The sequence below is a fragment of the Nymphaea colorata genome, chromosome 11, assembly GCF_008831285.2.
Source record: "Nymphaea colorata isolate Beijing-Zhang1983 chromosome 11, ASM883128v2, whole genome shotgun sequence".
Classification (NCBI taxonomy): Eukaryota; Viridiplantae; Streptophyta; class Magnoliopsida; order Nymphaeales; family Nymphaeaceae; genus Nymphaea; species Nymphaea colorata.
Window position 1 is genome coordinate 12754101 of NC_045148.1, and position 72089 is coordinate 12826189.

At 38.1% G+C, this 72089-nt stretch overlaps 1 protein-coding gene across 2 annotated transcripts; it reads right to left on the bottom strand.

Moving 5' to 3' along the window:
- Positions 1-7975: 7975 nt before the first annotated feature.
- LOC116263980 (uncharacterized) lies at positions 7976-55164 on the bottom strand. Of its 2 annotated transcripts, XM_031643838.2 has the most exons (8): positions 54868-55156; positions 43714-43963; positions 41017-41140; positions 40248-40588; positions 38405-40115; positions 9597-9853; positions 8880-9000; positions 7976-8516 (listed from the first exon to the last, which is right to left on the bottom strand). In XM_031643838.2, the coding sequence occupies exons 1-7, from the start codon at positions 55011-55013 to the stop codon at positions 8938-8940; spliced, it is 2892 nt and encodes a 963-aa protein (XP_031499698.1). In that variant the 5' UTR covers positions 55014-55156; the 3' UTR covers positions 7976-8516; positions 8880-8937. The 2 variants fall into 2 exon arrangements, with proteins under 2 accessions (XP_031499698.1, XP_031499699.1); XM_031643839.2 differs by lacking the exons at positions 7976-8516; positions 8880-9000; positions 9597-9853 and adding an exon at positions 9964-10168 and having other exon boundaries at positions 54868-55164.
- Positions 55165-72089: the final 16925 nt, after the last annotated feature.

Below are 72089 nucleotides of genomic sequence, written 5' to 3' on the forward strand. Positions count from 1 at the left end.
ACAATACCATAAGTGTTTGCATGGCTTGATAGTCTAGAATACGTTAAAACCTGTGTCGAACTACGTAATGGTATGTTGTATCGTGAAACTTGATAGTGGGCTGGGCTAGGCTAGGCCATGGGACCCAGCTAGCCGTAATCGACCATGATTACTAATAGAACTTGGTATACTATGAACTAGTTTTGGTCAGACAACCTTGGCCGTACCTAGAGTCAAGTTGCACAGATAATTCACTACATAGAGTTTTAGTTAAAATATAATATTAATAATATAATTAGATTAAACACATAGTTTATAGCGTACTTAAAGTAGCAAAGTTGAGATTTAGCGGGCTTGAACTAAGTTGCAAGTTGCTTAAGTTGCAAGTTTAAGCAAATAGCTTAAGTTAATTAAGTTTAGTTTCATTTTTTGAATACATGTTCATGCATGCATGCATGTTATTTAGTTATGTTTATCTTTAAAAGTACATGCCACAGAGTCTCGCAGAAATGAAAAGTCCAAGATTGGTACATGTTGTGACTATAAAGAGTCGAACCCAACTGTAGAAGATAAAAGAGGACAAGTTGGGTGGTGCAGAGCTCTGGGAACTCATGAGCGAAACCTTTCCTGAATGCAGGGATTGATAAAGTGTTCCTTCCTCGAGCTACTTAGAGGAGCTCATCCCCATCATGAGGCAGCGAGTGTGAGATGCAGTTACTGTGTAACGCAGTTGAGCTCAACAAAATGTGAGTCACAGCAATGGTTACCCCAAACTATGCCAACATTCTTGGTGACTCAATGTTTGGGACCGTAAGTTGTGCAATGGACTGCCCTAAATACACCGACAAGATGGGTGGCATCATTTGATCTTACTGAGACAGGTGTGTGCATATGCACAATAAAATTCATGAGATTCAGAATTGTCTAAGTTATCTTTTTTTTTATCATCACCAATGTGATTGGTTTTCGTGCAACTCAGATTGAGTTTGATTCATTAGAATGCCGAAGAAATCGGTAAACCAAACTTAGTGAACCTTTTGAGTTATGTCTCACCAGTGTTGGAGTGAGCTTGCTTCCAATAATGATACTCATTATCATTTTAACAATTAATACAATACATAAACTCTGCATTCAAGTGATATATCGAAAATCTTGCTATGTTTTTATTGTACTCAACGGTTGTCCTAATGCTATGATATCTGCCTTCGTTAATCAGGTGGCTGAATGGATGGGGAATTGCTGAGAAAAAAATGCTACAATGTCATATATACATTTTCCCTATGTACTTTTGTCTTTACATACTTGTGCAACTTTTTAAGTTGTTCGAAACTAAGACTTGAAAGTAGTGGTTGTCCAACATATATAGAGTAATGTTTTTTTTTTTAATTAATAGGTGTTTTTCATTAGCAACATTAACTGCTAGGACAAATTGTGTTTTGTGCTAATTATGCAGGCAAGTTATTTGTACGTAATAGAGAGACTGAGATCTCATTTATAACCATATAAACTTGATTTCAATCATTTAAATAATTCTTTATTGATGTATAAGTGAAACACATTAGATTAACTATAAGGGATCAAATGAATTACTTGAATCTCATTCACTTTCATACAAACTTGTGATTTCAACCCAATAAATCATTCAATATGGATGTAACAACAACTTAAGCACAGTTAATTAAGTATGCATGAATAAATGAATCACTTAAAACTCACCCGTATTGATGTGAACTTGTGATTTCAATCCCTTAGATCGTTCAGTATAAATGTAAGAAAAAAGTTCAATTGATTGTGTGTGATTATTCTGCTTTTGGCACACACACAAAAAAAAAGACTTTGTATCTATTTCCTTCTCGTTATTAGTTGTGTATGACATTGGAGCATTACAGCATTTCCATAGGTTTTCTGTTTCATTGACCTCTTGAAATAAAGCTAAAGCTAACCTTGTTGTCAATCAAGCAAATCTTGATCTCTTTAATCTCTATCTCTTTGTACATTGGGAAAAAACCTATTGAAAAGAAAATTTCATGGTCGTTATTTGTCTTCAAATTTTTTTATTACCAAATAATGTCCAAGTCTATTTTCAAGTGAAATAATGAAAATGTACCCATTGAAAGAATATGTGATTTGACATGTTGCACAAGTCCTCAGGTGAACGTGTTTGATAGAAACTATAAACCCAAAACCAATGTCACAAATATCGCTCTTGGGTTTTTAACGGCAGGATTTTTCTTAAGTTTTTAATGGCAAAGTTATTTTTTGAAACAAGAAAATTTTGAAAAAATAAAAAATCAGGTATAAATGAAATAAATGAAAAACTAATTGGAAAACATAAATAAAACAATATAAAAGTGATAAAAGGAATGTTTTAATGATAATAAAAATGATGAAAATAATTTAGTTTAAGTTTCTATTTAAATTCGTGATAATATCAATGCTATAAAATAGAAAAATAAGAAATGTAAAGAATGTAGAAAAGGTGATACATACTTTTTTAACTGTTTTTTCAAAATATCACTATTTTTTTATTTTTCTTATTTTTTACATTAACATCGCATTATTTTCAAAACATCACGATATGTATGACACTGCCCAAACCTGACCTACACACCACATTTATTGTATCTCAATATGCCCTCCACTAATTGCCAGTGTTCCATGTTTTCAATTCAACGTATTTTCCAAGTACTAACAGAGAAAGAGAAAACGATAGGTAGTTTAAATTTTTTCTGTTCAGGCCAACTCACATATCATAATGGAATGAACAGCTATTTGCACACACTGTCAACGCAAGGATTGTAAAAGATTTGCAAAATATGTTTCCTTTAGAAAGTGGACTAATCATGAAAACAGCAAATGCACATTTTCTAGAGTTACATTGTAAAAAATTCGAGAAGAAAAAATCTTTAATCATCTTCCTATCACAATCTTCAAAATGCCCTAACCTTCCCACACTAAAGCCCATTTCGCTGCAATAAAATAAACTCTAGTCAAGACGTCACAAAAGTTGGCATGTGTAACAATGAAAAGCACTTTTGGCACTTGACCGAAACCTTGGGTGATCACATGATCTAAGTTGAAGCTCTATTTCGTCGTTGTCAACAACAATAAATTTCACCACAAAAAAAAGAATGACACTGTGTTCGCACCCACCCCTTTCTTGATGGGTGTCAAATGTGAATCAGCAAAATTCTTTTAAAATTGAGGTTTTGAGGAAAAATTTTCAAGAGAAAGGGATCCACCTGTCGGTACGAGGTCCAACCGTTTCTGCCGCCTTTAACAGCAGTAATTGGACCAAGGACCAAGGATCATTTGGATCATGTACGAGTTATTGATGCAAATCCTATATATTTGTGCATTGAGGTTTTGGATTCAAGAACCAAAAATCATTTTGAATAAGTGATTTGAACTCGTTTTAAAGATTTGAGGTTTTTCAAGTTGGTTCAAAACCTTTGTTTTTGTGCCATTTGATTTGAAATACATAATTTTTGAGGATTTTGAATATTGAAATTGAGTTCCTTATTATGAACTTTAGATGGTTCATGAGTTGAAATTATGATCAACTTTTGGAAAATAGCTAAGTTTTCTTAGCAAAGAAAATTGATTTTTTTGAATTCTTTTTTTGCCAAATCATGTGATTTGGTTTGGTAGAGTTCCTTCATAGGTTTCAAATTATTAGAAAACATGTTGTTTTCCAAACACACTTTGGCCAAGATTATGAATGCATTGCTTGTGTTTTCTTTTGAAGTTAAGAGAAGTTTACAAATTCTTGTTGCAATATGACTTGGTCACTTTTTGCAACTCAAATTTGAATCACTTAACTTCTTGAGAATGTGCATGTCGTGCGATTGATTTTAAGTGAAAGTGAATGCATGAGATGAGAAGGAAAACTATATAAAACATTCATTCTTCTCTCTCTCATAATCTCTCAAGATTCATTCATATGAAACATACATTCTTCACTCTCTCGTAATCTCTTAAGGTTCATATTGTAATTGCACATCATACAATCTACACATAAAGATTGATTTTAATTAAAATGTAGGACTTTCTCTAAATGTGCTTATTATATGATTAATCACACGAATTAGAGATGTAGTCCATAAGCTTGAGACTTAACATAAAATTATCAAAATGATGAAAAGTATACAAATGATGTCAAAATCAATTTTTTTTTAAATAGATGGGAGGCGTGGATGACATCCACTTTTGTCTCAAGATAGCTAAAAAATTCAGGCCTTATGTTGATTTAGATAGCTGAAAATTATGGACATTAATTCCAATAAAGGGCTTGTTTCTTAGATAAAAGTAAGAAATTCATCAAATTTCAGATTTCGTACTCACGAAACCATCAACTTCTTTGGATGGTTCTAAGATAGTTGGCATTTCAAATATGTAAAATTTAATATTCTTAAGCCAATTCCTATAAAACATGGTCTGATTCCAACAACTTACACACATCTTACGTATGAATTGCTGAAATTAAGCAAATTTTAAAATGAAATGAAAACGATTTCATAACTTGGTGCTATGAAAATCAAAATGAACTGTTTACTTAAAACCAGTTTGGAAACATGTTCCAATCTAATTTTAAGAGAGGAAAGCAATTTTTAGCAAGAGATTGAGCACGTATATGTATATATATAACAAGTATACATATACATACCTCACTTTTCAAAATGAAATTTTATCAATGGACCACACGACTCATGAATCATGATGATTCATGGTTGGGTTCTTTTACGTGGGAGGATTGAAAACTTGTTTCAAATCTCCCCTACTACCCTTGATCCATTAAATAAAGCATGAAACAAAATAACTTTAAATAGAAATGGATAAATGAATGCTCAAGCTAGTTCATCCTTAATTTTTATCATGCAAAGGTGGATTACATTTATGAGAATGCATTCATCCTTAATATGTTTTTTTGTCATATATATATTGCAGCAATATCACTCTCTCACCGTGGGGAGTTAAAAATGGTTTTAAGCTGGTTATTTTGAAAGGGACGTGGCCTTGGGGCCCTTTTCAAAATTTGATACATGGGTTCATCTTTAAGAAAAACCAACGTATGCATGCATGATGCATTAACATGTACATTTAATCGTAGGTTTCCCATAGCTGGACATCATTCCCAACCATGAAACAAATGAAAATAAACCCTCCCACGAATCGCTGGAATTAAAATGAACTAATGATAAGCCAAAATAGATGAGAAATGGTCAAAATCACCTACCTTGCAGTCGGTCTTGATACTTGATCTTCGCCTTCACTTGTTTTCTAAATTGAGCAATCTTAAGCAAGAATCCATGCTTAGATTCGAGCTTACCAAAGCTAGAAGTAGAATAGCTTGCTTGCTAAAATTTGTAGTAGGAAAAAAGACTTCTCACCACGAAAATCCTAAGTAAGGGTTCACTTAAGCACCCTAACTTAGCAAAATCAATGGGGAAAATAGAAGAAAATGAAGAAGGAAATGGGAGAAAGGGTGAAGGAGGCTTGGACGAAATCTTCTTCTCCTCCTTGGCCTCTCTCTCTTAGCTCCTTAACTGATACCCCTTCAAAAATTTTGTTCTTCCCTTTGGTGGCCAAGGGGAGGCTTATATAGAAGAGGAGGTGGGTTCAACCACCTCCTTAACTCACCTTGGGAACTTGTAAAATGAGTTAAAGAGGGTTTAAAGGCTCTAATTGACCATTTCTTAGTCAATTTCCACCAGCTAGGTGGGTTAGGCTAGGTTTGGTCAACATTGGCTAAAACCTAATTTTTAAGCTCCAAATGCCATTGAATTATGATAATCCAATTTAAATTTGAATAAAATTTGAAAATTCTATCAAATTTGGCTCGAAAAGGGTATTTTCATCCATAACTTGATTGAAGATGAATTTCAACTGAATCAAACTTTCATTTCAAAAATTGAATTTTAATTTGGTATTTGATTTATGTATTTGACAAACCAAAATGTTTATTTGTCTTTCACAAACCAATGCGGGCTCTGTAATCTCAATTTGACCATAGAGGGGCAAAATTGTTCAGATTGGTCAATTTTGACCAATTGACCAAAATCAAAGCTCATTTGTGAGTAGTTTGACTTTGTTTGAGGTAATTTGATAAATTTGAGCCAAAAAAGCTCTTAATTGAGCTAAATTGTACTTTGACTGAGTTTAGTCAAAGTGAGTTTGGTTCGGTCAAAGTCTATTTTCTTCCATTAATTTGATCGTGAGAAAGACCTACCTTTTGACTGAGCTAAGCCCAAGTTGACCGAACCTAACTGAGATTGGCACCACATTTGGGTGCACCCGAGTCAAACCTACTTGAATTAAGTAGGTTAAGTGAGTTTGACCAACTTAGTTATTGCTTTTTGAAAATTAACTCCTCTTTAAAGTGGACTTTAGAGAGTGATGTCTTTCTTTTCCTATGTTTTTCATTCATTTCTCCTTGAAAATGATTTTTCTTCATTTAATTGAAGAAAATACTTTTTTTTAATTGGGGGCATGACCCCTAGGGTCTCTTGACCACATGGGCTAGGTGGGGCCCACAGTGGGTCCCACATAGCATTCTAGACTAAATTCGATCCAATTCTTGAATCTAAATCAAAATTTGAATTTTGCAATTAGATTTGGATTTCATATGACATTTGTAATTGAATTTGGATTTCAAATCCTAATTTAGACTCGTAATTTTGCATTGAGATTCATGTCACGGGTTAAATTCATAATTCGAATCCAAATTACGTTTGTGTTTTGAACCTAAACGTAATTTGAATTTGGTTCGGTCAAAGTCTATTTTTCTCCATTAATTCGATCGTGAGATAGACCTATCTTTTGACTGAGCTAAGCCTATGTTGACCGAACCTAACTGAGATTAGCACCACATTTGAGTGCACCCGAGTCAAACCTACTTGAATTAAGTAGGTTAAGTGAGTTTGACCAACTTAGTTATTGTTTTTTGAAAATTAACTCCTCTTTAAAGTGAACTTTAGAGAATGATGTTTTTCTTTTCCTATGTTTCTCATTCATTTCTCCTATGTTTCTCATTCATTTCTCCTAAGGTCTCTTGACCACATGAGCTAAGTGGGGCCCACACGTGGGTCCCACATAGCATTCTAGACTGAATTCGATCCAATTCTTGAATCTAAGTCAAAATTTGAATTTTGCAATTAGATTTAGATTTGAATTTCAAATGACATTTATAATTAAATTTGGATTTCAAATCCTAATTTAAACTCGTAATTCTGCATTGGGATTCATGTCACGGGTTAAATTCATGATTCGAATCCAAATTAAGTTTAGATTCAAAACTGGCTTTGAAATTGTAATTTTTCATAATTCTTTGATAAAATTTTGATATCGCTTTAGTTCTGATGTGAAAAATTTTGGAGTGTGAACACATGTGAAAAATTTTGGAGTGTGAACACGCTGATATTTGAATTATGCTCAAAGAGTGAACAAAAGGATGACACATTTCCCCCTTTTAAAAAGTTTGTACTTCAGTAAAATAATTGATCATGCCTACTCTTTGCCAAACTTACATTCCATAAGCAGAGATTATGGTAATCTCTATTCTCAACAAAGCAGTTGATCATGGACCGCCATTGTTAAGGTAAAATGCCATTTGAAATATAAACACATGGATTATCTCAAAGAAAAAATGGAACTGCTTGGTGAAAAATTAGTTGAACGAACTAAAAAAGTCGGCGCATTGTTCAATTTTCATTCTAAGGAATGCTAAAACTGACTGGCATAAATTTTAAGTTTCCATACAATGGCACACGAAAATGTTCTGATATAATGTTTTGCCAACAAACACAAATTAATCCACACCTTGACATGAAAAGCATGGAACTCAATTCCAACTGCATTTTACTCAAGGCTTCAGCCTTCTGTGCTTCTGTGCGATCGACACCAAAGATCAACATACTTATCTTCAGAAATTGAACTTACATCTTCCTCCAAGTACCTTAATTACTTTATCTTTACATCTCCCATTTGCTTCCAGCACTGCTGACAAATTCCACTCATTTTAACCAAATATTTGATATAGTAATTTATTTGTATACTTTTATACCTGTACGAAGAGAAACAACAGCACCAGGTCCCAAGGTACATCAAAATCTAGCCAGGCACAAATAGAAATAACCACAATCTTAATGCAGGAGTTTCACGGGCTCATGCTCCACACGTTTTCACAAGGCTCATTCTTGCTTGACCGTAAAAGCCTATATGCTAACTAAACCGTACGCAAACTGTAAAAGTTCAAGAACGGTAACATTATTGGCCATTATGATGGCAACAACCTAGAATACATGTGCTAGTGGTGTATATATGATACACTGCCTGCTGACAGCTGCAACAAGCACAGAAAATTCGTCAGGACGGGTTTCATTAGCTTCATTCTCTAATCAAGGAAACTTTGGAGCAATCAATAATTAGACAAGCAAGATGAAAACAATCAGGACATGAAATAATGAAATGAACAGCAATGGTAAAGAACTTGATGTAACGCGGTATCATATTATTCCTGTTGCTCATACTCCTGAAACCTGTAAGAATAAAGGAAAGAAAAATTATTAAGATTTTTCACAAACGTAATTTCAAAATCGTAAGCCAACCATAAGCACTGCAAAGATTTCTTTTTCCTTTTATGAAGAAATATTTTCTCCCTTAAGATTTCAAGTTTCTTATCATCTCAGCCTTTTATGCAAATCCCCAGAACTTTGATTGGAAAATACAAGAATATTTTATAAAGTTGCCTAAATCCTAGTGAACTAATAAAAGCATTCAAACTTCTCATTCAATTGTCCTTTTTCTGTTGCAGATACCTTAGTTCAAGCATCTAGGTGTGCTTTTGTTATTCCTTCTAAAGTTTGAATTTTTTTTGCAAATTATTCAAAATGCAAGCCTACCACTTTTCCATTCGAAGAACAGCATTAGTTTAGCTTGAAAAGGGTGCTGAAGTGATTTTCAATCCCCTTTGCTCGAAGATGGACCGCATAGTCTTTTCTGAATAGAATTCACGCGATCATCCTGCAAGGCATGGACTAAGCTTAACCACTGATGCAGAACAAAAAAAATCATCAGGCAGTCCAATTGACTGTAAGACAAGTTAGCTACAACACCACCAGAAAGCCACAAAAAAGGACATGCCTTCCTCACATAGAGCACATAAAGAACAAATATGCACATTTTATTGCACACAAGAGCATAGGGAAAGCTAAGCACACTAAGTAATGAACCTCCAAGAAGGGAAACCAATAAAATGCAATATATTGTAAAAATTAATAAAAATGAAGAATTTCTGAATGAAAACATATACCAATGTTAAAACAAATGAAATGAATACAATACATAAACACAATTAAAAGTTTGAGGATGGGATAGACCGCCTTTCCCTTTTCCCTTGCGAGGAAGCGAGCTTGGCAGACACCATAGCAGATTAGAACAAAAGCATCAACAGTATTTCTCTTGTTCTCGTTAAATTTGAAATTCTTAAGTCCAATTCTAGCAGATTTTGACACATTTATCCTGGCTATTACTCTTGCACCAAAACATTAATGGAAACAGTTTCACCATATGAATTTACTTGAAGAAAACAGAAATAAATAAAATAAAGTCAACCAAACCTTATATAGTGACGCTGCTGATTCAGATTCCACTGTTTGAATAGGTGCATGTTCTAGTGACTGCAGAGCATCTAAAGCATCCAAGGTTAGTTGCCACCCGCAGATAGCAAGGACCTCAGTGCTCGTGCCAGTGCCAGTGCGGCCATTGTGCTGTGCTGCTGCAACATTTCCATTGACCCATGGGCAAAAATGATGATGATGCTGGATAGGATCAAATTCTCCAACTTCAACATAATTACTTTCTACATTTGTTTGTTCTGTCAAATTACAGAAAAGTTATTCACCACCACACTGAAATTCATTTGCAGCATTACAATATCATCTCCATAAATCACTCAAGCATATCGCAAGATGAAACAAATAATGGCTTACCTTAAAAAAAACAGTATAAAACTTGAAAGTTGAGTCATACCAGAAAAAAAATCTGCCTGAGTGTCTTTGAAAACAAGCGACACAATACAATGTTAAACTAGCTTCATGCATGGTCTATATCACTAGGTTGGTGTGAGTCCTGCTGCTGCGGTTAACCAAAATATATAGGTATATACACACACAATCACACGTATATATTCCTGCATAAGCATCATACATAAAACATTAAAGTAAATATCAGCAGAAAATATATTTATCCAATACCAACATGTTCCATTTGAATAACTTTAAAAAAAAAAAAACTTCATTTTTAAGCATTGAATTTTGAGATTAATGTAAGCTGTTGATGTGTTAATTAAAGAACACATTAAAACATAAAATTCTCTCTCTGACTTCACATGACAAAAGCATTAAGTATCTACTATGTGTGTTACATGACAGGCTTGGGAGCAGAAGAGGAGTAAATCAGAAGTTAGAAAGTTCACAGTTATAAATCGTTTGAATCTCTCTCTCTTCTATATCATATATATATAAAAACTAAATTAACAGGGGTGCGTGATCTACCCTGCCATACTAGTTGCAGCATGGCCTTTTTCTGCCAACATGGGTATAGGATCGCAACTATGTAGGTTAAGCCAAGATGTTAAAACTTAAATACTTTATTGAACTGTTCTGGTTGATTTTTTTTTTTTTTTTGTGAAACAATAAGCAGGGAAGCTGCAAAGTTCTGTCAGATTTGTTTTCTTAGTGATGAGCTTTGTTCATTTCATATAATTCGTACATGCACTGATACTCTCCTTTATACAGGTTGATATTTCACTTGATTTTCAATAGGCACTGTTGCATATTACGATGCAAATAAAGTGTGAGATACAGATGAAATGGGCAGCTGTGTCACACGGACGCTATTATTTGGCTGCTGCATCTGTGTTGGTGAGACGCGGGTGCGGGTGCGGCCCGGGTTTACACCCAAAAGAAGTCAAGAAGAGTCGAGTGCAGCAAACAGTTTCGTCCACTTTGGGGTGCATTCAAACCGCGCCAAGTCTTTTTTTGTCATTGTATTGATATTTTATTTTTAAGTTTTTTTAAGTAAACAAAGAGGCGTTAGGGGCTTAGGGCATGATCATGCCCTTTTTCTCTCCTACCACCCCATGTGTGACTCTTTCTCTCCTCCCCCATGTGTCCCTCTTTCTCTCCGGCGGAGACTGAAATTTCTGGTGACTGAAACCGGCAAGTGGGTCAACCAACTGCCGGTGGACGTGTGACGGTTCTCCTAGTGGAATGGCGATTTCTCAGCCTTATTTCTGGTAGTTTTTCAGTCTTATTTCTGGTGGTTTCTCACCTTATTTCCAGCAGAACGGCAGTTTCTCAGCCTTATTTCCAGCGGTTTACCAGCCGTATGTCCGGCAGTTTATCTGTTTGTGGTTTGATTTCTGCAGTCTGCACTTGTAGCCTTATTTCATTTTACAGTTTTTCCATGATATGACAGCCTTATTTCATGGCCACAGGCGCTATTTTTGTTTTCTGCTTCAATCAGTTCATGTCATTAACTTATATTTACTGTTTTTGCTGTTTTTATGTGTCTTGTTTTTACTATTTTAGCATGACTTTAAGTTTCATTTTATTAATTTGTATTTGCTGTTTATATGCCTTGTTTATATTTGCAGTTTTTGCTGTTTTCCTCAGTTTATATTTTGCTGTCTTCTCGTTCCTATTTTGCTGTTTTTCTGTATGCTTTATTGCTGCTTTTTTGATATGCAGAATTGCAGTTTTTGTTATTTTGCTGTTTTTCCGTGTGCTTTTATTGCTGGTTTTTCTTTTTATAGGCAGAATTGTAGATATGCAGCATATAATATGCTCAATGTTTGTACTTCGTAAATTGTAAGCATGTTAATAACTTAATATGTTGTGTATTCACATACACAATAGATTATAATTTATAAGTATGTATTATATAATATACGTATATATTATATAATTTACGCATTTATTATGTAATATGTAGTGTAGAGTGTATAGACTATAGACTATAGTGCATACTCTTAATTTCTTCATTCTTATATATATAGTATATATTTGCAAATTATAATTGTAAATTGAACTCATACTGGTGTAAATGTGTAACATTATATTTTAGAGTGTAACTTATAGTGTCCATATATAGATGTTACATTTTGTAAATTGTAATTATAATTTATAAATGTTGTTAAATTTAGATTTTTCATTTTGAAGGTAAACAATAGTTGACAAGGAAAGTAAAACAAGTTGTTTCAGATTCTGCAGCAGTAGGTTCTTCATCTAGTGTGAATGATATTAACACATCAAGGTCTTCTTCACAACCTGGTGAAGCATATAAAAATGAAGAACCACTATGGAAAGAAATTAAGGTAGTCATGAAATATGTAGATAGTGGTGGTAGAAATGTACAATTTATGTGTGCACATTGTCAAGTTTCATTTGTATGATCTTACAAGAGTGAAGGCCCATCGTTGAAGTTGCCAAATTTTGGAATTTGAAAATGGAAAAGCATTTCTATAGAAAAAACTAGAGAGTTGAAAAAGTTGCAAGACCATGCTGATGCAACAAGAATAAAACGAGTACTATTCTGACAAATACTAGCATGATTCCTAAGAGTATTGATAAAAAAAGAAAGACTACAGATACATGTTTTGATTCTTATGGAAGAACAAAATTAGATAAACTGGCCACTAAGTTTTTCCTTTCTAGCTGCAGTCCTTTCAATGTAGCTCGAAATCCATATTGGAAGAAGTATGTTACTGCACTTGCAAATAGTAAATTATTGGGATATGTACCCTTCAATCCAAAAAGGTTGCGAACATCACTAAGGTTGAAAAGGGTGAGGTTGAGCAAATTTTAGAAAGACAAATTTGAATTGAACATGGTTGGGGTATTAATTGTTTCTGATAGGTGGACAAACATTCAAAGATGTCCACTAATTAATTTTATTGTCATTGCACATGATGAACCAATATTTTTTAAGGCAATTGATGCATTTGGAGAATAGAAAGATGCTAAATATTTGAATTGATTATTTGGAGAAGCCATCAAGGAGTTTGGTCCTAATAAGGTAGTGCAGTTCATCACAAAAAATGTTGTTGTATGCAAAAGTGCTGGACTGACTCTGAGGTATGATTTTTCACATGTCATTTGGACTTCATGTGTTGCAGATACTCTAAATGTAAGACTAAAGGACGTATGCAATCCTCCAAGTCATGAAGCATATCCTCACGGATATGGGCTATTCTCATAGATTCAAGATATAGAAAGACGTGCAAGAAATATTAGAAATTTCATCGTCAATCACCAGCATGCATTGTTTCTTTTTGGTAATTACTCTGATTTAAGATTGTTAAAAGTTGTAGAGGCACAATTTGCTTCAACGATTGTCATCTTGAGAGGAATTTAAAGAGTGCAGGATGCATTGATTCAAATGGTGGTTAGTAGAGAGTGGAGCTTCTATCGTGCTAAAGATGTGCCTAAAGCTCAAGCAATTAAAAACATATTGTGGATGATAAATAGTGGGATAAAATTGCATACTTTTTGGCTTTTACATAGCAAAATTGGTGCATGTTGAGAGTAATTGATAAAGATGACCGACGCTTCATAAAGTTTTGGCAATGTAGGATGATGTGATTGAGCAAATTAAATATGTAGTTTTTAAGAAAGAGAAGAAAGACATTGCACTTGATAATTCAGAGTTTTTTTATCGCATACATATAATATTAGTGGAAAGATGGGATAAGAGCAATACTCTCTTGCATTGCATGGCTCATTCTTTAAAAATCCCAAGTATTCCACAAAAAAATGTACAAAAGGAGCTCCTGGATGTGTCGCTCCAAATCTTGATAGAGAATTATCTAGGAATAGAATATCATGTGTGGAGAGACTTTTTGCAGATTCTTATATCAAAAGACAAGCGATTTGTGAATATTCAAAGTTTTCTTTAGGAGAATTTAATTCTGAAGATAAAGCAACAACAAGAGAAAATATGGCTGTGGATGTCCCATAGATCATAAATGCCTGTTCTCAAAAAACTTATAATGGGAGTACCGTCACAGCATGTTACATCATCGTGTTACAAAAGAAATTGGAGCACATATGCTCATATACAAAACATTAAAAGGAATAAAATCATTAGCCAACATACAGACTGTAGAGGACTTGGTTTTTGTGTACTATAATTTGCATCTTCTTTCAAGGAAAAAGAATACACGTATTTCTTTATGTTGTTTTGCTTTAATCATTTTCTTGTGTTGTATTAGATTTGCCATATTATTATTATTATTATTATTATTATTATTATATATATATATATATAATAATAATAATAATAAATACGCTTGCCACACCGCCGCACCTAAATTTTTTGTGATGTCCCACTCCGGCACCCACACCCAGCACGTATGTGAGATAGGTGGGTAGTGTTAATATTTATCATTTGCATGTTTTCTATTTTTTTAATTTGATGGAATTATATGTATGAACTATTAAACTTGTAAAGCATGTGGTTTGGTTTGTGCATTATTGTCTAAACTTTGCAACTTTGAGTTTTTGCAGATTGTGCATTATATGTATATATGTTTGTGCATATTTGTATATATACCCTGCTATACCCCTGTATCCATATTTTCTGAACTTGTTGTGTCTAAACCCATATTGTCACACTTGGACCCATGTGATTTAGCATAAAACTTAAATTGTTCATAAACATAGTTGCAAAAATATAGTTCCCGAGCTTCTATTGGTGGGATTCTTTAAGGATATTTTGGGCAAAGTAATTTAACTTGGGAAAATTTCAGAATTAAGAAATTTTAAATATATAAAGATAATCCAATTAAGAGCTTCATACTATATTCCTTACAACCATATTGAAAAAATTCAAAACAGCTTTTAAAATTTAAAATAAACCAAAAATAGAAACATACACAAAAATACATTACAAACAATGTTTTTATATGAGGAAACATCATGATATTTTCAAAATATCGCATGTTTATAGGACTAATCTAATAAAACTTGTGTGTTTATCAGAAATCGGGAAACATCCAACAAAGTCTAATATGCATACGTGTAACCAACCCTTGACATCATTGGTAATTGGATTAGAGAGGTGCAGCAGTAACCAGACTTGCACCAGCACCTTTTCTTTCCTTCACTTTTGTGTGTGTACGTGCCTTATATACATACAACACCACAATTTCGGGAGCAGATGGAGATGTGTGGGTAGGTAGGTTAGTGTGTGTTCATACATATAACAACACCCCCCCCCCCCCCAAAAAAAAAAAAAAAGAGTCTTCCTCCTCCCTAAATGTAATCTAATGAAAGGCGAGGATGAGGATGGAGATAATAATATGAGCCATGTCAAAATTTGGAGGTCAAGACATTAGTAGTCAAAAGAGAACCCAAGCTTAGGCACTAGGCTAGGCAGCTAGGCAACTAGGCAACCCACCTAGACGCAATCGCCTTGGTGGGATACCTAGTCACCACCTAGGTCCACCAAGCCAGGTGCCTAGGTGATGCCAGTCTGGCTAATGGCCATCCCTCAGGCAAGATCTGGCCTTCCAAGAGTAATTGTCAACCATTGTCACAAATATTATTGTCAGGTTTTAAATGGTGAGGCTTTACGTGAGTATTTTTCAGTAAAGTTGTTTTTCTCAAAAAAAATATTGGAAATTTAGAAACTATACATACAATACAAGCTATGTATTACACAATACATGCGCTACACATACTTATACACCACTTGTTTACAATACAAGTTGTGCATCGTAACTTCAAATTCAAAAAGCGATGATATGTATCATACGATACAGCCCTGTATCATATGATACATACAACACTGGTTGCAAAAGCCCCACCACATAAGGATCCAAAATTATAAAACAGGTTGTTATGTCTTAATAGAATTTTCAAAGTTGCATTTTAAGATTGTCAAGCTCACAATGAGTTTGCAAGGTTTCCTACAAAAAGTGCAGAAGATATCTCTGCACTTGTAAATAAAGCTAATTATCAACATATTACTTGGTAGGTTAAACGTGGGCATGCTTGTCCTACTCTTCAATACCTTGTTGGTAAGATTACTAGTTTAACCTGCTATATTTTCATGTTGTGAGAATTGTATACATTCACAATATTAAAAGAAATAATCCCACAAGCAAGCAAGCAAAGGATTTGGTTTGTATGCATTCTAACCTTCAGCTTCTTTCACGAATCAAAAATGAATATAGGTAACTAAATATATGATTTACCGACAACAAATGCTTATCTTATTTACATGTTTTTGTGTATTTGGTAATGCTTATACTTTGGCTTTGCCGATTGTGTTATAAGGAAGGAATCACCAATAATTGGGAAGTGAATGTTGTGCAATTTAACTTGGAAGGAGATGATAAGCTTGAATTTGTGAACTCAGAGTTCCATGAACCTTCTACTCCATCATCTTCTAATGTAAGAGAGGAGAAGGAAGAGGAGGGAGAGGAGATGGAGGAGGAGGAGACAAAAACATGATAATTATGATGTTTGTATGATAAATAATGTTCTCTTTCAAACTTTAATTGGATGGGATTACATGTACAAACTATTATTAATTTTGTGGAGTATGCACCTTGGCATTAAGAAGTTTGCATGTGTTTATAATTGACTTTTTATGGATTTTATAAATGTCTATATATATGTGTGTCTACACACACACACACACACACATATATATATATATATGAGAGAGAGAGCAAAAGAGTAAACTCTAACTCAAGGTTCATGCATACTTGGGACGGGACAGCCCACTAAGGTCGTCTAATCCCTCAGATCAGACAGCCCCATGGGCCCTTTTTTTTCTCCTTCAACCATCAATACCATGGTAGGTGCTCTCAAGTGGCACCTGCTAAGGGAGGGGGGATCTATTGGGCAGCGGGAGAGATAGAGCACCACCCCCTTCCTCCCATGATATAAAGTCAAAGGAGGAATACATACATACTAAGTCACATGGACGCTGCAAAGTGACTGCTGCACCCCGTGTCGACACGACTTGGGTGCGGGTGTGGCTCGGATTCGACCCAACACAAATCAACAAGAGTCGGGTGCGGCAGACCGCACCCAATCATTTTCGTCCATTGTGGACACGCACCCGACTCGTGTTTGACTCGAGTCGGGTGTGGTCAAACCGTATCAAATCTATTTTCAACCTTTTCGATATTTTTTATTTTAAAAATCTTTAACGTTAAAAAGAGGGTTTAGGGCATGATCGTATACCCTCTTCCTCCCCTCCAGTGCGCTCTTCCCTTGCGTGGGTTTTGCTGGTTTCACTGAAGCATCTATCAGAATGGAAAGTCATTTCCGGCAACTGAGTGGGTCAAACGACGGCCGGCAGCAACGTGCGATTGGTCTTCGAGTGGAACAAAAGACTTGTGTGCCCTATTGCAGTAGTATTGTCGTCTGCATCTTTCTCAACCCTATTTTCAATAAAACGACAATTTTCCTATTTGTTTTTGGCTTTATTCTGCCATCTGCACTTCCTCATTGCACTCTTGAGTTTGTATCTCATTTTGTTGTGCAAGCGATTCAACTAACGACCCATAGCCTAGGTGCTTCTATTTTTGTGCTTTATGCTTAAATCAGTAAATGTTCATATTAGACCATTAGTTTTTTCACTTTCTTAGTTTTGTGTTTTGCTGCAACCACTGCTATTTCTTGTTTAGCATTTTTTTTCCATTTCTATGTTTGGTCCTGGTTTTGTTGTTTTTTGTTTACTTGTTTCATATTTGTACGTTGTAAGCATGTTAATGCTTAATATGTTACATTCATATATGCAAATGTGTGTGTGTATATATAATATATTAATTATAACAAATAAACATTTTCGCCGCACCGCTGCACCTAAATTTTTGGGGATGTGCCCGCTTCGGCACCCACACCCGCACCCCGCACCTATGTGACATAGCATATATATATATATATATATATATATATATATATATATATATATATATATATATATATATATATATATATATATATATATCATGATATCAAGTTGAAGGAGAAATACACACACACACACACGACCTCATTATACCCCAAACCTACAATTTTCAAAAAAAGGCATGTCCGGACCCATACCACAATGTATGAAATATATGAACCCATACCATAGCTGCACCCACGGGACATGGATCCACAATAAAAAGGGAAGTAAACTAGAAATAAGAGGTTGAATAACTCGATATAACATGCAATTGAGACAAAGGTAGTAAGTTAATAAAGACTTGCTTTATAAGTTGAATGGTAACCCACTAATATATAGTTGTTTTATAATATATATTTGCAAATTTTCTCTTACTTATTTTAGGAAATTAGAAAAAAATTTGACAAAAAAACATAGAAATCATCTTGATCCTATCAGTTCAGCAACTTCAATGTGCTAGATGTATGGGTTAAAGAAGAACCTGCCACCATATTTGGAGAGAAAAATTTTGAACAGTTCAACATCGAACATGCCGAGGACATTAATCATGACCATATACATCGGGAAGGATGTTGAATTAGAAGAAGATGATGCAAATGACACTAAGAATGAAGTTGATGATGGATGATGACATTTTCTTTTATTATTTGCATCAAACAGGGTCATTTCATGATGTATAAGACTCTAAAATTATTTTTGATGTGTTATGACGTTATGCATGTTAAATTCATTGATGTTCATTGTTATATTTGTCGTGAGAAAAGAAATAAAACAACATTGGTATTATTTTGCAACTTTATTAAATAGGGAGGTTCACTTATTATTTATTACACATTTGATGTACTTAAACGTTATTTCCCTAAATCTCTATTTAAGTGAGAGGAAGGGATAAACTAAAGAAGGGTTTGACTTTCTCTCTCTCTATTGTGTTCAACATTGTTAAGTGCAGACCTAACAAATGAGTTTCTAAGTTTCGCTTATTTCTGTTATTTTCTGCCTTTCGTGTTTTCAGCTTAAGTATTTCTTTCATGCAATGGGTCGGGTCCAGTTAGGCCTGTCTTAAACCCAACCCATCATGTTATGTATTTAAGCACAATTAAGGGAATTAAATCCTAGTGAAGAAGATTACATTTCGTGAGAGAAGTTGGGCTTCCAGTGAGTTGAGGTGTTAGCGCAGAATTCTGCGTAGAGGAGACCGATAGCTGCGTGAGGGCTATCAAGGTATCATAGCATGGTAGCAGCAAGACTATGGCCGAGAGGATCACGGCAAGGGATGCAGTCGCAGCGGTGGAACACCACCGAAACCAAGTGGAGGCGACGATAGATGGCCTAGAAGGGCGGATGCACATGATGGATCAGCGCTTGGATGCGGTGGATGCACGGTTGGAAACCCTGATTGCTGAGCAGCAAATGATGGCAACTCTATTGCGCGAAAATCTCCGACAAGGTATGCAGCGTTCCCCTAATTCAGATAAGACACAGTCGGACGACCGAAGGGGACACGTTTGGCTAGCGAACGGAGCAGGGGGAGCAGCCTGGAAGCCCTTGAAGATGTTCCAAGGTTCACGGGAGACGATCCTGTAAGTTGGGTGTTCCATGCAAAACAGTACTTCGAGTGCCAGGGAATCGTCAGAGAACAAAGGGTGAATCAAGTTGTCATGTACTTTGAAGGTGCAGCAATCCACTAGTATCACTGGCTGTTGTCGCACGAGAAACCATATTCGGAAACCATGGTCAAAGATCACCACCCATTTTGGACCATCGGCATACCTTGATTACAATGTCGAGTTATCAAGAATTAGACAAACAAGTACGGTGGTAAAGTATCAAGAAAATTTTGAAGCTCTTTCAAACATGGTGCGTGGCTAGCCCATCGAGGCCCTGATTGGAGCATTTGTAGGAGGGCTTAAGGATGAACTAAGAATCGAGGTCCAGGCTATGAAACCTAAAACCTTGTTAGAATGCTTCGAAATTGCTCATATGGTGGAAGAGAAATACCGACGACTGCACATTACGAATAGGAGTCTATCGGCAAGAACTGGTTGGATGTTAAGGGCAATCAGCATGAACCATTGAAGACAGAAGTTTCCCTTATGTAGCGACGAGGACCAAGCCTGGCAATGTGCCTCGACAAGTCATGAGACATCTAACAGCTGAGCAAATAAAAGAAAAATGACGTCAAGGCATATGCTTTCACTGCGATCGTCCCTGGGTATCGGGGCATAATTGCAGAAGACTACACATGTATCTCGTAGAGGAAAAGGAAGATCCACCATATGCTTGTGAGGACTCGTCCATAGTCGTTGACATAGCAGCTCCTGTGGAGGAGATGATGCCAGAAATATCATTGCATGCTCTTGCAGGAGATGAGGTTCTTCAATTGATGCGTGTGGAAGGTAAATTGTGTGGCCGAAGGGTTAGTGTGTTAATAGACACGGGCTCAATTCACAATTTCATTTGCGAGAAGTCTACCCGAGCCTTGGGTTGCAGTGTGGAAACACAACCAGCGTTTGATGTCATGGTAGGCGATGGCAGCACATTGAAATGGAGAGGTAAGTACCATCTAGAGATACTAGAGATACAGGGCCTTCGCTTTCCAGTCCAATTGCATATCCTTGCTATGGTTGGTGCTGACTTAGTACTGGGCATCCAATGGCTACGTAAGATTGGAGAGGTGGTATGGAACTTCATGGGCATGAAAATGCAGTTTAGGGTGGTATGGAACTTCATGGGCATGAAAATGCAGTTTAGGAGACCAACAAACGATCTGTTAATACTCGAAGTGACCCCTAAACGACCTTGTGAAGAGGGCCCGGCTGCCCGTACAATGAAAGGACCCACTGCCATGTTTCTTTTGCTGTCCGCGCAAGTACCATATGAAGCTGAAACTGATAATTAGTACAGGTCTGAAGCCTACAGAACAACATTGAATGAACTCTTGAACGAGTTCCAGCCAGTTTTTAGAGCCCCAACTACGCTGCCCCCTACGCGGAATCATGAGCACCGCATTGAGTTACAACCTGGGTCAGAACCAGTGAAGTCCAGACCTTATCGTTAAAGTCAAGTGCAGCGAGAAACACTGGAGCAGTTGGTGCAAGAGATGTTGCAAACAGGGGTTATTCAACCGACTGACTCCTTATATTTTGTGATCTTGTTTCTTGTACTCTGCAGTGCTAGTTTTCTACTGCCTCTATGCATATTTGTCTTAGAAAAGAGAGTTTTTCAAAAAGGAGAATTTTTTTTTATTTTGGTGTCCCGATCTGTTGTTGTTTGGAAAAGCTTTCTTGTTTTGTTCTCCTGTATTTTTAAAATCTTGCAGAAATTATTTTTATAAATATTTTTACTGTAGAAATATGCAACGGAAGAGAGAAACAGAGAAGGAACACACGATGTACGTGGAAAACCTCAAGAAGAGGTGAAAAACCACGGAGAAGCTCTAACCTAAGGGCAAAACCGCAACCCTAGGAGAGAAAATTATATCCACTTAATCAACAAATTTACAATAGGTGGAGTATAAGAGAGAGAGGTAGAGAGCCCGCCTAGGGTACCGAGCTAGCCTCGGTATACGCGCCCATGGGACCGGGTCCATATCCGGACCCGGTTCCCTATTACAAGATATTCTAACACTCCCCCTCAAGTTTGGCATACATGTCGAACATGCCAAGCTTGCTAACATTCTTTTCAAATTGAGATGTACATAGGGCTTTAGTTAAGACATCTGCAACTTATCTTCAGACTTCATATATGGCAGGATCAATTCCTTTGAATCTATGCGTTCCTGAATGAAATGGTGATCTATCTCCACATGTTTGGTTCTGTCATGAAGAACTGGATTATTAGTTAGGTTAATTGTAGACTTGTTGTTACAATACATCTTCATCTTCTCTTTCATTTCAACCCCAATATCTGCTAGAAGAATCTTTAGCCATAACATTTCTGTAACCCCCATAGCAACTGCCCTGTATTCGGCCTCAGCGCTGGATCTAGAGCAGACTTCCTGCCTTTTACTCCTCCATACCACCAGGTTACCCCCCAGAAAGATACAGTACCCTGTGGTAGACCTTCTAGTATCTGTGCACCCTGCCCAATCAGCATCAGAGTATCCTTCAATATTCAGTTGGTCCTGCTGAGTATACAATAACCTTTTCCCTGGGTCATTCTTTAGGTACCCCAACACTCTTTTAGCACTTTTCCAGTGACAATCAGTAGGAGCATGCATAAACTGACTCAACACATTTACAGCATAAGTAATATCAAGGCGAGTAAGAGTAAGATAAATAAGCTTACCAACCAGCCTCTGATATCGTCCTTTTCCTTCCTCATCCAGGATATTTCCAGTTTTGATACTTATCTTTGTACCAGACTCCATTGGAGTTAGAAAGGGCCTGCATCCCAGTTTACCTGTCTCCTTTAGAAGATCCAGAGTGTACTTCCTTTGGCTCATAACAAGTCTTGTCTCTGATCGAGCAATCTCTATTCCCAGAAAGTACCTTAATTTACCCAGATCTTTAAGATCAAATTCAGCAGCTAACCTCTCCTTCATCTTCCTTTTCTCTTCTTCACTGTCACCTGTGACAATCATATCATCAACATATACAAGAAGAAGGCTCACCAGACTATTTCTCTGCTTAATGAATAGGGCGTGATCACCGTTTCCCTGTTTCTATCCATTAGTCTTCATTACTACCCTCAGTCTTTCAAACCATGCTCTAGGAGATTGCTTTAGTCCATACAAGGCTTTCTTGAGATGACAACATTTTCCGCTTTGGGCATACCCAGGAGGCATGCTCATATAGACCTCTTCCTCTAAATGGCCGTTCAGGAATGCATTCTTGACATCAAGCTGGTCCATGCTCCACTTCTTTTGCACTGCTAGTGCTAAGATGACCCTCACTGTCTTCAGTTTAGCAACAGGAGCAAAGGTTTCAAGATAATCAATTCCATATTTTTGGCTGAACCCCTTTGCCACTAGGCGAGCCTTATACCGTTCCACAGTACCATCAGGTTTGTACTTCACATTAAACACCCACTTGGAACCAACTAAGTGAGTCCCCTTGGGAATATCAACCACTTCCCAAGAGTTGTTCTTTGCCAAGGCATCCATCTCATCTGTCATGGCCTGTAGCCATTTAGGATCCTCTTTAGCATCTTCCACACACCTGGGAATCACAGACATAGACAAGGAAGTAATAAAGCATTTGTGATCCTTGCTGAGTTTTGCATATGAAACAAATCTCTGAATGGGGTGAGAAGTACATGACCTGGTTGCTTGCGCAAGGCTATGGAAAGATCTTCATTTAGTGGATTTGGTTCATTCGAGGAACTCATAGGATTGGGATTGGTTACATCAACATCTTCAAGCACATCTTTCTTCTTCCTGGTGTACACCTGGCCAAACAAATGATCATGGGCAGTGGGCTGTTCATCCCCAGAGCCCCCTTCCACATGACTGTCTCTATCACCTCTGACTGTGTCTGCCACACTGTGACTAACCTTGTAGTCTAAGAAATCCATAAACTGAATCAGCTGGTTTGAAGAATACTCTTCCACATTGTTGCCTGTACACTCCCCTTGAAGAGGATTCACAGGAAAGTACGCATCATGTTCATGAAAGGTAACATCCCAGGAGACATAAATTTTGGAAGTGACAGGATCAATACATTTGTATCCCTTCTGAGTTGAGGAATACCCCAAGAAGACAGCTTTGATAGACCGAGGGTCAAGCTTCTTGAGGGTAGGACTGTGGTCATGGACAAAACAAATACACCCAAACACCCGAGGAGTAAGAGGCCAAGGGTTATGAGTGGACATGAGCACAGAATAAGGGGAACGGTCATTCAACACACGAGTAGGCATACGATTAATAAGGTGGGCACTAGTGAGAAGAGCATCACCCCAATAGCGCTTAGGAACATGTCTACGAAACATAATAGCCCGGGTGACATCTAATAAATGGCGATTTTTTCGTTCAGCCACGCCATTTTGGGGAGGTGTGTAACTACAGGACGTCTCATGAACAATAATCTTGCTCCTCAAGAAGTCATCTAGGGATTGGGAGACATACTCTCGAGCATTATCAGTGCGAAAAGCCTGAACAGATGTCTGAAATTGAGTCTCAACAAATGCAACAAAATTTTTGACAATGATAGGAACTTCACTACGTTCTTTCAACAGGTACACGAACGTACAACGGGAGTAGTCATCAATAAGAGTCATAAAGTAATGAAAACCACGACAAGTGGGTACTCCCGAAGGACCCCAAACATCAGAGTGAACCAAAGCAAACGGACGAGTGGTTTTAGTGAAAGAAATAGGGTACGAAGCCCTGACATGTTTAGCCAACTGACAAACTTCACATGTGAAAGAGTGAATAGAAACAGAAGTAAAAAGCCTTGGAAACAACTTCTTGATCAACTGGAATGGGAGATGCCCAAGACGCTCGTGCCATCGCATAATGGTAGACCTGTCTTCCACGCCTGACAACTGTCCACTAGTGGCTGAAATCAAGGCATACGCAACTTGCACGGGCAGTCTGTAGAGTCCATCAATAACCGAACCAATCCCAATCTTCTTCCCCGTCACCAAGTCCTGCAGGGAACAATGATCAGCAGAAAAGATTACATTACAATTGAGTTCTTTGGTAATACTGCTGACAGATAACAAGTTCACAGGAATATTGGGAACATGAAGAGCATTATGAAGATGATATTTATTCAACAAGGACAAACTCCCTTTTCCAGCCACAGAAATAGAAGACCCGTCAGCCATAGACACGCGTTGCTGCCCTGAGGACAATTTGTATTCTTGAAACAACTTAGGATCCCCTGTCATATGATGCGTAGCCCCACTGTCAACAATCCAATCACCAAGTGAGGAATTACCTTGATCGCCTATGGCAACAAGAGCTTGAGCTAACTTAGCTCCCTCGGACGTGAAAGTTTCCTCTTGCATAGTAGATAGCCGGTTGATATAAGATTGCAATTCCTTGATTTGATCAAAGGAAAGCTTTGATTTTTCAACAGTTGACGAACTACCCTGACTAGAGTCAGGCATAGAAGAACCCCAACGACTAGAAGGAGGACGACCACGAACAAGTCTCTTCTCAGGATGAATATCCCAACAGAAATCCACAGAATGTCCCAACTTGTTACAATGACTACAACGTCGAACAAGACGTTGTCCAGTCCCTGAGGCACGGCTAACAAACGCTGAGGGGGAACTCCCATGGCTGAAGTCAATATGCATAACTTGGCGACGTTGTTCCTCAAATTCCACCCGGGCATACACCTCCTCAATCCCAGGGATCTCGTCACAATTGAGAATTTGGCTCCTAATAGATTCAAATTCATCACGTAAGCCTCCAAGGAAAGTAAAAAGTCCGGTCCATCCATTCTTTTTCCCAGTACAAGACATGATCAGAACCACAATGCCAGTCACCATTCACATGGTAGTCTAGTTCCTCCCATTTAGTCTTCAGGGCTGGAAAGATGCTACAGACAAGTCACCCTGTGTAAGAGAGAATATGCTACGTTTGATTTGGTACGTACGCAATACTCTCTTCTTACGGCCATACATTCGCGCAAGCACAGTCCACATGTCATATGCAGTCGATTTACGCAAGATCAGAGGCTGAATATCGGCGGTCACAGAACTAATGATCCATACTTTAACTTGACTATCTTCCAATGCCCAAGTCACCCATCGCGGATCCGTTTTAGAAGGTGCAGGTTTCTCCCCAGTAATATAGGACAGGCGACCGCGGCTGGTAATCCCGATTTCTAGGGCAACAGACCAAGAGAGATAGTTGTCTTTGTTCAGCCGGATGGAGGTGACTTGAACAGGCAAGTTCTCGCTCTTGGTATTACTGCCTGTGTCAAACGCAACATCTATCTTGGGAGTCATCTCTTCTGCCATCACAATCACCAAAGAGACGCAATACCTAGCACAAGGAGACGCGGCACCAGTACTAGAGACGACAGACAAGAGGCGGCGGAGGCGGAAGAATCACTGGCGGCGGCGGGAAAAACTTGACGGCGACGGCGGTGGCGGAGAAGCGCTGGCGGCGATGGCGACGGTGACGCAAGGAGAAACAGCGGCGGAAAAACGACGGCGGCGGCAATAGAAACACCAGCAGCGGCGGAAACACACGATCACAGAGCAACTCCCACACGCGCTGGCTCTGATACCATGTAGAAATATGCAACGGAAGAGAGAAACAGAGAAGGAACACACGATGTACGTAGAAAACCTCAAGAAGAGGTGAAAAACCACGAAGAAGCTCTAACCTAGGGGCAAAACCTCAACCCTAGGAGAGAGAAAATTATATCCACTTAATCAACAAATTTACAATAGGTGGAGATTATAAGAGAGAGAGGTAGAGAGCCCGCCTAGGGTACCAAGCCAGCCTCGGTATCCGCTGCCCATGGGACCGGGTCCATGTCCAGACGCGGTTCCCTATTACAAGATATTCTAACATTTACCATGTTGTTTTTACAGAAGCTATTTTTTATTGGATTTTAAATTGTTGGCTGGAACTGTTTTTTCATGTTAGAAGGCTGCAAAGGATTCAAAGGTCATGTGATTCTAATTTTAGAATTTTGATTCTCTTTAAATCAAACATGCCATTTTTAATTCTGGAATCAAAATTCCAAGCCCTCAAACACTACACAAAGTTGGAATTGGATGGAATTAGAATTTTCATTCCGAATTCAATTTCAGGTCGAATTTTGATTTTGGAATTTTGATTCCAGAATGAAAAGTCCCAAGCCATCAAACGCCCCCTTGGAGTAACCATTGTGCTCCTCGCTTGAACTGCCACGTTTTCAGGATTCACCACTTGTATATTCTCGTCGTCATGTCTCTGATCATGGACCTTTCACATCTCCTCCTAAGGTAAGTATTCCACGCATGATAATGCTCCAAATATTCCAATCCCAGATGATGATCTCCTTATTTCCATTCAAAAAGGTACAAGACAGTGCACCGTGCATCCTATTTTTAAGTTTGTAACAACAAAGAGACCGGGCAAGAGTATGCAAGAGTATGCAAGAGTTTATCTCTGTCTTATCCGCCACTACAGTTCCCATAAATCATCAACATGCTTTGTTAGATCCTAAGTGGAGACAGGCCATGCAGGACGCAATGGAAGCGCTGATATCTAGAGGCACACAGGATCTTGTCTCTCCCCCCTCTACTGCAGACATTGTTGGCTACAAATGAGTCTTCAACATCAAATATCATTCCACCGGCACAGTTGAGAGATATAAAGCCCGCTTAGTAGCAAATGGGTATACTCAAACTTACAGGGTCGACTTCTTTGATACCTGGGTCCAATGTTATCTGTATCGTACGATACGGACGCGTATCGTACGATATGCCTATGATACACGATACGGCAGTGTATTGTAGGTGTATCGCCCGTATCATGCGATACGGGCGATACACCCTCGTATCGTACGATACAGGGAAATTTTTAAAAAAGGGGCCCCGACGTCCCCTTTTTTGTGTCTTCTTGTATATACGCTTTTCTCTATCTCTCTTTTCTTGTTTCTAAACACTTCAAGAGACGTGGGAGGGAGAGATTTTCCTCATTTGCATCAAGTTTTGCCCGTGAGAAAAGGTTTCTTTCTCATAGAGGGCACGGTGGGAAGCTTGGAGAAATAGGGTATTTTGGTTTTTTGGTGACATTCCATTTGCAACAGAAGGGATAGAAGAAGCACTTAATGAAGAAAATGAAGATGATGATGCATATGACGATTGACGAGGCTTTTTGTTGAATCATGAAAGATGATAACTATGTCTATATGTTTTGATTTCTAAACTTATGAATTGTGATGTAATCAATTACTCTTCGGCTGCTTAGTATGTTATTTGATTTTTGAATGTCTGTTTTCTTATTTTGGAATGTGTTGTTCATATTCATACTTCATACTTTCATAGTTCATACTTCATATACATGAATAATGAATGTTCCTTTAAATACATTTTTCTTGATTTTTTCTGATTTTTGCTTTTTTTTTCTGATTTTTTAGATTTTTCTATTTTTTATATTTTTTATAATTTTTAATATTTTTTACAAATTAAAAAATTAATTTTACGATACGTTACGATACATTTACGATACGTTACTGTTAACATATCATGTGTAGGGAACCGGGTCTGGATCCAGACCCGGTCCCATGGGCACGGGTACCGAGAGTGGCTCGGTACCCTAGGCGTTTTTCCCTCTTATTTAATCTCACTTATAGTGTAATTGTTGATTAAGTGATATAAGATTTTCTCTCTCCTAGGGTTGCGGTTGTGCACCTAGGTTAGAGCTTCTCCGTGGTTTTTCACCTCTCTTTGAGGTTTTCCACGTATATTGTGTGTTCCTTCTCTTTCTCTCCATCTTGGTGTGTGTTTCTACATGGTATCAGAGCCAACGCGTGAGAGATCGTTGGTGTGATAGTCGTGTTTCCGCCGTTTTTTTCCTCTGCCACTTCAGCGCCGCCGTCGCCCACTTCAGCGCCGCCGCCGTCCCGCGCCGCCGTCGCCCACTTCAGCGCCGCCGCCGTCCCGCGCCACCGCTGCCCACCGCCGTCGCTCTCTCCCGCACCGCCGCCGTCCAGCGCCGCTGCCTCTTGTTTGTCGTCTCTGGTGCTGGGTATTCTTTCTCCTTGGTGATTGTGATGGCCGAGGAGATGTCCCTCAAGATCGATGATGCCCTAGACTCGGGCAGCAATACCAAGAGCGAGATCTTGCCTGTTCAAGTCACCTCCATCCGGCTGAACAAGGATAACTATCTCTCTTGGTCGGCTGCCCTAGAAATTGGGATAACCAGTCGTGGTCGCCTGCCCTACATCACTGGGGAGAAGCCTGCACCTTCAAAAACTGATCCGCGATGGGCTACTTGGACGTTGGAAGATAGTCAGGTTAAAGTATGGATTATTAGTTCTGTTTCTGCAGATATTCAGCCTTTGATCTTGCGTAAATCGACTGCCTACGACATGTGGACTGTGCTTGCACGGATGTATGGCCGTAAGAAGAGAGTATTGCGTACGTACCAAATCAAACGTAGCATATACTCTCTTAAACAGGGTGACTTGTCTGTAGCCGCTTTCTTTGCAGCCCTAAAGACTAAGTGGGAGGAACTTGACTATCATGTGAATGATGACTGGCACTGTGGGTCTGATCATGCCTTGTACTGGGACAAAGAGTGGATGGATCGGACGTTTCTTTTCCTCTGAGGCTTACGCGATGAATTTGAATCCATTAGGAGCCAAATTCTCAATTGTGACGAGGTCCCCGGAATTGAAGAGGTGTATGCCCGTGTGGAATCTGAGGAACAGCGTCGATAGGTGATGCATATTGACACCAGTCAGGGGAGTTCTCCTTCAGCCTTTGTTAGTCGTGCTTCTGGGATTGGACAGCGTCCTGTTCGGCGGTGTAGCCATTGCAACAAATCAGGACATTCTGTTGATTTTTGTTGGGATCTTCATCCTGAGAGGCGGCTTGTCCGGGGTCGTCCTCCTTCTAGCCGCCGGAGTCCTTCTGTGCCTGAACCTAGTCAGAGTAGTCCTTCAAATGTTGCCAAATCTAAGCTTTCCTCCGATCAAATCAAAGAACTGCAAGTGTATATCAGCCGGCTGTCTACTACTCAGGAGGATACTTCCACATCTGAGGGGGCTAAGTTAGCCCAAGCTCTCGTGGCCACTAGTGACCAAGGTAATTCCTCACATGGTCATTGGATTGTTGACAGTGGTGCTACGCATCATATGACAGGGAACCCTAAGATGTTCCAAGAATACAAATTGTCTTCGGGGCAGCAACGTGTATCTATGGCTGATGGTTCTTCTATCTCTGTGGCTGGAAAAGGGAGTTTGTCCTTGTTAAATAAATACTGTCTTCATAATGCTCTTCATGTTCCCAATATTCCTGTGAATTTGTTATCTGTCAGCAGTATTACTAAAGAGCTCAACTGTAATCTGATCTTTTCTGCTGATCGGTGTTTTCTGCAGGACTTGGTGACGGGGCAGAAGATTGGGATTGGTTCGGCTATTGATGGACTCTACAGACTGCCTGTGCAGGTTGCATCCGCTCTTATTTCAGCCACTAGTGGACAGTTGTCAGGCATGGAAGACAGATCTACTATTATGCGATGGCACGAGCGGCTTGGTCATCTTCCGTTTCCATTGATTAAGAAGTTGTTTCCTAGTTTGTTTCATTCTGTTTCCATGGACTCCTTCACCTGTGAAGTGTGTCAGTTAGCTAAACATGTTAGGGCCTCGTACCATATTTCATTCAATAAAACCACTCGTACATTTGTTTTGGTTCATTCTGATGTTTGGGGTCCTTCGGGAGTACCCACTTGTCGTGGTTTTCATTACTTTATGACCCTTATTGATGATTACTCTCGTTGTACGTTCGTGTATCTGTTGAAAGAACGTAGTGAAGTTCCCGTTATTGTCAAAAATTTTGTGGCCTTTGTTGAGACTCAGTTTCAGACGTCTGTCCAAGCTTTTCGCACCGATAATGCTCGAGAGTATGTCTCTCAATCCCTAGATGATTTCTTGAAGAGCAAGGGTATTGTCCATGAAACGTCATGTAGTTACACACCTCCCCAAAATGGCGTGGTTGAACGAAAGAATCGCCATTTGCTTGATGTTACCCAGGCTCTTCTGTTCCATCGACAGGTTCCCAAGCGCTACTGGGGTGATGCGCTTCTCACTAGTGCCCACCTTATCAACCGTATGCCTACCCGTGTGTTGCAGGGCCATTCCCCGTACTCTATGCTTTGGCCTTCTCAGAATCCCTGGCCTCTTACTCCTCGGGTGTTCGGGTGTGTCTGTTTTGTTCATGACCATAGTCCCACCCTCAAGAAACTTGATCCTCGGTCTGTCAAGGCTGTCTTCCTGGGGTATTCCTCCACTCAGAAGGGATACAATGTGTTGATCCTACCACCTCTAAAGTCTATGTTTCCCGGGACGTCACCTTTCATGAACATGAGGCATACTTTCATGTGAATCCTCTTCAGGGGGAGTATCTAGGACACAGTAGTGAAGAGTATTCCTCAAATCAGTTGATTCAGTTTACGGATTTCTTGGATTACAAGGCCAGTGAAAGTGTGGCAGACACAGTCAGAGATGATAGAGACCGTCACATGGACGAGGGTCTTGATGATAATCAGCCTACAGCCCGTGATCATTTGTTTGGCCAGGTGTACAGAAGGAAGAAGACAGATGTGATTGAAAATGTTGATGTAACCAATCCCAATCCTGTGAGCTCCCCGGATGACCCAAGTCTAATCAATGAAGAGCTTCCTATAGCCCTGCGCAAGGGCACCAGGTCTTGCACTTCTCATCCTATTCAGAGATTTGTCTCTTATGCGAAATTGAGTAAGGATTACAAATGCTTTATAACATCCTTGTCTAAGTCTGTTATTCCCAGGTGTGTGGAAGATGCTAGAGAGGATCCTAAATGGCTACAGGCCATGACAGAGGAGATGAATGCCTTGGCAAAGAATGACACTTGGGAAGTTGTGGATATTCCCAAAGGGACTCATTTAGTTGGTTCAAAGTGGGTGTTCAATGTGAAGTACAAACCAGATGGTACTGTGGAAAGGTATAAGGCTCGGCTTGTTGCAAAGGGGTTCAGCCAGAAATATGGTATTGATTATCTTGAAACCTTTGCCCCTGTTGCCAAACTGAAAACTGTGAGGGTCATATTAGCACTTGCCGTGAAAAAGGGGTGGAGCATGGATCAACTTGATGTTAAGAACGCATTCTTGAATGGCAATCTAGAAGAAGAGGTCTATATGAGTATGCCTCCTGGATATGTTCAAAGCGGAAAATGTTGTCATCTTAAGAAAGCCTTGTATGGATTAAAGCAGTCTCCTAGAGCATGGTTTGAAAGACTGAGAATAGTGATGAAGACAAATGGATACAAACAGGGAAATGGTGATCACACCCTATTCATTAAGCAGAGAGATGGCCTGGTGAGTCTTCTTCTTGTGTATGTTGATGATATGATAGTCACAGGTGACGATGAAGAAGAGAAAAAGAAGATGAAGGAGAGGTTAGCTGCTGAATTTGATCTTAAAGATTTGGGTAAACTAAGGTACTTTCTGGGGATAGAGATTGCTCGGTCAGAGACATGGCTGGTTATGAGCCAAAGGAAATACACTCTGGATCTTCTAAAGGAGACAGGCAAACTTGGATGCAGACCCTTTCAAACTCCAATGGAGTCTGGTACAAAGATAAGCATCAAAACTGGCAACATCCTAGATGAAGAAGGAAAAGGGCGGTATCAGAGGCTGGTTGGTAAGCTCATCTATCTTACTCTTACTCGCCCTGATATTACTTATGCTGTGAATGTGTTGAGTCAGTTTATGCATGCTCCTACTGATTGTCACTGGAAGAGTGCAGAAAGAGTGTTGGGGTACCTAAAGAATAACCCAGGAAAAGGATTACTCTATACTCAGCAAGACCAACTTAATATTGAAGGATACTCTGACGCAGATTGGGCCGGATGTACTGATACTAGGAGGTCTACCACAGGGTACTGCATCTTTCTGGGAGGTAACCTGGTTGTATGGAGAAGTAAGAGGCAGGAAGTGTGCTCTAGATCCAGTGATGAGGCTGAATACAGGGCTGTGGCTATGGGAGTTACAGAAATGTTATGGTTAAAGATTCTCCTAGCAGATATTGGTGTTGAAACAGAAGAGAAGATGAGGATGTACTGCGACAACAAGTCTGCAATTAATCTTGCGAATAATCCCGTTTTGCATGACAGAACTAAACATGTGGAGATTGATCGCCACTTCATACGGGAACGCATAGATTCAAAGGAGTTGATCCTACCTTATATGAAGTCTGAAGATCAAATTGCAGATGTTCTAACCAAAGCCTTATGTACATCTCAATTCGAGAAAAATGTAAGCAAGCTAGGCATGTTTGACATGTATGCCAAGCTTGAGGGGGAGTGTTAACATATCATGTGTATGGAACCGGGTCTGGATCCAGACCCGGTCCCATGGGCACGGGTACCGAGAGTGGCTCGGTACCCTAGGCGTTTTTCCCTCTTATTTAATCTCACTTATAGTGTAATTGTTGATTAAGTGATATAAGATTTTCTCTCTCCTAGGGTTGCGGTTGTGCACCTAGGTTAGAGCTTCTCCGTGGTTTTTCACCTCTCTTTGAGGTTTTCCACGTATATTGTGTGTTCCTTCTCTTTCTCTCCATCTTGGTGTGTGTTTCTACAGTTACGATACGGCATATAGGTCGGCCCGACTGATACGCGATACGATACGCCAATGATAACATTGCCTGGGTCGACTTCTTTGATACCTTTCCTCTGGTTGTTGAACTCGGTACTATTCAGTTGGCCATTGTTGTGGCGGTACATTATGATTGGCCTATGTTTGTCTCAACTTGACGGTAAAAATGTTTTTATTTATGGTGATTTGTCTGAGTCTGTTTATATGCAGCAACCACTTAGTTTCGAAAGACGAGGAGTGTGGGAAACCATGCAAATTAAGAAAAGCAATACATGGACGCAAGCAGAGCCCTAGGGCATAGTTTCAGAAATTATATGAAGTTGTATCGGTATTTGGATTCCAATTGGATTCCAACGATCTCCATCAGATCATTCTCTATTTATTGAAAGGGGTTCAAAAGGTAAGGGGTAATGGTAGTATACATTGATGACATTATATTAACTGGCAGTTGTGAAAAGGAAATTGTTGAAACAAAGGAGTACCTACAAAAAACACTTTGTTACTAAGGATCTTAGTCTTCTTAGGTACTTCTTAGGAATAGAAGTTGTGAGGAGTAGAGAAAACATTGTTCTTTCACAAAGGAAATATGTTCTTGATTTGCTTCAGGAGACAAGGATGCTTGGTGCTAAACCTGAAAATATTCCTATGAATCCTCGACTTCATTTATGTGATAAGGATTCCTCGAACAAACACACAACAAATCATATTGTTCATTGATTGGAACTCTTATATGTTAGTGTGGCATGCCCTGATATCTCTCTTGCCATGAGAAAGCTAAGTCAGTTTATGGGAAAACCAAGAAAGGTTCATTGGGAAGTTGCACTGATGAACCTCAAATACCTCAAATCTGCTACAGGGAAAGGACTATTATTTCAAAAAAGAGATTCTCTTGACGTGATGGACTACACAAATGCCGATTATGCTAGATTAGTTGAGGATAGAAAATATTCTGTATTTTTTTTGCAAGAAACCTGATCACTTGGAAAAGAAAAAAACAGAATGTGGTAGCCAGGACGAGTGCAGAATCAAAGTATAGAGCTATAGCTCAAACTACTGCTGAGATGATTTAGGTAAAGATGATTCTTACTAGCTTGCTGCTTGGGAGTTCAAATCTCTCTTTCAATGAGGATGCTATGTTACAATAAAGTTGCTACCGACATTGCCAATAATCTTGTCTTCCATGAAAGGACAGCATATTGAGATAGATTGTCATTACATCAGAGATATGGTGAAGGATAAAATATTTCTACTACTCATGTCCCTACCGAAGATCAAGTTGCTGATGTATTTACCAATCTATATATTTACAAAATGTTCTGACAAGCTGAGCACGTTCGATATATGCTCCAGCTTGAGGGGGAGTGTCGTGAGAAAATAAATAAAACAACATGGATAGCATTTTGCAATCTTTGTCATGGTACTACTATAAAGGCAGCGTACATGTACTGGTCAAGTACGATACCGGTACTGGTACTATCCCGGATACCTCTTGGGTACTGATCAAACAGTACCAAATACGGTCAACGTACCTAGGACCTGATCCGTCCGATTTAGGACTCGGTCAAAGTTGACAGAGTCCTTTCCTATCCAAAATTTAGGATTTCAGTTTTGTTCTTTTACACCATTTACACTTAGGAAACACATATAGAGCTGCGTTTTCAAATTTTTTCAATAGTTTCTTCTTTAGAAGCTATAAATTTTGAATTATGAATGTATTATTTTGTTTGAATTCTTATTTTATATCATAGTCGTACCCAAGTTTTTTGAAAATAATCTGAACCAGTACCCGTACCGGCACCTGTTCCCGTACCTATGTGACATAATTTGCAATTTTATTAAATAGGGAGAGTTTCAGTTTGTAATAAATGCATTTGATATACTTAAATGTTATTTCCCTAGATCTCTATTTAAGTGAGAGGAAGGAATAATCTAAAAAAGGGTTTCACTCTCTCTCTCTCTCTATGTGTGACATGTTTTTTATAGAAAACATAATTTTTCTGGACTCTTTATTTTTTCCTGACCTTTTCTCCAATTGTTATTATTTTTTTCAATTACTTTGAATTTTTTGACATTAAAAAAATTAAATTTACAAGTTTTTATGGATATGTTACAAGCATTGTCACCAAAAACATGTACAGATATTATACGGCGAGGAATTTCTCGAGTATAATACAGCAAAGTTGTATATCACGGGAATAAAATAGGAAAATCTCAGCAAATTTTTAAAAAATTTAAAACATTTAAGAAATCCTAAAAATTATAAAAATATAAAAAATCATAAAAATAAGAAAAAAACGCAAAAAAAATGCGTATACTACGCGTTTTTTTCACGTTTTTTATTTTCTGGCGTTTCTTTAAAAAATGTGCGTTTTTCACGTTTAATACGGCTGACGCTGTTTTGGATTATTATACACATCTCCAATAAGACGCGTTTTTTGTGACAGTGGTTACAATAGGTATCTAACTATTAGTCCGACCAATATATATTATGATACATGATTTATGACATTGATGTGCACTAAAACATGTTTTATACCACGTCAGTACTTACAAGAATTTTAGTATGTTTATACTTTGACAGTTGACTAGAATAATTTTTAACAAGAATTTCAGTGGTATAGTTGCCATCCCAAACCAAACTGGTCTGGGAAATACTCATTCCTATGTGCGGACTAAGCGTGAATCCACACCTGTCACCGAAGTCCACCACTTAGGCAACAAGCTATGTGCTGGCGTCTAAGCATTCCTAGGCACAAGCATGCCTAGTCCATGGGGAAGTGAATATACTTGTAGACATGTGATGTTAACTCATATACGTAAAGTTTTGTTTAAGTACATCCTGTATATACCTGTATACCTGTTATATGTAAATAGTCTATATATTTTATATATGTTTCCATTTCTGATTCAACATGTTGTGTTATATATTATGTAAATAGTCTATCTGTTTTATATATGTTTCTGTTTCTGATTTCTGATTTCAGTTTGAATTGTTAATTTGTTATGTTTCTCTTTCTGCTAAATGACTGTCTCTGAAGTTACTTCTGTTATATACTAGTAGTATATATGACTCTTTCTGGTTTCTAATTTTCTAGTAATATGTATATTGTAATATACTGTAATAATATAATAGCTGTTTCTAGTAGTATATATATATTGTAATATGTTATAGCTGTTTCTAGTAATATGTTCTGATCTCTGTTATGTATTCTATTTATGATTTAACCATTAATAGACTGTTATATGTATTCTGTTTATGATTCATGTAATGTATTTTGTTTTACTGTTATACTATAAAACACAGTCTGTCTTACTGTATAATACAGTCTGTTATGTATTCCATTTATGATTTAACCATTAGTAGACTGTTATATGTATTCTGGTTATGATTGATGTCATGCATTCTGTTTTACTGTATCATCCAGTCTGTATTACTGTTTAGACTGTTCTATGTATTCTGTTTATGATTCGTTACATACTGCAATATGTAATATGCATTATATTGTTATATACTTCTTTAGCAATATGTAAACTGTTATATACTATAATATGTATCACGTATTATACTGTTATATACAATAATATGTATTAACTATTATATATTATACTGTTATATACAGCTGTAGTAATATGTAATATGTATACTGTTATACACTGTAATGAGGAATATGTATTATACTTTTACATAACTAAAAAAATTTTAAAAAAAAATCGGTTAGCCTTTTTGCATAGGCGTGCCTAGGCTCTAGGCTGCTTTGGCACCTTGACAATAGGTAAATATAGGACTATGTGAACTCATTATCGGATATTAAATGAACTTGAGTAAGGGTTGACAAGGTGTCATATGTGATGGATTATGTGGATTGAGTAATATAAAGCCCATATGGCCTCATCATCACTTCTTCAATGAAGTAAAGGTTTCCCATTTACCACATTTAAATTACTTTTTCAATCAAGTAATAATTGCCGTCCACCTTATAAAAGCTAAATATAATGTGACACCTTGGGAATTATCTGCAGATTAATCTGAGCCCAAAACCAATCCACATAGTTCTCATATATACTTATTTCACATATTTTACGGGTCCTACATACATATAGCCTTGTAAGAAACATACCTGATACCACTCTCATTAAAAGAACGAGAGAGTGTAATGTGTCAACCTTCCTTAGTGCATCCTAAAGGGTTTATGTAGGGCTTGTAGGATTGATTTCTAGGACGTGTGTTTATATACAGATTCGAGAGCAGACGGGAGCAAATAAAATTTCAGAAATTAAACAGCAAGTACATAAGCATAAATTGTTTAGAACACTAATCTAATAAATTTTGTGTTCATCACTCATTGGCAACATCCACCCCTTTGATATCTGCAACTGCAGACAATTGCACTCCACATAGCTGATAATTGGATTTGGTGAATCGGAGAAGCACCCACACTTGCACCAGTGTCATCAACACCAGATGCAGCAATCACACGTGTAGCGACTTCCTCAAAGGGTTTGTGTTGCATAGCTCATGTCTGTGTTGCAGCAAGAGCATCTATACATGCTAGAAAATGGTTGTATCACAGAAAGCACACAGAGATATTGCAGTAGTACTTAGATCCAAATGAGTTTACTGGGAACCTAAGTCCCATGGGTACTTCAATAAGGTCCACGTATCGCCATACTCATACCCAAAGTAGGTACTTGGACACACCTCGGTACTTTTTAGTTTTGAAACTGATCCAAACTGTTTAATTTCACGCGATTTAATTTTTCCAACTCAGTTTCAGTCTATTTTTAGAGTTATTTTTCATTAACATGTAATGCCTTTATTGAAAATCATTTGTTTATTTAAATGTTGCTTTCATTTTGACATTTTTGTACCCAACCCATGTGACTTAGCTGGGAACTGGAGGGCAGAAGTAGGCAAATGTGCAAAACACATGTAAGAACTTCCAAAAGAAACGTGAACCCATAATAGCCCTAGCCCTTACATCAAAAGGATCCATATAATCTGCTTTCCTCATCTTGCTGTAAACGTACTTATACCATTCTAAATTTTATGATCCTCCATTTAACTGTGGAGTTTCTCCCAGCCTTTACCAAAATGAAGCAGACAAAATTCAAGAAGTGTATAAGTCCACAAAGCCACAAGGGAGACCAAATCTAATTATTGCACAGCAGTAACATATTCTAAGCATGGGAATGCAGAGTCACCTTTATGAGATGCCTTCATGGCCTGAGTTACCTCACCCTTGGAAACCTCATATCCAGAATAAATGATGGCATTGTAGGTCAGAGAATTCTGACCACTATTTTGATGCAAAAACATGTGATTAGCCTTCTCACCACTTTCCCATGACTCTGCTTTTGTTGAACAGTCAATTTTAGAGCCACTGTCAGCCCTCCCATTGGAGTGAGACATCACATCATGACTGTCACCAAGTACAACCTCTCTCTCTGTATCAGGCACAAACTCATCCATCAATCCAGGATCAGGAATAGATTCTCCAGTCTGTCCTAAGTTCTCAACTACTTCAGCAACTGGTTCTGGATCACCAACAATACTCTCTGTTCTGTGAACAGAGAAATCAATCCCACAGATTTCAGCTTCATGACTGGCAACCATACCAACACTTCCTCCGCTGATGCCAAAGCTGAGTCTATCTCTCCCATAACCAGTAATATTTTCTGCATTTAATGTTTCTTCGCCTTCATCTGTGCTGCTTACTCTTACTTCTCTCACTGCTCTTTCAGAATCCAGTTGGAAACAAGTGCTCTGTTGTGCCTGGAGACTAATATTCAGTTCTGAAATGTCGTTTGCATCCAAATTCCTGTCTATATTTTGTGGGATAAGATGAATATCATCAAGATCGGCAGGATGGTTCTCAACACTTTCCATGGAATTCTCTTCTGCATCATGGCAGACAGTATCCATAGCAATAACAGAAGAAGCACGAGCTGAATCTCTTGTAGAAGGGAGAGCAGCCATCTGTTCACTCCCCTCTTGCCTTGAGTAATCCACCTTGTTTACTTCAGAATCCAAATCAAAGCCCATAAAATGGCTTGGACCAGCAGACATACATGATGTTGGGTATGTACAAAAGGCATCGGAATCACGAACACGCTTCGAAGGTCCATCTGAATACTGTCTACCATCATCAACTTCATCACCATCACGATCAATGACAGTTCCCTCAAAACTGTCTGCATGATGTGTCCTTCGATGAGGCCTGTCGACAGTACTTCCACCTTCATCTAAGCTTCGTTTTCTAGTACATGGACCTCTTGACTCATAAGAAGCTGCCCGATCCCCAACCTCACTCCCAGCAGGTTGAGCAACAACAAGATCTTGTCCCTGCATTTTGTTAAATGTAGAAGGCATTCCAGATCGTCCAGGAGATGGCCCTCCTGCCATAGTCAGATTTAAGTCCAAACCAATGCTTGTAGCTGATCGACCTGCTTCAGTCATACCTATTTCGTCACGGCCCTCGGTCTGTTCTTTGTCAATCCCATCAACTCCAACCCACCCGTTTATTCCACTGGCTGCACTAATTCCACGTGTCAACACCAACTTTTTGCTTGTTTCAGGGATATCAATTATGTTTGGACCAATGCGAGTTGGACGAGGTACAGAAAGGAAATCCCACAGTCTAACTGTGGCACCACAGAAGCTGCAATCTAACAGTGCTAGTCTACTGTGACATCCAGACTCAGGAACTGATAACTTCTTCTTTCCAGTGTCCTTTTTAGCTGCTGTAGAAATTACATTCTTGCTGGGTACAGGACCCTGTGAATAGCAAACATGATCTTGGCTTGGGCCAACAGAACATGCATTTCTGGCTGATTGGGTGGAATGCTCTTCATAATCTACCACATTAGGAAGCCAACGTGATTCCCAGCCACACAAGCTTATAAGTTTCTGTGCCTGTAAAAATGAACTATTTTTTATTATCTATTGGTTCTTGAATCACCACAAATATAAAAAGGAATGTATTAAGCTGTATGATGGAAACTTCTCACTTCTAGCAAATGCGAAGGAAGATACAATCTCACATACATAAATATACATTGTCTCATCTTGAGAGGTCTCGCCTACAGGCATGCCATCAACCCTGCCATTTACATCCCCAGCTGCAGAACAGTGTGCATGGGAAAGGAGCCGATCAATTTGTGAACTTCTAGAAAGCCTCATGTGCTCTATAGCAGAAGATGCTATAACAGGAAGAGAAGGAAACTGAAGTAGTGCATCACAACGATCCTTGTAGCCACCAATGAGTGCCGACGTAAGGGTCGGGGGAAATTGTGCTAAGCTTTCTGTGCAGCTATTTCCTTTCCATGGACATGACCCTTTGTGACTTGCATCAAGCTGCTTTGCAAAGGCTTCAGCAGCACTATCAACTTCACCATGCTCAGAATATGAAAAAAAAGGTTAATATCCAGCTAAACCTCATCCCGCATGATCATATAAAAAAAGTTGGCAGCAGGGCACAGATATTGATACATTAATTACAGAAAATGGAATAATCTGATCATTTCTATCAATAATAAACACATGATACACAAGTGATAATGTTCCAGATATTTGTCATGGAATAGAAAATAAGTTATGCAAAAGAGCATGGTCTATAAGTGAAGTGGCTGATCCACCCAAAGACTGGTGAACAGATGTTAAAGGAGCACTATTTTGATAACAACATGCTGTTTCTCAAAAACACCTTAAACCAAGTTAAGACTGGCATACCTCTAGCATGCGCTAACCACTAGGGCATCATAAGAGAGTTACCAGATATTATTTAAGAAAGAGAGAGAGAGAGCCAGAAATTCACCTTCACTAGGTGTCCAAACTGCTGAGCAAATAAAAGATAAATGCGCTCCACATGATTCACATGCGATTTTGTCAATGTCAACACTCACCCAGCCTCTGCATGCACAAGCAAGTGAACCAGCAACCTGCATAAAACTCCAACAGTCAAGGTATAGTTGAAGGTCGTCATGAAGACAGAAATGAATTATCAACATAAATAACAACCCAACAAAGAAAACTAATGTGTCCTTTTTGTGCATTTTGTCTCATCCTAGAAGATCTCCTCGTCCAATCGTATGCTGGCTACTGGATGCAGAAATAGATATTAACCACAAAAACACTTCTTTTCAGTATTTTGAATTTCCAAAACAGGAAGAAATTAAAAATAGAAATTTTGAAAGATTGATGAAAAACACTTGAATCATGACACAAGAAGCTTCTGGAATGCCACTTGGAGAACTCTTATAATAGTAATTATATAATCCATAAATACATATACACACATACATAAGCTCATGGTCAGACACCTTTCTTAATTGTTGTTTTAAATGCTGCTTTAGCTAATCTAGTGTTGTAGACAATGTTTTACACATCATACAAGTGTTGTATGTATTATATGCTACGAGGACATATGATCCATATCGTATAATATGAATCATAAGTATCAAAGAAATTGATGTGTTACAACCCCTTATCTAGATATGGGAGTCTAATGAACCCATATCACACTGCAGTATGATATGACCCGGCATCATAGGACACGATGCAGTACAACCTGTGCCATATGGAAAAGAATGGGGACCTGAGGCCTGATTTTTTCTTTTGGGTTATAAAACTCCTATTGACCCAACTCTTACACACTCTTAGGAGTTGAGTGAAAGAGATATTTTGACACTTTGATGGAGAAAACATCAATTGGTAGCCAGATTTGTGCATGGAAAATTGATTTGCAGTTGAAGAAAAAAGGTTTTCCAATTTCTTATATGAAAATTGTAAAACCTCCTACTTCTACAGTAGTTTCTAATTTCTACTATGTGTGAAGTTTGCCACATATTTCTGTTGGTTTTTGAAAATGCAGCTTCAAGGACCCTGTATGCAATGGTGAACAAGGATGATGGAAGGGATCTAATTAGTTGAAAACAATTTGCAAATTCAGTAAAAAAAAAAAAGATTGATAAGCAGGAATCTCTCAGCTAAAACACCATTCAGCAGGATGCATGAAAATGTGTCCCCATGAGCAAGCACGGACATCATCAATGCTTTAAAAGCAAGTGATGAACCAATACCCGATCCATCGTGTAGCCCTTGTTGGGCCTTACTTAAGGATTGTAACCCTAATCTTGAAGAGTTAATGAAATCTTAAGAGAGAGAGAGTCTGGCTGCTAGTGGGCACCAGTTCCTCCTCATCCGTGGTTTTTTTCCTCTTGTTGAAGGTTTTTCCACGTTACATCGTGTTCATCGTATTCCTTTTTTCTATATTTCGTGTTTCTACAATAACATTCCTTATATTTTGGCCTAAAAGTATTATTTTTGAACCCCATTTATCTATCAAATCTCGCAAGGGTGTTGAAGTTTTTGTTTTGTGTTTATAATGGCGTAATGCTTGACAACGACTAAATAAAAGGGGGGAAAAAACATCTTAGAATCTAGGTCTAGACACTCTCACCCTGTGCACAGCATATAATGATGGAAGAAAAAATCATGCACATTAAGACATGTAAATACATGGCAATGTTATCCGTATCGTATGATACGTATCGTATAGGTCTAAAAAACCTACACGATACGATAACAATACACGATTCGCTCGTGTATCGTTAGCGTATCGCCCGTATCGTACGATACAGGCACCGATCGTACGATACGGGGAAAAACGCATTTTTGCGTTATATTTCAAATCCAACACTCCTCTCTCTCTCTCTCTCTCTTTCCTTGTTTCTAAATATTCCAAGAGACGTGAGAGGGAGAGATTTTGCTCATTTTCATCAAAAATCACTAAGGATTCATAAAAAATGAAGAGGATTATAGTTGAAAACTTGAATCATGAAAGATGATAACTATATGTTTTGAACTTATGAATTGTGATGTAATCTATAAAATTTTCAAGTCTAAAATGGTGATGGATGCTTATTATGTTATTTTGAATTTCTTATTTTTGAATGTGTTGTTGATATACATGATTGTTCCTTTCTTCCTTATTTATGATGTTTTTTGATATATATTAAATACGTTTTTCTTGATTTTTTTCTGATTTTCTGTTTATTTTTTCGGATTTTTCTCCATTTTTATGATTTTTTTCTATTTTTTATTATTTTTAATATTTTTAAAATAAAAAAATAATTTTATGATACGCTACGCTACGTTTACGATACGTTACGATACGGCGTATAGATCAGCCCGAACGATACGCGATATGCTATGCCTTTTACAACATTGATACATGGTACCAACCTACTAGGCTACTACAAATTGTATTGAAGATCGTCAATCAACTTATGAGCCAGAAAAATTACATCCATGGCTTGAAGATGCTGTTATTAATATTATATACTCATTGAACTGGAGATTCTTAGATCTTAACCATTTGTACACAAGCCAAATAACCCATGGCCTCACTTTTGCTAAAGAGAGCATTAACATCCCTAAAAAACGTAACTACCAAAATTTCAAATGAACAAAGATTTAAGAAGTTACTAATGAGACAAGCTGAATGGCAAACCTTTGGTTTACAAAACCAATTAGACGGCTTGAATGATGCTAGACGCCTTAGCAAGTCACCACGCTCCCATGGTCTACACAAAGGTTGGGATGCTCCAAGAGCAGAATTACCAGCACTAGTGCTGAAAGAAGCCCGGGGCCAGTGTGACCCAGCCCCTGATAGAGATCCTGCCTTGGAAGAGCGTCCATGACCAGACCAATCAATACTGCCAAGGTTGACAGGTACAGAGGGTGATGATGCACCTACAGAACTGCATATTGAAAAAGTAAAACTTGTCTGCCATATATTCAGGACAAGAAATCAATGCTGAAGTATAATGCTTGAAAATGATTGAAACAGAAACTTCATAATGGGAATGGAAGTTGAATTTAGTTGCATATCATGGTAAGGGTGCATAAGTGTAAATTATACCATAAGGGTGCATAAGTGAGATGAGTTATTTTTCACTTTCAAGTGTCAAGCTGTGAAAGCTTTCTCTCTTGGTTGCTCTTGAAGCTTCAATAGAACAACCACATATACACACTTGCACACACGTAACCCCTTTTATGTCTTAGTTGTTTCTATTTTCAAGAATGTGAAGAAAAAAAAAATTGATGTTTTAGGATATTTCAGCAAAAGCAACAATCCAACATAATCCTTAATTTTACACATCAAATGCATATTGGATTCTAACCATCCACTCTTAATCAGAAGAAGGAAAATTTACAGTTATAAACACAGGTAGTAGCTCTGATGTGAAAGCCTGGAATTGAATTAACTAAATCGGATGCTTATTTTAGTCAGATTGATTTTGGGGAAGAAAAAAAAAAAGCAAAACACACACACAGAGCATATACAAGGATATTTTTGAGAAATAATTAGTTATAAGGGGTGTAAAACTGTAAATATTATTTCTCAACAGATATGATACAGCTGAAACCTGCATCTGGCTATCACTATGTCATCACATATTTTTGTGCATGCATTTAGTCATGTCCTTTATAGTTTGTACTTGTGCTCACAATGATAATACTGCCATTTGTCGCTAAAGTTTTATTATCCGGAATTGCAATTGAATTTGGTGTAAACATATGCCATTTGAAAATTTTTATATGTCAATGTATATTTCTGTTATGATTTTTCTTTTAATTTTTCCTAATTTTCCTTTTTGCAACTACTAGTTAACCGTATGTAATCCATGTCATTTCATCGACATGAGAGACCTTCATTCTTTCTAAGAAAATTATCACCTTTGGCAACATGCACTTTGATCATTGAATTTCGTGGATGTGAAGGCAATTGGAGTCTCTCAATAAATCCACATAAAGAATCAATGTAGATTGAAATATAGGAGGTTGAAGTTAGATTCAATATGAGATTGAGATATAGGTAATAAACTAATATAGAGTTTTTTTTATAAGTTAATACACTAAATATATAGGCTGTCGCTTGAAAGAACACAAAATGATGAAGAGGAGCCTATAGTCATAGCAGATGACCAAGACTTTGAAGGAGAAGATGAGAAGATGATGACGAATGATAATTTATCATTTATTGTTTTGTACATAACAAGTTTATTTTATTGGTTATTAAAACTTTAAGTTAAACTGATAGATCATGCCATCATGGATGTGGAATTGATGATTGTTAGTATGTTACTTTGACGGGGTATCAGTGACATGCTTTTCTTGATTTTCATAGAAATGACATTTTTCTTGTTTCTTCCTGATCTTTTCTTGTAACTTCTTTTTTCTATATTTTTATCATAATTTTAGGTTAAATTTATGATTTTTTAACATTATTTTACGTAGCTAACTATTGGTTGGTCTGATATGAAGCACGTTACATTATGTGCTTTGCAATTTTCCTTTCGCCAATTGTAGCTTATTACCAGTGATCTTGCTGCACGTACTCTTACCATCGATGGTCATTAAAATTGGCCTCACCATCCATTGTTGCAAGAGAATGACTACAAGGCATCAAGTATTGCATGGGACAAAACATTTCTGTGTTTGAAGCAAAACAAATAGGATCCTTAGATGAATCAGGTTTGTGTTGGATTTGGTAGGTCCCATTACGGTTAATTTATGTTCTACAAGTTCAACATAGAACCCCCTGGGTCTCAACATAGAACCCCCTGGGTCTTACAATCTGTACGGTACCAACCCCACCAATTTGTGTATGAGTTAACCTTCCCCTGTTCACACGTTAGCCTCGGGAATCCTCGGAACTCACCCTTGACGGGATCCACCAGACTGGCATCAAAGATCCATCTAGCAGACCAGCGCAGAGGGCAGATCAGCAGACAGCTTTCGATTTGAGTTCAGTTCGGGAGAGCCAGTCAGTGGCTAGGTTTCGGTTCAGTTCAGTCGATTTTCAGCAGTAACTAGGTTGCTTGTTTGACGAGTTAGACCTGACCCCAGTGCGGCTCTTAGGGCTATGGCTGTCGCATCCGGCGCAGCCAATCCGTGGCCGAACACGCGACACATTGTCGAGGTGCCAGGAGGGCGCGGTGAACAGTTCCGGCCTTAGGATCCCGTCAAGGGTGAGGTTAGATGACGAGGGCCAGGTGGACGCGGCAGCAAGTGATCTCATGTTCGACTCCATAGTTGAAGGTCGAACCCAGGCTCATTCACACCAAGTGGATGCGCATGTTGCTGACTGCACCAGGCGGGTGCGGCAGAATGAGGTTTAAAGACTGTCCTAGCAGTCCAGATCATGCCCAGCAGTTCAGTCCCTGCCAAGACACAGTCCACCCCTAAAAACATTTGTTGCTTCTTGTACACGGGATTTTAGTGTGAACTGACCACACCAGTGGGTTCGTAACTAAATTCTACGCCTAGCATGGTTCTTGGATTTCTGAGAGGCAGACGTGGATTTTGGACCCTATTTTGAGGCGTGCTAGTGTGAGTCTCATCTTGGAGACCTCTTTTCCCACGAACACGGTTGAGTGTACGTGACTAAGATGGTGTTTGGAGCGAAAGACAAAATGTCATACATTCCAGAGGAGGAGGAAATGCCCTATGAGCCCCAGCGTTCCTGCAAGTGGTGGATAACATATCCCGCTTGGAGGAGGCAGCTGCTAGGATTGGGATGGTCGAACATGAATTAAGCTCCATGCAAACTCTGGTTAGTAAAGTAGATGACTTGGGAGCCATGATCTAGTGAATGAACACCAACCTCAATGAGTGTACTGCCCAATCGAAAGATTTTCAATCCGCCCTTAGCTCATGCCTCAGGAGGCAGCAAGAGATCAAGGACCAGGTGCATCAGTCCAATGCATGGCGACCTACCACAGAAACCAGGGAGCCCAGCACATGGAAACCCGATGGAGAAGGTGAGGCCGGTATCAGCACTGGTCCAACCCTAGATGGGTCGACTAGCAGGTTCAGAGATTTTGTCACCGGCAGTAGGGATAGTCGGGAGCCAACCCCACCCAGCAGTGGCCCATGGGCAGATACCGAGTCCATGACTGATGATGAGGAAGACTATGGCCATCGGCCAACACAAGGATGATTACTATAGCGACAACAGGTTGGAGATATGCGGCAAACCATGCCCTGGCCGTGACTAGCATGGTCATGCCAAGAGGCACACTGCCCGAACGACCAAGGCACAGCACACCGCCTGTAAATATTGGCTGACGACTCCCCTAACGTTTCCTCCTCTGGTGCAGTGGCTTCTTCCTCATCAGGTGGCTCTCCTTTGTCCACAAAGTACATGTGCAGCTTTCTGCAGACGTGGTCAAGTGACCAAGGTTCATCACAGTGGAAGCAAATCTCTCGACGTTGTTTGTCATTAATCTGATCAGGTGTGAGACGCTTAACCACTTGTGTAGGCACTGGATTTGGCTTTGCATCATAAGCCTATGAAGGTATACTCTTTGTGCGCGGTCCTTATCTATGTCACCAAAATGCGGGGTGCGGGTGTTGGTGCTGGTGCTGGTGCCGGTGCACCACATATCAAAAAATTTAGGTGCGGCAGTGCGGTGAGAGTATTTATTATTATTATTATTATTAATTTATAATAATAATAATAATATATATTAACAATGATAACTCTGCATTAACAATTTAACCAAGACATTGTAACTCAACCTCTGCCACCGGAAAACCAAACCAATGCTTGGCGATTAAAGAAGCATTGGATGATTTTTTAGGGATTAAGGCTAAGTTGGGTAGACTCGGATTTGATCCAAGATCCGTATTACGGTGAAATCAGTGGGTTTCATGAGAATGTCTTTTTTTTTTTTGGTAAATACTAAAAAGTTGGAGGGCTTATAAGTAACAACCATATAAACTTTAAGTGGCTAACCCTAACCCTATCTTTTTGCTCGTGGTTTCTTCCCCTTTCAACAACAAGCGCCGCTCTCTCTCTCTCTCTCTCTCTTTGCAAAATGACAGAGCTGGTGGGGAAGGCGGGAGGAGAAATGGAAGCCCGTGGGGTGGAAGAAGCTGGAAATGAGGGTCTCCTTCTCTCTTTGCAGAATGGCAGATCTCGTGGGGGAGGCGGGAGGAAGCTGGAAATGAAGTCTGGATTGACGATTTCGATGGTGAATGAGAGGATGTTGGAGCAGGCAGCAAGGAAGAAGAAGGAAAGAGCCACGAAAAGCCACCTACTGTAACTTCGATCGGGTGCTTCTGGGGTGCGAATCTGGGTCGCACCCGCATCGTGTCGACACGGGTGCGGTGGCCCAACAGACGCACCCTGGTGACAGAGGTCCTTATGCCTCTGTCGGCGCTCCATTAGCTTGTTGTTTCCACTGAGTCGCCGATGTTTCTCTTCTACCATTCTCACTATCTCAAAGCAATCTAGGAGGGTGCCAGGTTTGGTGGCCTGCATCTCAATCCTAATTTCGTCCTTCAATCCGCCTATGAACGCTCTCACTTACGCCTCAATTGGCCATCCTCTGACCATATTGCTAAGCTCCTCAAAGTATTCCTGATAATCGACAATCAACCCTATTTGCTTGATTTTGACAGCTCAACATTGTAGTCGAGGAATGTTGAAAGTCCAAAACTGATTTCACGGCATCAATTAGTCCATCCCCTAGTCCACCATGTTGTGTCAACAGCCACCTGTACCACCAGATAGTAGGTCCGTCGAAGTGCATGGCGGCATGACCTACCCTCTGTTCACATGTGATCCCATGGCTTTCAAAGAATTGTTCCATTTTGAAGATATAGCTCAGGGGATCTTTCCCTGAGAATCGTGGGAAATCCATTCAGGCTTGCTTCCAAGGCCCTATGCCTGGCCCTCTGTTTACGCCCATGAGCTCAAAATCTAGCATATCATCACCAGGCAGTGGCGGAGGAGGAGGAGGAGGAAAGGAAGGAGGGGGTCGAGGTCGACGGAACTCACCATTTGCAGTCTTTGTTCGATGGGTGTTGGGCGACCCTAAGCCACGACCCTGTTGCAGCACATCTCTTATAATCGTTGCAAAGGCATGTTGATCAGCCATGAAAGCCTGCATCTGGGCTTCTACCTCTTGGTTCTGGTGTTCAACCGCTTGCAGTCTCTAGTTCATCAAGGCCATTGATTCTTCCATGTGCTGCTCCTTGTGGGCCTCCACGGCTGTCGTGATATCCTTTGATGTAACCTTAATACCAATGTTAGTCTATGGGTGATAGGGGAAGGTTAACTCAGGCACACTGCTCCAATGAAAGACCAGTCTCCGCAATACTTCCTGATAGTTCATTTATAATTAGGGTTAACTCCCTTAAGATCTTATATACTCTTACATCTTTGGGGTGGGTTATTATCTCCTACTGTCCACCCAATCCATCAAAACTAACAAGACAGACTCCACGCAAATAGACTCCGCAACCGACCAGACCAGTTACTCCCTACTAGACTGGACGCAAACCCATAGGGTCCAATACCTAACAATGTTCTACAAGTTATATATAGAACCCCTTGGGTCTTACAATCTGTACTACACCAACACCCCCTCCTCCCCCCACACCCAAAACAAAACCCTTCTCGCTCCAATGAAATCCTAATCAGGTCAATGCCACCCAATCTGGTATCTACCCCAAGTTCAGCCATCGCAGCATTTGGCCAAGGCAGCTACAAGCTCATCAACGATACACAAAGGAAGTCATCAGTGGTGGGAGCAAGACTTAGGCACTAGACAAAGGGTATAACAAGGTTGACCAAACCTGAGAGGGTACCAATAAACAGGGACCATGTTGCAAGAGCAACAACAACCAAAAAGCAAACTAAATGCTTTTTACTATAATTTAATTTTTTTTGCGGTTTCTTTTAACATTTTAATAGGAATATTGAACTTAACATTTTGTAAGAAAGTAGTGGAAAAGCCCATGATTTATTTTTTAATATTTTTATATTTCAATTTTTTTGAATTTTTTAGATTTCCTCTAAATTTTCCAAAGTTCTCAACTAATGCCAAGAAAAAATGTGTAATTCATACTTGAAACTCAGCATGACTTGGTCAAGACTTGTTTGACTCACAAAAAACTCATGTTGACTCGATCGAAAATCATGTAATTCATACTGAAACTCATTTGGCTCTTCACAATCGGGTGATAGACTTTGTATTGTGTAATCAAAGAAGAGATTGGTTCCTGACTACTCAATTATTAATGTCTAATATAAATCTTCTAATATATTAAAATTTAAATTTATTGTCCATTTATTAAATTTGCAAATAGAAAATAAGAATGTCCAACTTCAAATATGGGTATCAATTTATTTTAATTTTTGGAGAATTGAGTCTTCCAGACTTTAGTTACAGATAATATACACATAAATGTTAAATTTGTTAACTGTTAGATAGTTGTAAATGTTAAATAATTGACTGTAGTGCTTGTTTCCCGTTTGCTTGTTTTTCATTGATATTTTGATACCATAGCCACAAATATGTTCTCAAGAAAATATTGGCAAGGTTTTTCTCAGGCATTTTTCGGTGAAGCTACTTTTCTCTGAAAAATCTCAAGAAAATCTCAGCAATTTTTTTAGAAAAAAAATCACATGCCACACCTTAAAGAAAAAAATATAACTTGAACTCTACTCTAAAATTAGGCGTACTGCTTGCTGCTCCTCTATTAAATATTTAAAAGATAGGACCACAGGTGGGAGTGAAGGGAAATCTACAAAGAAAATTAGAAAAAAAAAGCTAGAAAAATAAAACCTACCACAGGACCGCAGGTGGTTTCTTCTCCCTTCTCACGTCTCCAAGTTCACCAAAGAGCAGCAACGCCCAATCCCATCGGGGAGGGAAAAGAGAGTTAAAAGCCCTAATTATCTTTTCTTGTTTCTATTTTTACCATAAAAAGAAGAAAAAGTCAAAACTGCCCTTTTAAAAAAAAATCATTACAAAAACTACCCTTTTTACAAAAAGAAATGGAGCACATGCATTTTAAAGTTTTAAAAAAAATTCGAAAACTGCCAAGAATGCCCCTGTTTGAGCGCAGGATTAAACAGCAACGAAAAAAACGCTTTTATTGTGATAAAAACACGAGATATATTTTTAGCGGTCTTTTGAATATATCACAGTATTTTGCTGTGTTTTTGTTTTTCTTGTTTTCATCATATCGTGCAAAGTCATGTCCCGTCACGAGCAAAGCCCTACGCTTTGCGAGTGCTTTGTGGGCTTATCAAAAGGACATGAAGGCGCGCTTTGTGGGCTTATCAAAAGGACATGAAGGCGCGATATTTGTGGCTGTGGTTGATACTTGATACTCAGTGATGTTGAAGTGTGCATCTATACACTATACAGTAGCAACAGACAGCAGAAGCTTAATTGATGTTTTCTTATTATGACATGAGTAAATATCAATTAGTTATTAGTTCACTTGATGTCAGTTTGACTTATTTCTAAGATATACATCTAATCAAGTCAGTTTACACCTTTTTGTATTTAAATGACAAGTTATATATTGTATATATTTCAAAAGCAACAGTTAATTAAACCTGGCCCAAGTTACCGAGTTAATCTGCTAAATCATGGGTCAATAATGACAAGTTAAGTCATAAATCACTAAAACACACACACACACCTGCACACACACACATATATATATAGTGCACCTACGTTTAAGTCATGTGTGACAACTATTTTTGGCAAGACCGTGTGACTTTAGCACACATACATAGAACATATACCACAGCACAACACATACAGACACAAAGAGAGACTACATAATTAATAGGGCGTACCCAACTCTCATGTGGTTTTGGTAGTTGCCGATTGACTGCCTAAGCATGCCCATTTGGCTACCCTTCTGCATCTTATCTGGCTACAATAGTCACCCTAGCCTTCCAAGATCACTAGAAAATTTACATGGAATGAGGCCTTCCACCATGAGTTAACGCAACCTTGTATCTCGGGTTTGACGTAAAAGTTTTAATATGCAAGGGACCAAATTAGAGATGGGGACGACCTATCACCCACAAATTGACGATCAAATGGAAATGTTGACTCGTAACTACAGTTTTCTTGACACATTTACATTGTCTTTCAAGGGAACGGCCTCATAACTAATTGCAGTATCTATTGTAGGTAGAGTCTTTCTACAACATGACTCATCATTCAACTATAGAAATCACGCCTTTTGGAGCCATATACACGAAGCCATCTCCTCGACTCCACATTATATGGGTGGTCCCTAGGACATGGATAGGATTAATGTGAAGTTACATTCCAAGGCTGATCCCCAAACATAATCTCCAATCATGCCAAGACAATGATTCAGCACAATAAGCACCCCAATGAGTTAAAGGCTCAACGTTCACTGAAAGGTGAAGGGACCTCTTAAAAGACCTGCAAACATAGCGACAAACCCAAAGGCTAGCGATACAAAACAAAGTCTGGAAGATACTATGAGGCACACCAGCCTAAGTTGCCAAAAACAAAAATTGTTCCAGACCATAAAATGGCTAGTCTAGACTAGTCCGCTAGGATGATTGTATATATATATATATATATATATATATATATATATATATATATATTGAGCGTAGGAAAATGCATAAGGTTAGAGATTTAGTCAATTGACCAAGAACTAGGATGATTAGTGGACTAATCTCAACAACTAGTTGAACATTTCACTTTCATAAGGGAAGTAAGTTGACAACCAACTAGTCAAACTACTTGGTGGACTTATCAAATTAAGGAGCAGGGGTTCAGGAATTTAACTAGTACCAGGTGTTGCAGAAGGTGGAGGAAGTGGCACATCAGTTGGATCTGCTAAAATAGATAGAAATTCACCCAATATTTGTTGTTTCTCGTCTTAAGAAGTTTGTGGGTCACATAGCAGTCGCTGGCTACAAGTCTACAACCAGTTCCTTAGGGGGTTCTGCATGAGCTTTCAAAAGACTAGCTCAAAGGCAATATGACAAAGATGGTTTGCTCATTTATGGGTGGCTAATAGAGTGGCAGAAAAGTACAAAGCCATCATGTTCTTTTCAAACAAACATGTTGTTTAATGTATCTTAAACAATTTGGGATTTATTTTAGTATTTTAAATTTTTAATAGTTACTCTAAATTTTCATCAACATTGTTGTGAGAAAATAGTTACTCAAACCCAAACTTTTATATTTTTTTATATTTAAAATAATTTGAATTTCCCAAAAGTTTTCCAAGAAAAACTGTCTAATGCTCGAGGTGTTTGTGATAAGGATATATTATGTTTTATATATATATATATATACACACACACACACACACACACACACACACACAAATAAAGACGTGTCTGTATGTGTTTTTAATATGTAACCTGCATGAGTTCTTGTGTTTAGCGCACATATTTTTGTATGTGTTTTGTGTATTTATTTAACTAATTCCTCTATATATATAACTGTGTGCATGTGATTGGTATTTTTATATTTTTAATTTTATTTTAGTTGACTTACTTCGCCCAACTTAAAGTGATTAATCCTGACTGTTTCTTCATTGCCTTTTTAGGACCTTGACCAACTTGTGTCCATCTTTTGGTTTTGACCAATGTATTGTGAGGCTATCAATTCAATGGTTCCGTTGAATCAATTGCAAATCAGCAAAAAATTCAAAAAATCATTTTTTTCAGAAATGAAAAATTATAAAAACTTAATCGGAAATAAGAAAATATTTTAAATATTTAAAAATTCTTCAAAAAATGACATGTTGCACCCCAGAATTAGCTACTAAATTGGATTTGTTTGCTGCCAATTCAATTTGAATTGGCTGATTCAATCGATTCTGATAACACTGGTTTTGGCATGAGCACAAATTCCAAGGTGGGACATGACCGATTGGGCCATTGAATTTTTAAGTGCTTACTAGTGGTTATGTAAAGCACCCCCTTTAATATTGTGGCTGACAAGGAAGTTATGCGGATGGTTCCATATCCAGCGAAAACTTCAAAAAAACTCGCACGATTGTTTGATGCCTTTGGATATGAGAATCTTTTACCCACACAATGAATGACTTGTTGATCCCGCAGGAGAATCTTCCAGTGACATCTCCAATCTTACCTACGGAATCCACCTCAGGGCCAAACTTGATGAGCAAGCTGCTTCGGGAATGTGAGGAAGACTTCAGGGTTCGCTAATTCTGGACCGGAATAGAGGTTGTAAACTAATATAATAACTAGCCCCATCTTTAAAAAAAATCTGATAAACCAGGGTAGCATGAAACGTTATGCAGTTAAATGATACCACATCCTCATTCAAAGATCCATAACTAATTTGCCGCCAAAGCTAGCTCTCTATCAGAGAAATCTTAATTTCAATCCAATCAGGGAAAACAAACAACCCAATCTTTCAAAGGAAGCTAGTGAAATGTCATAATATGAAATGAGAACGAGCACTCAGGTTAGTGAACGGAGAAGGTTACTAGCTTCAAACAGCAGAACTTAGATCTCATAGGCCTGAAAGTACAAGCTTATTTCAGATCACCTCTAAGAAATGCAAAGTCAAGAAAGCTAACCCTGGCATGCTCTAAAACAATCCAGGGGGAAGCAACAAATGACGATATTTTCATGCATTAAGCTCTAGAATCATCAACCGCTAATTTTCGGACCTAGCAATCATAAAATTGGACAAACCGCTAATTTTCGGACCTAGCGATCATAAAATTGGACAAAGGGGAACAGGTCAGGAACAACGCAAAGGAGAAGGAGTCGGGAGTAGAGGCGGGGCCGGAGGGTTCCTTTGGGTTTGAAACTAACCTGGCTGCGGGAGTCGGGGGAGGGGAGGAGGATCTCCTGAACAGAAGAGGGTCTACGCCTCCGGTGCTCGCCTCGTCCTTCATCGAAACTCTTATTCCTTCATCGTCCGCACAAACCCTAGAGAGAGAGAGATTCTGGTTCGACATTTCCACCCCCTTTTATCGTTCGCGGGACCGAAGAGAGCCCCGGGGAACAACCCCCGTCTTGCTTTTAGCAAACGGCGTTTCTGAAGCCCCCAGCTCATCAATCCCCCACGGACTGCCTGTCAGTGACATACTTCGCCTTCGTCCTCTCCCAACTCCACGGGCCTTCGACAGCGGACGCTTGGGCGTGGGCTCGGACCGCCCGTCCTCCATTTGGCAATTACTTGATCCGTTATTCGAGATGGAAGCGGTGTTGACGATACGAATCCTGAGATTAAATCATCCCGTAAATGCCCATGCGTCTACGAATCCTGAGTTAAATCATCCCGTAAATGCCCATGTGTCCCGACTGCCAACAAAAAAAAAAAAAAATAAGCATTTCTCAAGTCCCCATGAGTTCGGGTGCTAAAATGGAGACGTTGTTCCATAATCTTTGTCCCGTCCAGAAGGGTGTGACGAGTTTCTTGGACAAAAAAAAATGGCTCACTAAAGCCTGAAAGTGTTCCAACTTTCTCTCCTTCTCTGCAGCATGCAATGTCGTCGATGTTCCTGGCCACAGCTATGCACAGTCTTTCTCAGCCAATGAAAATGGGAAAAGAAAGTGTCGAACTACATTAATGTGTTATGGAAAACCTCATGTCGAGCCTGGGAGCAGACAACAAATCACTGCCTATCTTTCCAAAAATATCAATGGGCTGCTCAACTCTTCCTCCTTTCTCTCAAACGACTGCCCCTCATTAGAAAAATAAAATAATCATTAAGCAACAAAAATGACCCTATAATTCAAACAACTTCAAAAGTTTGAAAAAAAAAGAGATGGTGTGCCCTGTTGTCCGATGAAGGGGGACCCTGACTCCAGTCACCCTTCACTGGCTGGTGCCACCTCAGCATGGTCTCCCTTTGCTGGATGGCACCACATAGTAGCAGAGCTACCATGGTGATGATGTGGGCAACTGCCTCCCCAACTTATGTATAAAAGTTTTATTAACATGATGTTAGATAGTCATATACAGTGCCCATACCATATCTAGGCCAGTACCATGTAGCTCCATATATGCCCAAGATGGATCAATGCTCCTCAGTTAAAACTTTCTAGCTCCTTCACTGAAACCACAGACCATCAGCATCTAACGAGAGGCGATAATCGAAGTGGTTAAACATTCAATTGCTTGGGAAGTGAAAGCAATTAAATATTCAACGTCACTTTTATACTCAGTGGCTTTCACATCTTTCCATAAACAAAAATGGCAAGTATGTAACATTGACTTTATGCACGAAAATGGCTATCATGTCACATGTTACAATCTGGTGTGTCTGATTTCATTTTATTTTGGTTTAATAAATACGAAGCCTATTTGGAGGTTGTTATGAATGAATGTTTAAGCATGGCAAATGATGATTGGTCATCACTGCAGCCAAAAAAGGGCACAATAGGTTATTAAGCCAACATGTCAAGTTGTCAACACATTTTTAATCCTCAACGTCATATTGCACTTGACCACCATTTGTAGAGCAACATTGTACTTAATTTAGATGTCATCTGTAACTTATTATGACATCTTTGTACATTAGTAACTGTATATGATAGCATGCAATGCTTAGCTAAACTTGCCTTGTTGAATACAATTGTGAATGTCGACATTGACAACAACAAGGAGAAAGCATGATGGTTGAAAAGTATGTAAACGACACAATTGTAATTGAAGATTAAAGTGTTTCAATAGATTTGTGCATGCAAAAACATGTTAGTCGTGTGTTTGACATATGCAAGAAAAGTGTTTCAATGGATGAACGCAAGCACCAACGTTGCAATAGCAAGCTTGGTTTTCAATTCAAGATTCATCTTAATGTACATGTAGTAGAGAGAATTGTAATAGTGGATGTGAAGGGAAATGTTCATAGGCAGTACAATGAAAATTGTCATGATGTACATGGAGCATACAAAAGTGTTCCAATAGTTTTGTGCATGCAATAACAAGTATTTCAACGTGCATCATGTTTCAATTCAAGTCTTCGTTGATGAAGGTTGCAAGTGGGCTGGAACTAGTATGAGATTTTTTCCATTTTGGCGGTACCATCCCAACATGTTCATAAACTATATCTACCAACCACCTAGATTTCGTATGGAAGTAGACGCTTGGAGGAATGGCGATGTTCTGACAGGGCCTTATGGCCAGACGCTTGGAGGAATGACGATGTTCTGACAGGGCCTTATGGCCACGACTTGCTGAGTGATAGTGTGCGGAGTGCGTAGCACTCTTTGTCTAGTATGTGGTTCCAGAAGATTGATAAGAGCTTCTGCTACATTGAGAATGAGTCAGGCTGGCCGAATGCTTGGAAAACCTTCGGCGCTGCGTGGGCCAATTAGGCTTGAAAAAGTCAACCCGCAACAAAGTTAATGTTGCGAACTGACTGTGTTTGGCCCGGCCAAGCCAGCAGTATGGGATGCTGCTTGGTTAGTTTGGACACTGCTCGAAAAGCACGTGGGATCCAAGCGAATGTTGAGTCAAGCAGAAAACAATACACGTAAAATATGTAGCACGATGGTGTAGCGACAAAGCGTTTAAGTGCATCGTGGTCGTCAGTTGCTTTCAAAGTGCAAGTCCATCGTTGGGGAATCAGAAGGATTTCCCACACGTACCATTTTGATGTGCTTGGGCTGCACATGGTTAGGGGCAATTCCCCAGTGGACGCACGCAGCCACAACTGCATAGAGTAACGCGGGGGCGAGCAAGTGAATGTAAGTCGTCGAGTAGGGCGATGGTCGGCCGCCTTACTTAATGACATATAGTCGTCAACTGAATTCCGCTGAGGACTTCTCCCAAAGGGAAGTCTACCCTCACCCAGATTTTGCATGGAAGTGAATAGGCGCTTGAAGGAATTGCGATGTTCTGATAGGGCCCCATGGCCAAGGCTTTGCCGATGGTCTACGTGTAGAATAATCCTGGGTGATGGTGTGCCAAGTGCGTAGCACTCTTCGTCTAGTCTATGGTCCCAGAAGATTGATAAAAGCTTCTATTACAATGAGAATGAGTCAGGCTGGCCAAAGGCTTGGGAAACCTTCAGCGCCGCACGAGCCAATTAGGCTTGAAAAAGTCAGTCCGTGACAAAGTGGTATCAAAGCAGAACGATTTCTCGAAAAGAAATTGAAAGATGAGAACGATGCAAAAATGCACTCAACAAGTTGTTCTGAATAACGTTGGCTTGTTGTTGGTGCCTGGTAGTTGAGGTATGTTAATCTAACACTGGTTCAAGTGACCGCATTGGTGTTGGCTAGAAGAAAATCACATGTTCCGAAAATGGTATCTGGGTGTCAAGAGCAAAAAGGCTAGGAGAGCCGCTCACTGAGGCAAATAGGGTGAGAGATCCGAAGTGAAAAAGGATTGTCTAAGAGGGCATGACCCCTTAGTGTTGACATGACTCAAGGAAATGAGCATGTAGAGCATAGGTTGGCAACACATCTTGGAAATTTGATACTTAGTGGTTGTCAGATATGTTTCAAATTTTACTAACAAAAAATGCAAAGAGTGACAGAAAAGTAGGATGAAACTAAGGAAAGACTAAACGCAAAACACCCGATAAGGCAGGTAGCCGCTACGTGGCGGGTGCATCAATCAGACGGATGTTGGATCAATTGAAGGAAATGAAGGGCATGCAGCGATGTTTCTCTCGCCCAGGGCAAGTCGCTGAGGTCAACGACGATTTAGTGGTGGAAGAATGTTGCGGACCGATTGTATTTGGCTCGGCCAAGCCAGCAGTATGGGATGCTGCATGGTTAGTTTGGACACTACTTGGGAAGCATGTGAGATTCAATCGGACGTTGAGTCAAGCAAAAAAAAATGCACGTGGATTGTGCAGTGCATTGGTGCAACGACGAAGCGTATAAATGCATCATGCTACATGTCAATCCAAATCATTTATCAAGAATTGACCAACACTTCTCTAAGCACGAACTGCTTTTCGGGAAATCAAATTCAGATCAAGATTAAACATACAATGAATAATTTTCTATTGAAATCATTGTTTTAAAATATAGTTTTGTGTTTCTGGCTGAAGAAGAGGCCAAAAATTTTAGTAATATATCGATCTCCTCAAGGAAGATCAATCTCCCTAGCCTCTATAAAAGGGGGTTCTCCTCCTTGCCTTTGAAACGAAAATCAGAGCTACTTGAGTAGTAAAAAAGGTAGTACAAAAGGTAGGGCTCAATTCAAAATAAATTTTATAGTCTTAATAAGGCCTTGAGTTCAAACTGCAGTAGCACTTACCCAAGAACTTGACTAGTAGTAGAGGTCATGGGAGTGGGTTCAGCCATGTCGTCAGCTGGTTGATGTATTTCTTTCCTCTCTTTCTTATTTGCAATTTAGTGTTTTCTTTTCTTTTCTTAGGAGCATGCTTAGGTTTTCTTTCTTTGCTTGCAGCTTGCATAGGTAAGTTCCTTTTTTGTTTTAGCTCATCTTTAGTACGTTGCAGTTTAATTTGTTTGTTTTCATGGAATAGAATTTAATTTAATGTTTCTACGGTAGGCATGAGCTTAGGTATGCCTCTTTGTCCCCCTCTCCTTTAATTTTTGTATTCTTTCTATTCCTTTTGTTCTTATTTCAAACATACATTAAACACATAGACTTGCTTTTATTATTCAGAATTAAGCATGCATTACACAGATTGTTTAAATAGGCACATGAGTCACCTCACACCCATGTGCACTCTTGTTTGAAACTGAGCTAGGCTAGCCCAATAGCATGCCTTGAGGTAGTAACCCTAGCATGTGAACATGTAAACCTAATTCAGATCTCATGGAACCCCACTTTCAAAATATAGTTGTCTTTAAATGATTTTGAAACCAAGTTCTCTTAAAATAATCTTTCAAAACTCTAGATAATGCAGACATGAAGTCCAACCTTAGGTCCATCCTATAAAACCTAACTTGGACCAGTCTTAGAGCCCTCAACTCAGGTCATTGAACCCCTAGAATTAGGTCCTAGCTGACTCTCATAAGCTGAACCAGTGATCAAGTATAGACTTGTTATAAGTCTCAGTTATGATTAATAAAACCCTATCATTTGTAGCTAGGTTCTTCCCAAACTAGACTCTGTATAGCCAGGCTAGATCTCCCAAGTCTAACCCCTTTGTCCAGCCTACCCTGAGCTTTGAACTTTGGAACTCAAGCACCAAATTTTGATTATAAATGCTAGGATGAATGCGTTGGTTGATTTCAATTGAATTGGATTTAGACATTCAAATTAAGGATCAAACCAATGAGACATTGAATTTGGATTTAGAACAATCAATTTTGGATCTTAGAAGATTTTGTCATGGATAAAAGATCAGGTTTATTGGATCTTAGATTTTAGAGATGCAGATTATGGTTCAGATAATGAATCCATACATCAATGTCACGTCAAAGTGTTTATAATCTCCCTCATTTCAAACCTAGAATTAAAATCTAGCATGAACTATGAAGATGTAAATTTCTCGGAGCAAGGCCAAATGTTTGGATTTGAGTCCAATCTTTCAGGTCTAAATCCATGTTCCTCACCTGAATTCTAAATAGAGACTGGACTTCAATTTTGCCTTATCTAATTTCACATGCATCATTTTAGACTTAACTCTTCATTTTGTGTGGATCTGTGATGAATTGGACATGAACAAATTTTAGCTTGATCTCCCTTTGTTCACACATCCCAATACAAAACTACTCTATTTCAAATTCAAGTCACGTTTACTTTCTTAGACTTTGGATGACATCTAAATCTAGGTATTAGAATACTCAATCTACTCCTTGGTTCTTATTACTCATGGTAAATGTGTCAGGAATGACCAAACCTTGTCTCTCGGATTCCGCACATGAAAAACCGAAGGCAAGTACAAGAAAATAATTCCATTTACATGGTTTTCATGTATAACGAAAATTTGACATGTAAACAACTAAGACAAAAATCTTCCATCATTTTTTTGACATAACATATCTGCCATCTACCCCACTTGTGATTGCAACTTTGTCAATGATTGAGTATGAGAGTTGACCAATTGCATTATGCCTTTGCACTTTTCAACTTTGTCTGTGGTTTTCCTCCTCTCATTCTTTATATCCTGGAGTTCCTTCATTAACTCTTGAAATTCAAATGAAGTAAAAGGATTCTCATGCAATGGCTGCGCAAACATCAACTGTGTTGGTTGGAATGCTTGCTTCTGATGTCCTCTTGTTGTGGTTGGAAAGACTAGGCATGGTGCTTGGTCATTGCACCATGAAAAATTGGGATGATTTCTCCAGCCGAGATTGTAGTTGTTTGAATATGGGTTATTGTTTGAACTTGTGAAACCTTGCATTGCTTGAACTTCTTCAAAAGGAGGTGCCACAGGGCACTATGATGTTGGATGTACATGATCAGAACATTATGTTGTTGTCTCTCTGTTCGCTTCATTTAAATGCAAGAGTTGATCCAATTGATCTTCCATTTTGCTCAATCTCCTTTGTCAATTAGGGAAAATTTCTACTACATATATTCCCTTCTTATATTCCTTTGTGGCCATTGTAGATCTTCCCAATCTTGATGATAAGGCATAGTGCATAGAATTTTTATTCAGAATCTCAAACATCTTCCAAGCCTCATTCACACTATTGGTCATGAATGTGCCTCCGCACGTTGCATCTACTATCTATCAGTCTTTGCCACTCAATCCATCATAAAAATATTGGACCGATTGCCATTTTGGTACTTAAAAATAGGGACATTATCTCAAAAGATGTTTTAGACATTCCTAAAGTTTCATAGGATTACTCTGCTAGCTGTTAAGAAAAACTGGTGGTGGAGTCCATGTATCAGTTAATTTTGCCAATCGAAAATATTTTTCTTAAAAACTCTCATTGCATAACTTAACAAGTGGTTACTTTGTTGTCCATCAAGTTCAATAGTGCTTTGTCTTGTCGTTGAGGGAAAATAGTAACTAATATAACTTGATATCATGATTTCCAAAGTTTGTGATCCAATTGGTGGAAACACATCTAGAAATTCATTGAGATGACGATAAGGACTTAATGTTATCACCCCAAATTTCTACAAAAGGATTGTTTTCCATTTTTTACTAAAATGAAATTCTTAGTATTTTCATTAGTGTTTAATTTTGAACCCTAAGCCCAACCCTAGACCCAAAACAAACTTTATATCCATGCCTAAGTCCAGTTCATGACTATTCGATCCAAAAAAAATCTCTAGACCCATATCTGAGTCCAAACACAAGATTCAAATTCAAAATCCCACTTTAGATGCAAGATTCAAATCCGAAATCCAACTTTTGGATCCAAATTAGATCCAAAACCAATGTCTAGATCCAAATCAAGAATTTCAAACTCAAAATCCAAAGCTGAAACAACAAAATTTGATGCTAACGAGCACCACACGCACATGCACAGACCTTCCCTTTGTTTTATATCTCGTTCTCATGCAAAAAATGTGTTTTGAGCTTAAACCACTCACTAGAATGCATTGACGACCAATTGAACCAGATCCAAATCCAAAACAAGCCTGCAATCACTCAAAACAGAGTCGGCCCCGTTTGTAAAAAACCATTTTACCCTTTTAAATACACATTTGAAAACATATTTTTTGTGCTTTTCTTTATGAATGGACCCCTTGGAGGCCAGGGAGGTGAAATCCGCCCCTTATTGGTCCAAACGAGACAATAAGGGGGCATTTCGCCCCACTCATTTGAAGCTCAGTGCACTGTGCGTGCAGTCACTCGTTGCACGATAGTGCTGTGCGAGCACGGCCAATCACAGCACTGCACAGACAGTTGCGCCGAGCCACGGCTTACGCACATGCCCTCTTTTTAGTTAAAACCACCCCTTGGGGGCAGTTTTGGGTCTATTGGGTGGGCACTAGCCCTGCCCACACCTAAAAGGGTATTTGTAGCACTAAGGGCCAATCCCACTTGGTCAAAACCTATTTTTAAAAAATCTAAAAATTATTCAAAATACTCGGAATTCTCATGAAAATATTCTTAAATTCAAAAAAAAAAATCAAATTTTTAGTTTTTGCTCCAAAAACTCCTTATAAATACCCCCACAGGCATGAGCTAACCTTTGGGGAACCTCTAGTGCTTCCTCATTTGAAGATTAGAGTGTTTTTCTAGCTCTCTTTCTTCATTTCTCTCTTCTTCTTCTTCTTTAAACTTGAGAGCAAACTTCTTCAAGTTCCATCCCTTCAAGAGGTCACAATGGATCTTTTGGAGGAATATCTTCACCATCTTAGAGTTTCAACCAAGGCAACCCTAGAATCATCTGAAGAAGGAGACTCGTCTCAAAAATCATTTATATTAGAGGTATGTAGTCTTCCTTTCATTTTATTTATTTTTGTATCCCCTTGTCACCTCCCAATGCCCGTGCAAGAGGGTTTTAATGATTTCCTATCCGAAGTTGAGAGCTAAACTTGAGTGTACCGGGAGTATGACCAAGGCAAAATAAATTTTATTTCTTTATTTATTTCCAAAATATGCTTGTTATATTTCTTTGTTCATCATTGATGTTTGAGATGATGTTCATGCACGAGAGGCCATTTTTTCTTAATTAATAAACAAATGAACGGTAAGAATGAGTGTTTGAGATGAGATTTCTTCATTATTATATTGATTCTAAGGTTGAAATTTAACCAACTCAAAAAAGCTCTTCACAAAAGTCTACATATTAAAATGCATCTTCAGACATTCTCACGTTTAACTTCTCTCTTAGTCACCAGATTAGGGATCCCAATGAATGATTTCTTATGTTGTTCTTCATTTCATGTGTGTTTGATTTTCTTTTATACCCAATGGTGGAAAAATAAAATTAATTGTAATAAACAAATTAATTATGATGTTATGCTCACATATAAAATATTTGGAACCATGTTTCGAAAAGATTTTCGAAAGTAAGAACCCCCTTTATTGAGGTCTTGGAGACTTAGCATAGGCTCTTGCATGAGCCCAAGTTCCTCTCTGGCCTACATAAAAAACATCGAAACTGGATATGTTCCAAGCTATTTCTTGATTTTCAGCTTTTATAAAGGCATATGTGTATATACATATTATATACGTATATATGCACATAAATATCTCTTTTTGTCATTTTCTTTTTATGATTTAACATATTCTTTTACAAATTTTCATATATATAAAAATGAATATATATATGTGTTCCATTTTCTTTCTCTAGAATCTTTTATCTCTCTCTTCAAGCCAAATGTCTTCTTTTACTAATTTTCACACACACACACACACACACACACACACATATATATATGTGTGTGTGTGTGTCTCTATCTCTTCCTCTCTAAGAACTTGTTGTTCTCTCTCTCTAGAGTCTCCTTTTTCTCTAAAATCTCTCTCTCTCTCTCTTTATAAAATCTTTCCTTTCGAAAGCTTTCACATATATATATATATATATATATATATATAATGTATATATATCTTTTTAATTTTTTTATTTTGTGATTTTCAAAATCTCTTTCTCTATATTCTCCTCGGGTTAAAACCTTTCCTCTTTTTTATTCTTTTGAATACTTTTCTCCCCAGATCTAAGATTTTAACTTTTCATTTTTCAACTTCATTAAAACCAAAACTTAAGCAATGACCCAACATTGGAATCTCGTTTGATGGTCTACAACTCCATTCCATTTTCAAAATTTTTTCTCTCTTTATAAAAAATATTTATGATAATTATATAAATAAAAATAAAAAACTTAGATGTATGTGATGGTAGGGATGAATGTCATGGTAGGAATGAGCGATTTGCTTCTAATTATGTATGGTCAATGCATTCATACATTCACATTCACTTGTCAAAATTACGAGTGATCACAAGCGCCTCTGTAAAACTCTCAAATGTTTTATCAAAACTTTCTCAAAAATTCAAAACATCAAATCCTCAACATTTATCAAACACCATACTGCATTTAGAATAAAAAGATGTTTAAGTAAAAACAAAATGCATCAAGAATAAGCATAGCCCTTGGATTGGTTACCCCTGGTAAAGGCACTGAGAATGGTCAATCCTCGTACCAGCAGGTGAGTCTCTTTCTCTCTCATTTCAAAAAATAAAAAATAATTTTTTTTTGAAGTACTCCAAAAGCCAAAATAAATTTTAGGGATGCAAACACCTACAAACAACAACATTTTGTGCCTTCATCCATAGTTGTCGCCCCTTAGACTTTGGTGATACTTTTCTTTAATGGTCCCATGCTAACCTGATTTACTGTTTCTACCTGACATGTACAAGTATGTTTAATTAAGAGTAACAATCTGCTCTTGCTGGACCTATTCCTCTTAATATTTTAATTAAAAAATAGTATGGCATATAGATGAAGTGCAGCCAAAAGGAATCTAGGGAATCCCTTATGTCAACTACAACTCTCTCTCTCTCCTATTGTTGTCCCACAACAATCTTGAAGGCCGACCGATCCCCGTTGTTGCTCCTCTGGTAACTCTGATGCTGCCCCTTGTTGCATTGATGTTGACCAATCAGTTTCATCAGTGAAGAAACAAAAAAATTCTTTAATTTTAGTCAACTAAAGCTTTCATGGAACATGTGTTTTCCCTCAATAGTGAAGATGAACAATGTAAAATTGTTCCATGATATGGTGGATTAGACAACTGGTATTCCATGCGAAGGGTCGTCAAAACCCATTGCAAGAAGGAAGAGGTCGTGCTAAGGAATTTTGTGTGCAAGTGTGAGAAGACAAAGCAGCTCCTCCACTAACCATTGGAAGGTTCTTCATCTTCATCCTTTTTCTCTCTTCCCTTTATGTTGTTTCCTTTTCTATCTGTTAATTCCAATCATTGTTCTTCCTCTTGTTTTTTTTCTTCAAATTTGATTATCATCATGCTTCTCATTAGTTTGTCTGTTACTTATTTGCTGCCCTTGCTGCCAACAAACATGCAAAATCTTGCGAATCAAGGACTAGACCCTTTCTTTCCTTCTTTGTTTCTCATTCCTAGGGTGATCTTTTTCGTCATGGGGTTTCTAGAGGTCTAATGCCTAGAAGTAGAGAAAAAGATCCTTTCATGTCTCATTGAATTGGGCTACATTTTTTCTTCTTAACTGAGTATACTGGCAAAAGTTCGATATTGGGCTTTTTTAATTCATCATTTTCTTCGTTCCAAGTAAAATAGTGTTATACAGCTGAAGCTTGTACATCAATAATACAATATTTTGAAGCAGATGCAGCTCTATGTTATAAAGGACAAAATATTAACAGTCTAATATTCTTGTTTTTTGTTTATGTAAAAAAAAAATCAGTTGTTGAGTTTTATTTCTCTAAGGCATGGGTTTCTGTTTTGGGTATTTGCTGCAATTGAAAATCCAAGTATGCCCATGATTGCAATACTATTGTACTCCTGATGCAAAACTTCCAAGACATATTTAGTTTGGTAACTTCTATTTGCTTATTTGTGGAGAGTGAACATAAAAAATTGTTTGTGTAATATATTACAAATTAGAAAACTGATTACACAATTTTGTTAGGGCATGAGATCAAATTAATTTCTATCAAATTTCATAAAAACATGGCTTCAAATTGATAAACATTGTTCTTCCAATAGCTCATATTTTTGTCCCAATCTCGGTAACATGAGATGTACAACTACTTTCATATATATTGGGTTTGCAATGAAAAACAGATAACGTAATTTTAAGTTTGAGATCATAAATGGTGCGTGGTTCTAGTGTGTTGTAAATATATGTTGCAAGGAAAGAAAGTACTGCTGAAGGGTAAGAATGAATCAGCCAAAGTGTATATATGTGTCACAGGCAAACAATAGTGGTATGTACAAGATCTTCCATCTCCTATCAAAGACCAAACTTGTTAGCATAAAGAATAAGAAACTACACAATTTGGAGTGATGCTTAAGCTTGGCTGCATTTGCAGCCAAAAATCTCTTTAAAATCGATGCTTTTTGGAATCCCTTTCAGTCACCCATGCTGAAATCCACTGTTGGAACTCCAGCACACAGTACTCTTCAAGTATTTCTGAACAATGAGAATATGGAAAGGTAATTTAAACATTTTCTATGCCAATTTCCTAAGGTGGAATAGTGACAACAACTTGCTTATCACACTCATAGGCTATCTGCAATAGTTTGAAAATGTTGAAATTCTAATCTCCCAAAACAACCTTTAAGATCTACAATATCAATGTATCCTCAAAAGATTAGATGGTTGGATTATGTGATATTATTGTGATCGTTTTGTTTTAATAGTTTAATCACTATTTTTTTGGCTTTTACTTGTTACTCTACATTAGAGCTAGTTGTTTAGTTCTTCATGTAATTTTTTTCCTGTATATAGTTTTGTTTCGTAGATGATTCACATTCAATATGTTCCTACTGTATAGTGTGGCTCTTATTATATCACTTGCTTTGTGAGCTTTTGCATGGTTATTGTATGTCACCACCATAGTTTGGGGTTTGTAATTGTTGCATCAAAGATCTGAATTGGTTTCCATTAATAGGCTTGCTCTTCAGTTTACAAGTCTATTTCAAAAAGTAGGATTAATATAATTAAAATCATGAACAAATCATTGAAATATTCCAGCATCCATCCCATGCTCATGTCCTCCCCAATAGGAGCACAATGGCCAGGCAGAAACGAACAACTACACAGAACCATGGCTAGGTCCTACACCAGCCAGCGAATAGGCTCATCTCTTGAAAAGTAAAAATTCAGACCTGACCACCATGTTTGGTGAGGAAAATGCCATGAAAAAAAGAGTGCAGAAAGCAGTTGGTTCTAAACATGAATATTCCTAGTAAACTATGACCATTTAGTTTCATTTTCATACATCTTATGCACCCCCTTTTGGAGGAAAAAACAAGCAAGACAACATTAAGGCTCATCTTGGTTAAGGACAAGACTAATGGTCAACCTTTATACTGAAAATTAAACATTAGTTGAATTTATATAGTAACACTTTTCAGCTGTTTATTCTCTATACCTTAACCTTTTAAGACTGAGGTTGTGTCTATACTAACTCCCCCACCCAAGGTTGGTTAACATTATCCCCATCTTACCCAAGCACTGGTTGATTAATCACTAGAATTTTATCTTATTAAATAATAAATTTAATTGGAAACATTTTCTTAAATGTCTGGCAATGAAAATAGTGGTGGAGCCTGAAGAATTTTGAGCGAGCACACACACGTCTTTCTTACAAAGGAGTAGCAAAATAAGCATTAAATTTATACAAAAGTTTAATGAGTTCTCAAAGCTTTTGAAAATTGAGGGGGCCATGCTGCTGGCTCCAATTTGACTCCCTCCAACTTAAAATGGTAGTAGTAATATGTATAACATGGAAAGTACCAATGAATTTTATAGAAAATATAAAATTAACCTTAAGGATAAATGAATTTACTGAAACTTATTTTATTAGTAAGTTTGTTGAAAAATCACTATTGAGTCTAAATGTCATTTTTACATTATATTTTAAATTTTTAGATAGATCATGATAACACTTTAGCTTAAACATTGTTTCATAAAATAATATATTTTTAAACTTTCATCTCTTCCTCTCTCTCTCTCTCTCTCTCTCTCTCTATTGTTAATTGCTACAATAGACCATCAGTACTTGTATTTTTAGTATCACCACCGACCTCTTTGTCATGAGGTCATATCATATGAAGTAACAAGTTCAATTGTTTTCTCAACTCCCTTTTTTCACCTTTTTCATTTATTTTCTCTCTTTTTCTTTTTTCTTTTCATTTTTCTACAACCAATCTCTCCACTCATGCATGTTTATTTTATTTTTTAATAATTAGAACTTCCAAATTTTTGCTAAGATCTACTTCACACAATCAAACTCCAAAAAAGTAAAATTATAAACCTTGTCAAGCATTGTAATTGCATTTGTGACTACTTTCTCTGTAGAGCTTTTTTTCCATCTTATTTTGTCTACTAATTTGGTAAGTGGTAGCTAATTTACTTCCCTCTGTCAAATGGGGGTAAAAGTTTTGGTTGTCTATGTTGCACATTTCCAAACAAGTTGTTATTAGTCGGAACATTTTCAAAGCCAAGGTGAGTTCTTTTGAGGATTTTTTTTTTATGCGATGCTTTTTGGGTTTCTAAAACTTGTTAGTTCCCATGTTGACATCACTTCAAAGGATGTAGAATTATTTTATATGGTTTGTCCCTAGACTATGTACCCTTTGGGCAATATCTGTAGGTTGCTTTGTGAAAAACAATGCGCTTTATTGAAAGAATGAAACACTTCACCAACATCCATCAAAATTAAGGCACCATTGGTCATAAAACATTGTCTTCCCTCAACATATTGACCTACTCATTGAAACGTAAATGTCATCCTATAGGTGTGAAACCATCCTTCAACATCAGCAGTAAAATTTTTAATATGGTAAAGAGCATTATGTAAATTTTCCATGTCAATTGAATTTTTTAAATTTGGTTTGTTATATAACATTGTAGATCTTGTACTAGCCTGCTTGGTACTACATACTGTAGGCCCATCCTCCTGGGGCCATAAACGTCCAAATGTACATGCTTATAAAAGACTGTACTGCTTGGGATATTGCTAGACATGATACCCTAGGTTTCCTTGGGATATTGGGTGAAACACAAGAAAATCCATAATTTATGAAAGGCATTTTCTTGCTTTTTCATGATATATTGCTCAAGCCTATAAGTTGATGTCTTGATGCTACATTCTGAAGGTTAAGCAATTAAGTTCTACTTCTATAATCATTGCTTTGGATTGTGTCCACTGGTAGATGCGGAATCAAAAATAGAAAAAAATGTGAAGATAATAGTGACATGTTCACCTGGAGGAACTATGAAGCCCTCCCAAAACCACATTGGAGGAAAACATTCGAGGTATTTTTTTTTCTCTTTTGTGAAGATTCATATGTTTTTAGGAAGAAACTAAGGCTCCACGATTCATGAATATTCAAATAAGTGATAAAGTGTAATTATGGTGGTAAATCTTCATAAACTTTTTTATTTTTTAAAACAAAAAGGGATGAACTTAAACCTCTATACGTCTTGATCCTACATTTATTTTAATTGTGAAAACCACCATCACCTTATTATTTTTTCTTCTATGTCCACCACCTATCTCTCCAAACAACACTATTACTTTCTTACTTCCACCCTTCTTTGTTTCTTACCAACAATATGCAGACACCATTAACAGTTCACACATCTCTCACTTTGCTAGTATTCATCCTTTTTTAACAAAAGCTTTTGGTTATGGACTGAAATACTGTCCAATCCAAAATAAATGGCTCCTAGAATCAAACATTCATCTAATTTAAAGCAACATTGCACCAAATAAGGTAGCATGTCTCCCCTTAAACTAAGTATTGTTTCGCCTTTATAAAGGTCTCTGATTGCATCTTGCATGTTCTCACAATGGTTATGAGAATGTCATCCACCTAGATGGTGGCCTTTATACTTGATTTGAATAAGGTTTACCAATAGATTTAGAAGATGAAACAATGCAAATATGGTGCAGAAATATGCATAGCCAGAGGTCTTCCTACTTTTACCCCACTGTAACAAGCACATTTGCAAGTGTGCAACAACTAAAATTTTCAATTTCCATTTTGTCAAGAGAAGATTGTTGAGGTTGTATATTCTGTCCAAATTGGATTGTGATATGAGGGTAATGTTAATGCCGAACATGGTAGACTTCACCACATGTGGATTGTTCCTGGACTTGATTAGTCAATTTGTATGATATGAGAAATAAAGTACATGACTATCTTTTCTTGTTGATGGGACTCTATTAATGATTATCTAGGCATCTATATTGTGCAGAGAACCATGTTGTTGTCATCTTCCTTTGGTCATTCCATATAAAATATTTTGGATTTTTTTGTTATCAACAATTTAGTTAGAGATTTGTTGTGGCAGCCATAACAAGTGTCAATAATTTATGGCTGATCAGGAGAGGGAAGAACTCTTTGCAAAGCTTCTAGAGTTGGAAGACTGGTTGTATGAGGATGGTGACGATGTAAGGTGTTTATATTGTTAAATTGGAGAAACTTAAACATGTACATGTTAGATTTTTATGTTTGCATCTATGATCTATGACAACTGCCCTAGGTTTCATGTTTAGATGTTGCCCTTCATTGTTGGGTTGAAAATAAATGCAATTCTAGTTGCCGCAAGGTGATGCCATTGAGAAACCTTACAAGGCTAATATAGAAGATGACCTATTGTTGACCATCTTGCCTATTGCATCAATATCTACCATGAGGCTGCACTTTCAAAGAATCCCAAATTCAACCACATCAACATCAATGATAAGCAAAAGATATTTCCATTTTGTTATTAGTGAAGTTGTATATGATGATTATTTATCGGATAGAGGCTGGTCTCCCTCTAAACTGAATGACCATTTGACCATTTGCATGTGACCATGTAGCCATTAATGACGAGAAGGTGCCTGCATTTGTTATTATAGCACAAGTATGATATGATTTACCAAGTCTATGCTAGTCAGTTTATTTAATTTGACCAACTAAAGTAGTATTTCTAATCTTTATGCACTAAATGCTTGTTAGACTCTTTCGATTTGATTGAAGCGAATGTCTGCAAGGGTATCCCTGGTGTTTTGAACGACGGGATTCAAGTAACGTGCTTCAATAATTCATTTCATATTGGGTTTGGATAGACTTCAATAATGAATTCAATATTTCCCCTTATCATCTAATTGATCACAAATTCCAGCTGAAACTATTGATGCAGCCACTCTACTTTTCTTGAGAAACTTGACAAAACATTGATTTATTTGCTTCTTTCTATATCATGTCTCCTTAAGCAAAGCCAATACCAGTGCATGCTAGTGTATCTTGTGGGGACAAAACCAAGAAATCACTTGTTTTTGAGGTTTCTTTGACATGTCAACTCTCCTCAAGATTCACCAAGTTTATAATGGGAAGGAAGCAGTGGCTACATAAACAAAGAGGGCAAAAGCCCATGGACATTCAAAATTTTGGTAGTGCATGTACATTTACAACTTAACAAAATAACAACACTTATCAAATTAAAAGCAAAGTAGCAAAAAATGATAGTTTACCAACACTATTTGCTAGAAA

Excerpts from the sequence above, each read along its gene's own strand:
- LOC116263980 (XM_031643838.2), bottom strand. The coding sequence starts at position 55,013 with ATGTCGAACCAGAATCTCTCTCTCTCTAGGGTTTGTGCGGACGATGAA. Across the intron at positions 43,964-54,867 it reads CCCCCGACTCCCGCAGCCAG|TTCTGTAGGTGCATCATCAC; the intron begins GTTAGTTTCAAA and ends TTCAATATGCAG. Across the intron at positions 40,589-41,016 it reads AGTTTGGACACCTAGTGAAG|TTGATAGTGCTGCTGAAGCC; the intron begins GTGAATTTCTGG and ends AGCATGGTGAAG.